General features: G+C 36.2%; 1 protein-coding gene and 2 non-coding genes across 3 annotated transcripts in view; 2 read left to right on the top strand and 1 right to left on the bottom strand.

The window, feature by feature from the left end:
* Window positions 1–9,784, bottom strand: part of RERGL (RERG like) — an 11,051-nt gene extending 1,267 nt beyond the window's left edge. Inside the window, exons 1-4 of the mRNA XM_056134648.1 lie at window positions 9,697–9,784; window positions 8,663–8,719; window positions 2,832–2,905; window positions 1,761–1,909 (exon numbers count right to left, since the gene is read on the bottom strand). Coding sequence (XP_055990623.1) covers window positions 1,761–1,909; window positions 2,832–2,905; window positions 8,663–8,719; window positions 9,697–9,748 — 332 coding nt within the window. The 5' untranslated portion in view covers window positions 9,749–9,784. The remainder of the gene's footprint in view (window positions 1–1,760; window positions 1,910–2,831; window positions 2,906–8,662; window positions 8,720–9,696) is intronic.
* A 37,166-nt stretch (window positions 9,785–46,950) lies between these two features.
* On the top strand, window positions 46,951–47,164 carry LOC130042482 (small nucleolar RNA U3). Its single transcript, XR_008795231.1, has one exon. It is a non-coding gene; the product is annotated as a small nucleolar RNA U3 (small nucleolar RNA).
* A 3,566-nt stretch (window positions 47,165–50,730) lies between these two features.
* On the top strand, window positions 50,731–50,841 carry LOC130042491 (U6 spliceosomal RNA). The gene has a single exon (XR_008795239.1). It is a non-coding gene; the product is annotated as a U6 spliceosomal RNA (small nuclear RNA).
* The last annotated feature ends 15,113 nt before the right edge of the window (window positions 50,842–65,954 follow it).

Genomic DNA, 65,954 nt, shown 5'->3' on the forward strand with positions numbered 1-65,954 from the left:
CTTAATAGAAAAGAGTAAATGAAATATTCTGAAGGTTGACAATTATCAGATTTTTCTATTCTTTGTAGACTGAGAATAGAAAATATTTAAGAAAAACAGTTCTTTCATCAGTAAATGAATATATCTCAAAAATATCAAATACAGATTCACTGTCACTGTCACTGTCACTGTCCTCCTGTTGTTCATCGATTTGCTCAAGCGGGCCCAGTAACATCTCACAACAAACTGTGAGACTTGTTGTTACTGTGATTGGCATATTGAATATGTCACAGATAGCTTGCCAGGCTTTGCTGTGCAGGGGAGATACTCTGGGTAGCTTGCCGGGCTCTCCGAGAGGGGTGGAGGAATCGAACTCTGGTCGACCATATTGGCCGCTTGCAAGGTAAACACCCTACCCGCTGTGCTATCGCTCCAACCCAAATACAGATTCAATTTTTTAAAGTTTCATTTTAGGGGTCCACACCCAGCAATACTCAGGATCATACCTGGCAGTGGTCGGAAGGAACATATGTAGTGTCAGGAATCTAACCCAGGCCAGTCAGGGCTACCTAAGGCAATTACTGTACTATTCAGGACCACCCATGATCAAATTTTTATGTATTTCAAAGTGATTCTTTTGATTTGGAGGACAATCAAAAAAAAACTTTATTATTCCCCTTACCTAGATCATGGTATTAGAATATAAGGCAGTTTATGCTTGAAACAATGGATTTTTAAAACGTCAGTAACATTATAGAAAATCAGGGTTTTGTGGTACTTTAGTAAAATCACTTTCTTTACCCTACCAATCTTCATCAGTTTGATAATCAGAAAACGGAGATACAGATATTAAAGTGGTTTGCCCAGGGTCAATCAGATACACATGAGGATTTACACAAGCTGACTGAAGAATAGTATCATTTGCCAGTCACTGACTGATGCTTTCTTGATAGTGGCATTTATAGTACATATTAAGAGCATATAATTAATTTTTCAGTAATAATAATGTACTCTATTTTGTTCCTGGGATTAGTATGCTATTTTGAGCTTTAAGGTCAAAACTGAATAAATGCAAATAAATAAATAAATAAACAAAATCCCATCCACAAGTACATTGAATAAAGTCTGTTAAGTGGAAAGGCTAAAATATACAATTTTTTAAAAATAAGAAATGTTAAAACAGAAAATTCATACGTTTAGAGAATGTTTTTGCACAGACAGGTGCTCTTTCATAATTATTTGTGTTTGAAAACAATTCCAGGAAAGTGTTGATAAATTCTTTATCTAAGGAAACAACATGGAGAAAAAATATATATATTGTTATATTTAGAGAATTTGTGATAGTTTGATGATTCAGTCCACTTTGCTCTGATAGATTGAACAATCCAATAAGTAGGAATTGGATGCCAAAGGTAATAAATCTGAATCTATTTAGTATCCTTGAGATTTTTGTGTGCATGAAAAGGAAAGGCTGGGAAACCACAATCTTGTGTACAGAAATGATCATTATTTTGCATCTGAGTGTCATGTTAACAATAGAGGCTGTCTTGTAAAATAGCCATTTACTCGGGGCAAATAACTGTTTATGTCAGCCGGGATATAAAGTATTCTCACCCTATTCCTTTTACTACCCATGTAAGTCCTGTGGAATGGAAGGTGAATTGTTCAGGGCTGTTAAATTTTGTAATTGGAAGTCTGTCTTAAACTCTTCCTAATGATGCTTACCGCTCTATGATGATTTACTAAAAAGAAAGGAGAGAAGGATAAAACTATCTTCTTACCTTTTACAATGACTCATTTGTGGCTCTCGAATTCTGTAGATTAGTGCTTTTGCAAAAGCAAATGAAGACCTGTCACTGATATCATACACAATAATAAACCCATCTGCCCAGTGCAGTTCACTTGTGAGGGAAAATTTTGCTTTCTGTGGCTGAAAATAAAACAAGCACATTGAAAGTGGCGCCATGTACCACCCATCTTTTATCATTTTTGAAAAATTAATTAAGAGAAACCATTCTCACTAGGACTTAAAGGACTCCAGTATGGTAAATAATTATATTGTCAAAATTATAACTTGCTTTTTGATTTATTCCTCTTTTTAAAGCCAATAATGATTAATATTTTTAAATATACATTATAATAATGCTACATGTCTCATTTTATAACTTTTCTCTAAGAAAATAATTCCAGCTTTGAAATTTTGGTAAGCTCTATCAATAGTTTTTGAATTAATATTTATATATGTAATTTTGAAAAGAGATATTCCCCATCTATTTTATAATGGAATATTTGTTCATTTCTGGCACTAAATTCAAATCAGTAAAAAATATTGATAGAATTTAGATGAAAGAATCTAAGAGATATTTTACTTTACTGAAAAAAGTCTGTCCTGTGCAATCTTGATAGACAACTTTCTATTCTTCATCTCATATATACAATCCTAATTTAACTTTGTATTTGTGTAGATAAAAAAGTTTGTACTCAAATTGAGTCTAATATACTTTATTGACAGTGGCTTGTTAAAAATAAAACAGTAACACTGCATTGATAATCATTCACTAGTAACTTCTGATAGCTATACTAAAATCTGATAGAAATATACCATGAATTCAGTCCAATGTTGCTATTTTAAGTGTTTTTAATAGGATTAAGAACCTATTTTTAATAGGATTACTTTTGTAATAATTTTACAGAATATTAAGGTAATGGAATGTATAACCCTGCAAACAAACTCTTAAAATTTAATAGTAAAATTAGAGAGAAACTTTATTTTAACACTGGCAACTCCACACTCACTCCACCTTCCAGTCATGATGGAAAAAATAAAACAAAGGATTCTTTGTTTTACTTACTTGAGAACAAGGGTCATATATTTCTAAATTCAGTTGCCTTCCTTCCAAACACAAATGTTTATTATAGATAGACTCTGGAAAATAGGCACACATTTTCTGTCATTATCGAAATACCCCACAATTTTTTAAATGAGCTCATTTAAATCATAACCAGCCAAAAAAAATCAATGAATCATAATTCAGCACAATAGTACCATGGCTATTTTTTATTGCTAATGGTTCTAAACATGCATTTGTTATATGGGTTCATACATATTTCTAATAAATGAGCTTTACCTTCATATCTATTCACCTACATATTTTGTACTTTATTTACTGAACATCTGTCAAGTACTATGGGCAAATGATCTATTTATATACATAAAGCTAATCTATTAACTAGGAACTGGTTATTATTGTGGGGGGAGGGGAGTGCTACCCTTGGCAGTGCTCAGAGCTCTGTGCTCAGAGATCATTCCTGGTGGGCTCAGGGAGTCATATGTGGTGCTGGGATTAAACCTGGTTGGTCGTGTGCAAGGCAAGAACCCTACCTGCTGTACTATCTTTCTGGTACCAGGAACTAATTCCTGTTTTTTTTTCACCAACCACAAATCAGGATTAACCAGTTATATCGTCTTCTGCACTATCAATGTTTCCATTTACTACATCACTACAAAGATGTTTTTTTTCCCCTAAGTTTAACAATTCTTCAGATTTCCACAATCTCTTTTACCTCTTGTCTCATTTTGTCTGTTGGCTTATGGTGACCGTTAGGGATCCCTGTCCCACAATCTCTACCTCCTGTTTTTAAATCAAATCAATCAGGCTTTCAATACATTTTTTTCCCACTAAATCTGGACTTATCGAGGTTGTGGTTTTAGACCCCGTGGCCATTTTTATGCCTTGACCTTTCTTTCCCTCTCAGCATTAGTAAAATTAATCACTCTTCTTCCTTAACATGTTTCTTTCATGTGGTTTGCATGGCAATACTCTTTTTTTTTTTTTAGCGTGTGTGTGTGTGGGGGGGGGGGGTGTCACATCTGGCAATGCACAGGGGTAACTCCTGTCTCTGCACTCAGAAATTACTCCTGGCGGTGCTCAGGGGACCATATGGGATGCTGAAAATCGAACCCAGGTCGGCCTCGTGCAAGGCAAATGCCCTACCCACTGTGCTTTCTCTCGGCCCCAGCATGGCAATACTCTTTCGGTTTCATCTCATCCTCTCTAGCTCCAATTTAGCTGTTTGTATTTGGCCAACCCTAGATTCCCGCATTCCAGACATGGATCAGTTCTATGGGTCTCTTCTGTCAACACATGCTTCATGACTGGCCTTGTTCAGTTAGAAATGTTTATATGTCACTTGTTGCCAATGAGCCCAATGGACATCTACGGTGCATACATTTTTCCTGAATTCTAGGCACAAACATCTCAGTGTCATTGGCCCTCTCCTCTTGGGCACCTGATAAGTGTCCCAGACTTGATATGTTTAATACTGAACTTGTAGTGTGTTTCTTCCTTGTTTTCCCATTTTATTAAATACCATCTCCTTATCTCTAGTTTCTCAAGGCAAAACACCTTAAAATAATCCACAATTCTTTCTTACCTTCAAATCCCATACTTAAGCTTTAAAAAATTATTTCTCACTCTACTTTTAAGGTATGTTTTGAATTTGTCTGCCTCTCATCATCTTCTTTGATAAAACTCTGGTCCAAACCATCATTATGTTTTTTGCCTTGTACATTACAAAATCTGCATCTGTGCTCTATCTGTTCCCTACTTCCCTTTTTGTGACTCATCTCCTCTCAACATACAAGCGACCATGGTACTGTAGGTGGTGAACCCCAGAACTAGCTGGGGTTCACTGTTCTGATGTAATCATTCTCAGGACTCCCCAACCCAGTAGATAATATAAATCCTTCCAAGACCCCCAAATATTCCTCGTTATCCAGATCCCCATTATATCTGTGCCTCAATCTGCCTATCTGGCTATTCCCTCACAAACCCTCTCCATTCCTGTCCTTCATTCTGTTCCACCAACTATCCAGAAACCACCTTTCTGGAGAAGATTGGATTTTTCTGCCTGAAAGCAAAAAGGCTAAAGGTCCTGTGTCTATCGAAATGTCATCCTTTCAGCAAGGTGCGTTCTGATAGTCCAATATTGATTGTCATGTGCCATATGAGCATCATTCCTTCATTCATCATATGACATCTTTTATATTTAATTATTTTTGTTTGTGGGCCACACTTAACAGTGCTCAAGGCTTACAACTGGTTCTGTGCTCAAAGATTAGAGCTTGAGGGAACCTATGGGATGCCACGGACTAAACCTGGGTTGGCTTTGAACAAGACCAATGCTTGACTTGTTTGTACTGTTTCTCCAGACCCATATTTAAATTTTTAATTGACTCATTACTTCTTCCAGATTTTAAATCTTATGAGGGACTGAATATATGTCCTTTCTTTTCAAATTCTCTACCTGGGATATTGAGGTGACCAATTTATATTTGATAAATAATCGAATTCCTGTTCTTCTAGAGACTGATAAAAGATATATTTCTCTTAAAAAGTCAGCATGCAGCATAAAATAATGATCAATTACGGGCTGGAGCGATAGCACAGCGGTAGGGCGTTCGCCTTACAAGCGGCCAACATGGCCAACCCAAGTTCGATTCCTCCGCCCCTCTCGGAGAGCCCGGCAAGCTACCAAGAGTATTCGATATGCCAAACACAGTAACAACAAAGTCTCCAATGGAGATGTTACTGGGTCCGCTCGAGCAAATCGACGATCAACGGGAGGGCCTTTACCTTACGGCTCTAACTCTGTAACTCATAGTAGGAAATATATAGTGTATATTTGGGGATCAAACTTCCAGGAATTCAGAATAAATTTTAAAAGTCCTTTGAAATTTCATTTTAGGGAAATAATTATAGTTTCATTTAATCTTAAAATGTGTTTCTTGACAGTTCCTATAACATTCATCCTCAAGTTCACTGATTCCAAACCATATAAAACCCTCCTACACATAAAAAAAAAAAATCCTCAAATATCAAAATTTGCCACCAGGGGTCACCAATTCTTAACTTTTTAGAACTTTATTATTTCCTTTACCACCCTTCACTGATAACAGCTACAGAGTCATATTGGTTTTGTCCTTGAACCCCAATGACCTTTTGTTCACATGGTTGTCTTTTTAAGATGTCTCTCTGTCATGTATGCTATATATATCAAGAAATATGTAAATCCCCTATTTGATGAGGTCTTATAGAAGACTGAAGTGATGATTTTTGTTGTTCCTGCTATAATTTTTAACGTTTGTTTTCTTTCTTTTTTTTTAAATTCTGGAGCATTTTCTCATCCACTGCTCCTACCTGTTAATCACATCTGTCACTGTCACTGTCCTCCCGTTGTTCATCGATTTGCTCCAGTGGGCCCAGTAACATTGTGAGACATGTTGTTACTATGTTTAGCATACCGAATGCATCATGGGGAACTTGCCAGGCTTTGTTGTGTGGGTGAGAAATTCTCGGTAGCTTGCCAGGCTCTCCAAGAGGAGCGGAAGAATCAAACCCAGGTCGGTCGGGTTATCCGCAAGCAAGGCAAAAGGCCCTACTGCTGTGCTATCACATAAACAATAAAGTTTTCTCTTTCTACATAGTGTCTTTATAATCAGTTTCCAAACACACCCTTTAGAACACTTACTGTTAGATGGTTGAATACATGTAGCAAACAACACCCATAATACTTTAGTTATTTTCAAAACTACTCTTAATAACAGCTAAAGATTTTTTCATTTATGTGTCATAGGAAACATAAATAAAATAGCATTGTAGAGCATGTGAGTATGAATATTTTTCTAATCTATGAAGAAAAACTTAAAATTAAATCAACATCTGTTGGCACAGCAATGGCTGGAGCGATAGCACAGCAGTAGGGCATTTGCCTTGCATGCAGCCAGTCTGTCCCAGCAGGGATCGATTCCTCCGCCCCTCTTGGAGAGCCGGGCAAGCTACCGAGAGTATCTCACCTGCATGGCAAAACCTGGCAAGCGCCTCGTGACGTATTCGATATGACAAACACAGTAACAACATGTCTCACAATGGAGACGTACTGGGCCCACTTGAGCAAATTGATGAACAACGGGAAGACAGTGACAGTGACAGTTTCATAGGAAATTGGTTTGAAACCATAAATTCTTCTGCTTAAACTAAGGAAGCATCAAAGAACAAAAAGATTATCCCTTTTTCTTCAGATATCATATTTACTAAAATATATTGTTTTCATTTTAAAAATAAATTCTGGGGCTGGGGCAATAACAGAGAAAGCAGGGGTCTTGCACTTGAACATAAGTTTGATCCTCAGCACCCCATCTGGTCTCCCATTCCGGGTCAGCAGTGATCCCTGAATACAGAGCCAGGAATAAACATCATACTTGAGCACCATAAGGAATGGTCCCCAGACAAAAAAATTAATAAAAGTGGATTTTTTTTTAAAAAAAAATCTGTCACTGTCACTATCCCTCCGTTTATTTCCCAAATATTTCCCTAATATTTCCACTAATATTTCCCTAATTTTCCTAATATATTTTTTAAAAAATCTGTCACTGTCACTGTCCACCCAATTATTTCCCTAATATTTCCCTCCCTGCCCCGAACAGAGCTCTAGCAGCCAAAGACCTCCAGAACCAGCCACCACCATGCTGAGACCACTCTCCACACGCATGAAGGTACCGGCAGAGGAACAAAGGCATGCGGGTCCTGGGGCTGAGATCTCCAAGCCTGCTCAGATCGGGGCTAAGCATCCTCCACCCAGATCCTCCATCTTCCAGTAGGCAGGGGTCACACCCACCAAATGACCCCCAGAGCCGTGTAATCCCATCAACGGCCAATACCCAGAGACTATAAAACCCAGTTCCCGGAAGAGTGTGGCCACATTTGCAGCCATGGGACATCTTATTAACTCATTCTTACTTTGAACATCCCGACAGATAACCTGCCCACACGGCAGAGTCTGGCAAACTCCACGTGGCATACCCAATATGCCAAATACCAGTAACAATGATGGGTCTCATTCTCCTAATCCTGAAAGAGCCTTGAATATGGCATTTTTTAAAATCTCAGGGCTAGGATGAATAGACGTTACTGGGGCCTGCTCGAGGCAATTGACGAACAATAGGATGATCCATGATCCCTGAATATTTTCCTAATATTTCCTCTCAGAGAAGATAATCTTAGCAGTGTATCAATTCATTGACAAACTAAAAATATGTTCAAAACTCTGACAAATTTCCTCACTTTATAGTGTTATAATATTCCATATGTCATGCTAATTCTGATCAAAATACCATAAATTTCTAGTTCAGTTAGTGAAATAATCTGAAGTTTACATCAAGGTGCTCTAACATCTGTTTTATAATTTATCTGAAACTTTCATAAGCAATAGAGATAATTATGAAATTAACTTTAATCAAAGAACCATTTTCCTATTATTTTCTCAAGGCTTTGCAATAAAAGTCAGCTATATTTTGTAATTACTTTGTTTTATAATTAAAATCCCCTTATCTTTAACAGATGTTGATTTAATTTTAAGTTTTCTCCATAGATTAGAAAAATATTCATACTCACATGCTCTACAATGTTATTTTGGGGAAGATCCAAATTTTAATATTTTTTTCTAGGTCTAGCCTGAAACCAACCGACTTTCTAATCCATTTCAGTTGACATGAAATTGTACAAATTTTATCATAACCTAATATAACATTCAAATACTTATTTTGGGATGTCTAGAAGATCTGAATAAGTAACTTGCTTATGATATTAAAATTTTAGGGTAAAAATGTAAAATAGTGACTTACCAAAATTAGAAGCATATTCACCAATATATCTCTTAGTAAGAAACCTTACTATAAGGGCTGCAAAACAAGCAAGAGAAATATAGACTCTATTCTGTTTAGGATATAGATAATTTAATTATGGATATAAGGTTTTATCTTACTGCTCAAAAAATTACCAAGCATTATTGAAAACCTTAAAAGTCTTGTTAAACTTTAGTCTAAATAGCAAAATTTCTAGTGCACAACCATAAAGATTAGCAGGCTAGCAAGAAAAAGATCTAAGAGTACTGCCTAAGGAGAACCACATGATAATTAATTCAAGAACACAAGCGCAAAAGGCAACTTAACCTTTTGTAACACTAACAGACTTCTCATTTACATAAAAGAGCATCTCTCTCTCCCAAATCAAATTAAATGTCTCCAAGGTTCTGCATGCAAAGTCTGACAAGGACGATGTCAAGACTTTGCATTTGTTCAAGGACAGTGATTTCAAAAACCAAGAAAAAGAGAAAGGACCTCAGTTTATCTTATTAAAGTTCCTGGTCTGGTTGGTGGTAATTCATCAGGCTTCTGTCTCCCAAAGTCTGGGTACCTATCACTCAGTTTCTGTACATCTACAAAGCCACACTCCCCCAGTGTTCTTTCACATATTATATAATGATCTATTTAAACAAAATGGCTAACACATCCACAGGAATTGTACGACACCTCTCTTCCCACTTAGCCTCAGAATAGTAGAGAGTTTTGAGGCCATTACTGAGCCCCTGGTAAGTGGAGTCAGGTATGTTGGAACACAAAGTCAGTAAGATTTGTATTCTTATTAGTAAATATGAAGGCTCCAAATAAAACTAGCAAATCTATCATACATATACTTAACACAGTTAAGTCATATTGCAAATGTGACATTTTACATATTAGTTTCTATACTCAGTGTCATTTAGGGCTAGTTTTTATATTTACCTGCAACATAAATCTAACATTTATAGACATAATCACTATTGCCCACACTTGCGTGTCTGCTGCCTGTTGTGACATAGGAAACATCTACTACTCACCAGATTTGCCGGTTCCTTCCCTGCCCAAAACAGCGAGTTTCATATCATTCATCTTGCTTTACTTTCTTTCTCTTGGTCAGATTCGTCTTCTAGAACTACACTGGCTCGAGTCATCGTGCTTTTTCCCTCCCCCCAAATTCTTTTTATTAATATGGCTCTCATTTCTCTAAGCCCAACCCCACCCCGTATGCCTACCATCCAATAATAACTTCAGAAATATTTTCCTGGGGTTCTTTGAGCTTGCCCTATTTTATTTTAAAGTTGGGGTTATATTTAGAAACGAAATCTATTCAGTCAACAGTCATAAATAGAGAAGCTGGGTTCCCATTTACCTGCACATCTACCTCCTCTCAAGAGTTTGAAAAATGATTTATCTCATTATGATGTTAAAGGATGAGGAAACATTCTTGTTGATTTCCTTCAATTGATAGCCATTTTATTTTCTGTTAAAACCCAAGTGTTCATCTCATTGGATTTTCCACTGTGAATAACAGTTAGTAGGGAGTTAGTAGTTAGGGTTTGAAAATAGACATTCAGACCCAGCTGGTGTTTCTTAATCATGAGGCTCCCAAGATTGGGGAACGTTGCTGAATTTCAGCTGAATTATTCTCTTTTTGAAAAGCCATGTCACTCAATAACCGTGATATTTCTTTAAATTTTTTAAAAACTAAATCAAGCTAATCTAAACTAAGGCAAACAATTTCACCTTGTTTAAAGACCAATAAACAGAAACCTGGCACATTTCCTTCAGCAGTAATATGAAATTTGGAAATGAAGGGGAAAAAGAAGAAAAGAAAATTTGGAGGGGTTATCCAAACTACTGTGAAATGAAGAAATTTAACAAGCAAAATGATCAGTCTTTCCTACTAGTCCAGTTTCTCTGTTAATTTCTTCCTCTTCTTTCTCATGTATAAGTATAGTAGTTGAAATAAAAGAACACAACACAGCTATTCACCTTTTGACTATTAAGTTTTGAGGCATACATGAAAATTTTTCACTTTCAGAAGGGTCCAATAATAGGGAATAATAATGTGCTTTTCAAAAATATAAGTGTTTAATAAATATCCCTAAATGACTACCATATATTAATGTTATGTTGGGTTTATGAGATCAATAATTAAATATTGAGTTTTCTTCTCTGCTGAAGTCTATAATCTACTCAGAGGATAGTGGAAAAATGTTGATGACATCATATCCTATCATTGCTGAAAAAACTCATGCCGAGAGCTACAGAAATCAGAGCAGCAGTAGAGACAAAGGTGTTCAAAAAATAGGTACAACTCACTTGAATAAGTTCTTTGGAACGGAGGAAGAAATGTGATTAGAGATTAGGGAATGTGTCTATTTCCCTGACAGAAGAACAAATAGACACTCTGAGGCAAAATTAAGGCAAAAGAGAATATGATCATTTGTGGTATCAGTCAGATAACACCTCAAACAACTTAGAGCTTTCTTTTTACTTAGGTTAAATTAAATAAAGGATCACTAAAACAAACATATACCCTACTGAATAATAGAAAAGATTCTCCTATCATATTTCTAACAAAGGAATAATATTCTATATATACTAATAGAAATCAACAAAAAGAAATCAAACAATCTCATATTGTAATGGGGAAAGATCTTAACAATTTTCCAACTAAGATAGACAGATATGGGCTGGAGAGATCATCAGAAGAGTGAGGCAAATGCCTTGCAAGTCTAGGGCAATTTACTTGCATATAGCTGATTGGTGGTCAATCTCTGCCAACCATTACAATTCCCTGTGCTCTCCAGGAGTGATCCCTGAGCACAGAGATGGAACTAAACTCTGTGCACTGCTAGATGTGCTCCCCACACACACAAAAAGACATTTTATTTAGATAAAAAATATATTTATTATACAGATAGACAAATTTTATTTTATTTTTTTCTTTTTTGGTCACACCTGGCAATGCATGGGATTACTCCTAGTTGTGTATTCAGGAATTACTCCTGGTGGTACTCAAGGGACCATATGAGATGCTGGGAATCGAACCCAGGTTAGCTGCGTGCAAAGCAAAAGCCCTTTCCGCTGTGCTATTGCTCCAGCCCCAACAAATTTTATATTTTAAATGCTCAATACTATGATAGAAATGCAAATCAAAATAACAATGAGCTTCCAATTCAAACCTGAATGTAACCTATATGTAAAAAACTAGAAATAACCAAGTGCTGGTGAGGATATAGATTGAAAAGGAAAAAAAAAACAGTGTTAGTGGGAATATAAATCGGCTCAGCCTATATGAAAAATGCTATGGAGATTTCTCAAAAATTTAAAACTCTCAAGGGATCCAGCAATTCAAGTCCTAGGTATCTATCAAACATAAAAACACTATGTAAAATTATCGATCAACAGAAATCAGAGCAGCAGTAGAGACACTATCTATCAAACAGAGCAACATATGTAATTCATTGTGGTGCTATTTATAACAGTCAAGATCTAATCCAACTGTTCTACAAGGGAAGAATCTTTTCTATAAGAAAATATCAGACCTTGTTTCATCTGTACAACATGGAAAAAATAGGAGTGTGTCATGCTAAGCCAAGTAAATCAGAGGGAGAACAGCTGCCTGATGATCTCATTGAAGACAATATACAAAGAAAGAACATAAGGAAGAGACAATGGCCAAAGATGACAAGCCCTTAGACTCTGTCAACACAACTGAGCTCATCTAAGGAAGGGGAAGATTTATGAATCATGGCGGACAGATATTGACCATGGGTAATGGTCACAATGTGGTAATACTGCACCTTTAAAACATCAACATTTAACTCTTCTAAGTCATTGCTATCTCAATAAATTTAAAAGATAGTTAAAAAATTAAAAAGAAGAGGCCCACTCAAGGTAAAATGCCTTTATTATGATCTATATTAGTAGAAAATAACTATATATACTACTGGATTTTACTGACTGAGCCACAGAGACTTCTAAGCATAGGAATTAAGTGTGAATAAGTTAAGTTTATTATAAATAAAGGTTTTTCAAAAATATGTGCTTTCTTTAAAATGAGTCACTAATCACTGTCACTGTCTCTGTCCTCCCATTGTTCATCAATTTTCTCAAGCAAGCACCAGTAACATCTCCATTGTGAAACTTCTTACTGTTTTTGGCATATCGAATATGCCATGGGGATGTTGCCAGGCTCTGGCGTAACATGTATATTAAAATATTACAAAAAAATAATTTGAGGGATAGTGAAGGCTTGTTAAGTTAGAAATAGATCCAAAATCACATAGAAAATCATTTATAGAAAGGAAAAGTCAATGACTTTATGTGATTGAACTTACATTATTAGCCCCATAAAATAAAGTAACTTTTGTTAGTTCCATAAGATTATTTTCCATGTCATGTATGTTTTATTAATAACAAAATTAATATATATAATTGAATCATTATTTTATATACATATATATTATATGCATAAAATATGTGAGATATTTATTTTGCCTACATTATCTAATTACTAAAGAAATTAAATTTCTAACGGAAAAATATTTTTAAGATGGGATTACTTGAGTATACTTTTATGTGATAGTATGGAAATTTCCCATGTAATAGTAATTTCAAAGAAGAAAATTGTGTTTTAACCTTACAAGACATTTTCATTCAACCAACAGATTTCAATACATTGACAGAGTTCAGGTATTTGCACATTCATTTCAGGGATAGGTAAAGGACCTATCAAAATAAAGCAAAAAAATAAAATTGGTCACGTTGGTGGTCATTCTAGGAGTTCTCTTCTTTAAAAAAGCCACTCTGCAGGCTTTTCTCTCCACTCCATGAAGTAGAATTTTGCATGAAGGAGATGATGGTCCGATCCCATTTGGAATTTTGGGACAACAGCGACATGGGTCAGGCAAAACTGTCGATTGAATATGATGTGGTTCATTTCATTGTGAAACCGTCCAACGGGAGACTCCCAAGTCCAATGTTTAGATTCAGCCTTCTGGAACTGTGAGTTACCGTGGATGGTCTTGGTTGACATGATGAACTCAGACAGTCTCTCACCCTAATTGTTCCATTGTAGGCCATGGGTCCTGATGTGAAGTTCCTGAGCTGATCTTCTTGGTCCTATCTTGGCATTAAAATCACCAGCAATGATCTTGTAGAAGGTGTGGTCTTCTTTATAAAACTCCTCCAGTTCCATGTAGAACTTCTCAATCATAATTTAATGTTGGTGCATAGACAACTAAGATAGATACTGCCGGCTGTGAGCCACATCTATTCAAGAGTAATTGTTCGATTCGGGTTGTTAGGCGTTCGAATGAATCAATGCTCATGGCCAAGTTCGTGTTGTCGTCACCGACACCACCAACACCTCTTTTGTCCCATGTTCTGAGAAACAGTTCTTCTCCAGTGTCGACAACAGCGTGATGTGATTGATGTCTTCTTGACTCAGTCAGACCAGTGATGGTGTACTTGATCTTTCGCGCTTGTACCATCAGGTGCTCTATGGATGTATCTGTTGCCAGCGTACGTGCATTGAAAGTACATACTGTCATTTTTGTCTTTCTTAGTTTTGGCAGCATAGTTTGGCCTTGATATATATATATATATATATATAATTTTCAAGCAATATAAAAACTCAGTTGACATCATTATTACTATTGTCCTATGATAGTTATGTTTAAACACTAAATAACTTTTATAACAACCTTTGAAAGATTATCTTTCACTGCTTCCCATGTCATAAGGAAATGTTTTATTCAATAAGTAAGTAATTAAATTACACAAGTTTCTCTTTTTTTGCAACTAAAAGTAATAATTACCTTACCAATTTTCAAAGGTTTTTGAGTAATGTTTAAGATTAAATAACTGAATGTTTTTCTAATGTTCCTCAGCATGTACACTTACAATTTCAATAGTAGTTTCAAGGTAATGGTTCAGTACTTATTTTACTCCTTTGAACTATTCATGAGGTGTTTATTGTTTCATAAGATTTTCATTTGCTACTACTTACATAATATCTGAAACACAAGCGCTAATAATAATTATAACTCAGGTATTTAGCCGTTTTGTCTTTCCTAAAATTTATGTGTCTTTGCATAGACACTAGTGATTTTCTTAGAAACTACTTTAGTTTTTTTCAAAAGTCAGTAAGTACGTAAAAATTTAGTCTTTTCTTAATCAGTTGGAATTGATCAGTACATGGTTTACTTTAACATACACAGAAATAGCTACTTCTCTCATATATTCTCAAAACCTTTTATTCTCCCTTAGAAATACTTTTCCTAAAGCAAATTTTCAGATTTAAATATTAATACTATAATTACATAAGACTGAATGAATGCATCTCATTATTTGCTTTGAAAATATCTAAGAAACAAAAATCAAGATATACAACAGATAAAACCAAATAAACATATTTCTTGCCACATAAAATACTAAATAAGTGTTTCTGATTGATAGAACAGCTTTCGGTTGCTGTCTTCAAAATATAGCCTCTGAGCCCCAGGTGACAGGGAAGACGAAAGGAGGAGAACATGGCAACTCATGTGTGCTGGGTTTTAAGGGGATCCAGGAAGAATTCACTTTGAACTTTTATTCTTTTCATACAAAATAGAATCAAATGTGAAAACATAAGATCTTTTCTCGTATCAAAATGTGATGATCACTGGACTGGAAATTAAAATATTGGTTCTTTTCACTCACATCTTTTTCTTTTTTTTTATTTTCTATTGTGTCACACTCAGTGATGCTCAGGGGTTACTCTTGGCTCTGCACTCAGGAATCCCTCCTGGAGGTGCTTGGAGGACCATATGGGATGCCGAGAATTGAGCACAGATCAGCTGCGTTCAAGGCAAACGTCCTATCTGCTGTACTATCACTGTGGACCCTGACTCAGATCTTTGGACTTGGACTTGAACTAAACTATAAGCTCTCCTAGATCTCAACTAGCCAATTGCGGATTATGGGACTTCTCAGGATCACAACTGTATGAAGCAGTTTCTCATAATATTTAGTCTCTCTCTCTCTCTCTCTCTCTCTCTCTCTCTCTCTCTCTCTCTCTCTCTCTCTCTCTCTCTCGTTTACCACACCCCCCTCTATTCATCTACCAATGCTTCAGATATCCTACAGTTATGTCCCTCGGGAGAACCTGAAGTAATGAATTTTCCAGAGGGATTTTATTTTCTCAAGCAGAATATTTCAAAATGTAATTTCAAAGGATTACACAAAGAATTGAAGCTGAGTTACCTTGAAGTCATCTGTGTTCCCAGTATAGCTCATTGCTCTGACATAGCTCTCTCCTTTCTCTGCTTGTTTATTCTTACAGATTTTTTCTTTTTAGTATTTTTGCAGGATATTTCTCCTAGTGAGAGTTCTAACAAGGTTAATGAGACATTTTCATTTGACTTTATTTTTCTTACCCTGCAACATTTTATTTCTTAAAAGTTAAATATTAAAAAACTATCTCTTTGTAATCATAAACATAAAGCCAAAGTTATATTTTCAGGCACCCTTTTGTTTCATATCTCACTTGAAGAAACTGTTACTGCATTTCACTCTAGTCTTGCTTTATTTCACGTATTTTCTACTATGGCTTTTACTCTGAGAATCTGCAATAACCTCTTACAGTCTGTCAATTCTATATCACAAAGAAAAAAATTCATGTCCCATGACAGTTTGCTATAGCTGTGTGACAAGCTATCACAAAAATGTGACAGAAAATCTCTTCTATTTCTATAGGTCATAAGTCCAAGTGGCAATGTTCAACTAGAATTTCCTATTCAGTGTTTCATAAGGTGGTGATTGGGTGCAGTAATTTTGTACAACAGTATCATACACTTTAACACTCTTAAGACAACATAAAATATAATAGTATAAGATATTTTTACAGATTAAAAATATCTCAATATAGAAATTTTCTTCTAAATAGCTGAAGTGGTCTCCAAACACAGTGACAATTCTTAGAGGAAGAGGGCAGAGGAGGATTGGGGAGACAGACCAGAGGTTTAGAGAAACACGCTTTCCCTGTACCAGATTCCAGTTTGATCCAAGCATAATATTCTCACCCAACCCTGCTATATATAGCACTGAAGGCTTTGAGCAGTGCAGGATGCTGTCCTTGTGGTCCCCTGGGTTCCCCCAGAAAGCCTGGGAATCCCCTCCGGGATGCCGTACCTCAGACCCAAGCATTGAACTGTTTGGCTCAGCTGGTTGAGTGTGACTGTAGTGAAACCTGGTCATCCTGAGCATTGCTCGAGTCACAGGAAGGAAAAGGTAGATGAGAATCAGAAGAGAGACGTAAAGAACCCACAGAAGTTACATGGTTGGGACATGCTTTATGTATGGGAGCCCTGGGCTCAATCCCTGGGACTGCATGGTTTCCTGAGCATCATTGGTATTGAATCCTGAAGACAGAGAGAGAGAGAGAGAGAGAGAGAGAGAGAGAGAGAGAGAGAGAGAGAGAGAGAGGATGCTTTCATTTCCAGACCTTACTTCCTTTAAGATACTTTTGAAGTTACCCAACATATTGGTTTCAACAAGTCTCATACTAGATCAAGAAGAGGCACAAATGATAAAAATTTGGGATTCTTCTTAGCAATAAATTTTCAACTTAAAAGTAATTTTGTCTTGGATCAAAAAGACAGTACATCAGATATAGCATTTGCCTTGCAATCAGTCAACCAACATTCAATCCCGACATTCCATATGGTGCTCGGAGCACTACCAGGAGCAACTTCTGAGTGTAGAGCCAGAAGTAGCCCCTAGCATTGCCAGCTAAGGCCGTACATGCCCTCACCCCAAAAACAAACAAACAAAAATAAAAGTAAATTTGTCTGTGTTGCAGAGATCTCAAATTGATAGGAGAAATATTTTCTGCAAAATATTTACTTTGGAGGACTGGATATTTGTCTCATGGCAAAGCACCAAACATGCATTAAAAAGTTTACTTTGGGGGCTGGAGAAATAGTACAACCTATAGGCCCTTGCCTTATTCATGGCCAAGCTAGGTTTGATTCCTGGCATCCATATGGTCCTCCAAGACCACCAAGAGTGATCCCTAAGCAAAGAGACAGGAGTAAACTCTGAACAAAGCTGGTTGAGGCCAAAAACAAACAAAAAAATTACTTTGAAAAAGAGAAAACTGTTTACATAGACTTTTTCATATTTAAGGTGATTTCTTAAGTCAAAATGCATTAGATATTTGAGAAATTCTAAAAACATATTAAATAAAATATTTCTGCTTATTTATATGTCCCTACAAATAGGCTTTAGAGATTATGAAGTTTTTTTCTTCCCAGCTTGTAAGCTTATATTCTGCATTTCCTTAGGTTACTTTAAATGGTAACCCAGAAAAATGTTCATAAGTTAGAATTCAAGTTACAGTGTCTTTGATGCAGTAGTAGCTACTATATTCTTTCTATTCCATTATGCTGTCTTGACTTTAAGAGTTCTTCTCAGAGTTAAATGATTCTTGTTCTGTAGCCTTTGTTGAATTCAAATGTTTGATAAACTATAATATGTGATAAAGTCAAGAATGCTACAGATACATAACAGAACATTTAACAGAAATAATTTCAATTGTCATTTTTTTGGTTGCCTTGAGCCTGCACAAACTGTGGTTAATCTCTAAATTTTCATTTAAAATCAAAGTAAGATGTATGTTATTATCATAAGTTATGGAGAAATCATATTTCTGGTAGACTTGTTATTTAACTAACATTAGTCCTCAGTTTTCTTTCATAATTAAACCCTTCCCAGAGAATTCTGAGAACAGAAATTTTCCCTTGAAAATATGAAACTGTATTTGCTTTTGCAAAGCTTTATAATCTCAAAAACTTAACTATAAGACATATTTTTTAATTCAATGATTGCAGCATGTACCTATGTTCTTTCATATAAGTTGCAAAGGGAACTCTACCGCTATAGTAATTTTTGGTAACATGTTTACAAAATGTTAACCATGGAACTGGTAGACAGCTCTCTGTTACAAAATAAATTGATTTTCCACATTAGGAATGTGCTTATTGATTCTCTGCCCTATATGGGCACATTTCTAAAATTCATTTTTACCACTAGTTTGTTCTGAAGAGCTTAGACTTGTTTCCCACTATTCATTACTCAACAGATTTTCAAATGTCATGGTGACCATTTGGGGAATTCGAGTTGAGCAAGAGTTCTCCACTGGGCTTTAGACCTGGGCTGGCATGCTTCTCCTCAGGGAATCATGCTAGTGGCTGGGTTCCATGTACATATTTCTTCCAACCAACCACAGACCTCAATCTGAGATGTCCTGTTCCCCAGTAACTGTGAGACCAGGTGAGCCAAGAGATTTTGTTATGTCTTGCAGAAGCTTCGATTTCTTCCATTTCATGAGTCATCCTGAGAAATATTTGTAAAAATATGTTTGCAGAAATTAAGAATGATAAAAAGTTTCCAGGTCAGTAATACCTGTATTCAATCTACTTCAATAACAAGAGTGGGAAATATAGAAAGGAATGATTATTTTGGATCCAAAATATATTTGAGAAATAAGCTTATGACATAGAAATCAGAAGTCAATCAACCATGCAATGATATTCAATAATTGAGGCAGAGAGACATTTCATGTTTAGCCATTGAATAGAAAAGATTATATAAGAGAACTATTATAGGATATTTATCCTGTAATTTTTTCTTATAAATTATGTTGTTCAAAAATAACATAAGTAAAAATGATATGTCTTGAGTGTTTTAAATAGATCACTGATAGATTGCATCAATGTAAGCAAAAGAGAGAAATTAGAAATTACCATATGTTTTCTAAGTCTAATACTGTCATCTATGTATTATCCGAAGCACTTCCCTGCATTGTAATGAGAAAGGACATTAAGCAACAGTATCAAAGTCTACATCAGCCTGTATCTTGAATGCTGATCCATAAGGAAAGAGAGGAACTACCCAAAGAAAGCTTGAAGCAGGCTTCTTTACAGAGCTACTTCTGAAGAGACTGGGCGAATCTGAAGAGACTGGGGAGAAATAGAATAGTGTCTTGAAACACATCAGGTTGATAATGAAAGTGTTCATAGCTTAAGTCTCAGCTTCTTTACTGACTGCTTTACTGTGGACAAGATTTATTAAGTGCATCTGCAAACCGATAACTCTAATGATATCATCGTCATGATGAAGTTGCATGAATAAAGCAAGATAATAAATCCAATGCATTTGATACACAAGGAAAGCTCAAAATTGCCATCAATTATAAATGATACATGAATTAAATTAATTTAATTCCTTATTAAAGTAGCAATAAAATCTATTAAGTGCATCCAAGAAATAGTGCAGGGGTTAAGGTATTTGTCTGCAATTGACTGACCCCAGTTGAATCCCTGGCAGTGCATATGGGTTGCCCAAACATAGTCAAGATGGTTATAGTAAATAAATAAATATATATATTTATGTATATATGTGTATATATTAAAAAAAAAGGCCCTCCCGTTGATCGTCGATTTGCTCGAGCGGGCCCAGTAACGTCTCCACTGGAGACTTTGTTGTTACTGTGTCTGGCATATCGAATACTCTCGGTAGCTTGCCGGGCTCTCCAAGAGGGGCAGAGGAATCGAACTCAGGTAGGCCATGTTGGCCGCTTGTAAGGCAAACGCCCTACCAATATGTTTATATATTATATAATACATAGCACAGCGAGTAGGTCATTTGTCTTGCACACAGCCAACCTGGGTTCGATTACTCCATCCTTCTCAGAGAGCCTGGCAAGCTACGGTGAGTATCCCGTCTGCATGGCAGAACCTGACAAGCTCCCTGTGGTGTATTCAATATGCCAAAAACAGTAAAACAAGTCTCAAAATAGAGATGTTACTGGTACCTGCTCGAGCAAATTGATGAACAATGGGATGACAGTGCTACAATACATATTATTAGAGTAAAATCAATATTGCAATTGATTTTAGAAAAGGGGCAATAAGATGGTAGAATCTGAATATAGATAGATTTTGCATATGAACTGAGACCTGTGAATTATGTTTAATCTTTAAAAAATACATTTATTTAAAAATTTTCTGGGTGACTATAGAAATTTTAACACTCTCTTCCTCCTAGGTTATTCTCTCTCTCTCTCTAAGTAGAAGAGTTTACTTTTAAAAGTTCACGAGGAATTCAAGACAGAGATAGTCAGGAATTCAAGACAGATCGTCAGGTAGGCAGCAGAGAATCACTGATCCTTAGTTTTGTCTCTTAATGTTCTTTACCGGTACATGAAATGGCAGTCATTTTTTTTTACCTTAAAGGCAGGACTTCTTAAAAAGAAAAGAATTAGCTACTGTACATCCGTATGTCCATGTTATTCCTTTTCCCCTGGCCTACTGGCAGCCAAGATTTTTCTGCCTCTGTTGTTTGTGGTAGAGTTCCCAGTGCAGCTCCCCCTGAGGTAATGTGTAGCCCCTTCCCAGTGATGTGGCTGCCCCAGGTTTCAGCTTTCAGATTTGGGGCCAGAGTCATAGTCTAGTGGGTATGACTCTTTCCTTGCACACTGATCTGGATTTGATCCCTGACACCCCCATATGTCTCCCAAACTTTGTTTCGCAAACGGCTTTTTGCCGCTACTAAAATCTGTGTTGGCCCATTTCCAAGTTTGATGCAGTGGTTTTCCCTGGCCTCACTTTTCTAATAAATCTAAGAAGAGCTGTTGATTGATCCAGTTGACTCAACTAATTGTTTACTGTTAGAAAGCAGTGGTTACTTCTAAAATACTATACTTACATCTCTCTTTTCTCTGGGGAAAAATAATAGCAGACCTATATGGTAATCAGAATAGTTCAATTATTACAAATGGAAAGACGTCTCCGGAAGAATAGTCAACAATTATTTATCAACTATTGACATATTTGTGCTTTCAATGAGTCTTGGCATTCTTGTTATACTTTAGACACTTTTAGAAAAGTTAAAGAACATTTTTGAAGTTTCCAGTATATTTGAAAGCTGGAATACACACATTTCAGATAGCTGTCATCCTGTAAATCATAAATCAAGACCTGAAATGTTATCAGATATTAGGCAGATACCATAAAATTGTGAAACAGATGGAAATAAAGCAGAAGGATTTTTTAATTGGGGTTCATGAAGAATCAGCATCAAAGTTAAATAAAAAATAAAATTAAAATTCTCCAGTAAGACTAGTTCTCTAGATCAATAATTCTAACGGCCCTCTTGTAAGAGATTAAGTCTTAATTTTTTTTGGTAAATGTTTCCATTTTTGACATATAACATGATTTAATTATGATTTTCAATCAGTCTGAATACACCCACACATAAGAAATCAAGATTTATCTCAGCAGACTATTCAATTGGTTTAAATCCAGGACCAAAATATCATACAGAGAAAACTAAAAAAAGAAAATGAATATATTACCAAAAATAAATTTGAAAATAAATTATAAGACAAACTAAAAATAAAACATATGGGAATGAAACAAACTTACTTACCCTGAAAGAAATATGACTGTAGATACTAACCCCTTTGGACATTTTTATTAGGTAAAAATATAATATGAACTTTTGTAAACCCTGCATCATTTAAATAGCACTTAAATACAATTTTCTTTCAAATAATCTTAAAAAGTTGGAATGGGAAGAGATTCTGGGAACACTGGTGGAAGGAAGTGACACTAGTGGAGGAATTGATGATATATTATTGCAGACCTAAAGAGAACTATCAGTAACTTTGTAAACCATGCTCTTTTTTTATAATTAAAAAAAATCACTGTCACTGTCAATGTCCTCTTGTTGTTCATCGATTTGCTCAAGCGGGCCCAGTAATGTCTCCATTGTGAGACTTGTTGTTACTGTTTTTGGCATATCTAACACACCTCAGGTATCTTGCCAGGCTCTGCCGTGCAGGCAGGATACTCTCAGTAGCTTGCCGGGCTCTCCAAGAGGGGTGGAGGAATTGAACCTGGGTCGCCCAGGTCGGCCGCGAGCAAGGCAAATGCCCTACCCACTGTGCTATAAACTGTTTTAAAAGTATAATTCTTTTTCTATAACCTCTTAAGACTCCAAATACATTTGAGAAGGGTCTACCCAGCTATACTCGCTATACTCAAAAATCATTTCTGACTATGCACAGATATCCATGTACAGGGCTGACCTTGTACACAGCAAGTGCCTTATCCCCTCATATTAGCTCTTCAGCTGCTCAACAGGATTCTTGGTAAAGTTTATTCATACAATACAATGTTCGCCACAGTCTTGCATTTCAAATCTCCCTTATAGAATAATTTCCTTCTCCTGAAATTATATTCAATTTCTCCACTGACCATATATTGGGAGTAAATTCTACACCCAATCCATTTGAAATGGTCTTATATGTTATTCGTTATATGTTATAAATAAGTTTATAAGTGTCACTGTCACTGTCATCCCTTTGATCATCGAATTACTCGAGTGAGCACCAGTAACATTTCGATTCCTCCCAGCCCTGAGATTTTAGCAGCCTCTTCTTTCTCGTCTTTTCCCACTGACTGAAGGTTCTTTCAGGGTCAGGGGAATGAGACCTATAAGTTTATGACATATTCTTTATGTTTTACTCTTGATCACATGCTTGTTATTATGTATTAATCACTGCCCTGTGACAGGATGGTATCATTTATTGACCTTTCATTATTTCTATTGCTATTTAGAAATCCTTTTCAGTTTCTATTGGTAATCTCCATTTTTTTCTCTGAGTTTTTCCCCTTTATCTGAGTATATGGTATTGTTCAGATATGTATACATACCACAATATGTATAAGTGCATATTTTAACTTCTTTTGTTTGTGGTTTCTGTTTTTTTTATTCCAATTATGTGCGTCCTCTGTTCATATCTACTTAAGTCCAGTACCTCAGCATTCTATTTTGTTCCTCTGAAACTCAAATGGAAATTGACATTGTATATAGAAATATTCTAACATTAAGCTTCTATTTCATTTGGTTTCCTTCTTTGTCTTTGCAAAGTATGCAGCCTTCTATATAGTTCTTCCGCATCTTCATCCCAGTTCACCAATTGTTTCTTTAGCTGCATTCAACATGCAGAGCTACATTCAACAAACAGCATGTTGGAAAAAACTGCTTTGTGATCAATTGCTAAATAATTGAGTTTGAGGCAAAAAGGACAACATAGTGAAAAGAAGCTGGGAAGAAAGCTGTTTGGCAGCGGCAACTAACAATATTTCTAATCTTTGTAGCTAAGCCTACAAGGTCTGTCTAACTATCTATCTACATGTAACGTGGGTAACAGAAACCCAAAGAAACCCAGCAGAAAGGGTTGTTGAGCAATACTTCAGCTCCATATTTTCCTGCCATTCTTACAATTTCTGGAAATGGGTCCTCCACAGGAGTAGCTCAATAGAAAGGACCAGAAAGAAGCAAGTCAGTACAGTTCATCCTAGCTGACGCTCCAGGGAGCAAAAGCAAAGTAGAACTGGAGGGGCAAAGAGAAAATCCTCTACAGGAGAGTGTTATGATTATTTTAGTGTACATATTATTCTACATTAAAGTTTTCTTTATGATTATTTTCAATTTTTTACTAAAAGAAGTAACAATGCCAAAACAAGATAAAAAAGTAATTGTTGTATTTGATATGAAGTTCTTCATAAATACTATTTAGTTCTAAGTGTTTTTACTTATCATTGAAATCAAGAGCTTTATGAAAGGATGAGAATAAATATATCAGATTTACAAGACCTACAGTTTTGTAATGAATATGATGCATTTTTCTTTTGATCAAAGGAAACTATTTAGAGGTCTTCACAGTAGTTTATGGTAGTTCACAATATTTGATTACATTTAACATTCAAACACCAATCCCACCACCATTGCAATATGGGGTCAGTCTGACATTATGGATCCAGGATGTCTTTTAGAATTTTTAGAGTTTCACTTAAATTGAGTATTTTAACTTAGTTTGTTTCAAGAATGATGAAGTCAAAGTCTATGGTTTTAAATAGGCTGGTGGCTCTTTAATTCCTCACCAGAGCTGGAAAAGCCATAGAACAAGAGTGAACTCCAGAAGCCATTGTTTCAAAGATGCATTATAAATGTTACCCCCTTCTCCAAACATTCAGCTTTCTCCTGCTCCTTTCACAGGAGGCCCTTCATCTTCCCAGCAACATCCTGTTTATTTTTGTGTAAACATTTGTGTTTCTGGTCTTCGTTCTGGCATGTATAATTTTGACACAATTTTAAACTGTTCATGACTTGTGTCTTTTTAAAGTTTGTTCATATTTGAACTGAATCCTCAATTTTTTTTCTATAAGATTAGATTTTTGGCAATTCATCTAGTTTTTCCTTAGGTGACCTTCTTTGAAACAGATCACCTATGTAGAGCCAAGAATTCTTTAATCATTGTCCTGACTCGGATTTTATTTTTTAATCAATCAATCTATTTATTTATTTATTGGCTTTTTGGGTCTACTGTTGCCTTTTTGGCAGATCCAAGTGTTGGGGTAAAATCCCAAATAATAATGGTGGGTTATGTGTCAAAATATTGAATGTAATTAAAGTAGAGAGAGAGTAATGTAGAGATCATCTGCTCAACAGCTGGAGGGTGCGGGATGGGGGTATACTGGGGTTTTGGGTGGTGGAGAACGGACACTGGCAAAGGTACAGGTGTTTCATTGTATGACCAAGACTTAAACCCAAAAGTTTTGTAACTTCTCTCACAGTGATTAAATAAATAAAATTATAAAAAATGAAAAAAAAGTAAGGTGGAGTTCACGCCCAATTCAATCAGCCTAATCAGTGGCTGAATAAAGAGCAGTACTCCTACATTTAAAAAAATAATAAATGACACATATGCATCATATTTTCCAGTTGGTTCAAAGTATATAAGTGCAGTTTGGGTAAATATTCCAAGATAATGTATTTATCTTTCCAAGGGAGAATGATCTCTGTTTATGGTAACTGAAAAGATGATTTCCTCTTAATAAAGAATCCTAAGACTCTCGTGTATGAAAATTCTTGTAAACCTTTTGGAATTCAACTTCCAATGACTATTTGTAAGCTTTAAATGTATATAAAATATAATATATATAGATGCAGCAGTCCTGAAAATCTTAGTAAAAATTAAAATTTCAAAATAATATTGAAAAAAGGAATGGTCTGGAATTAAGGTGACATCATTCAATGAGGTCAAACAGTGAATGGAGAAAATTTTGCAAAGAGTTTTTTATTTTTTTAAATGACTGTAACTTAGAAGAACTGACTTGCATATATGAGATTTTTCATTTACACAGTCTGTGTTTTATAAAAAGAGACAGAGTCTTTATTATAAGCAACACAAATTCTAAACAAATAACAGATCAGAGGTCCTCAAACTCATTTGGCCTATTAATACATCTCCCCCCCCAAAAAATTACTCAGCACCCTACCAATCTACTTTCTGTTTTTTCTTACCATAACATTTTTAAAATTATTTTTTAATTGAATCACTGTGAGATAAAGTTACAATGCTTTCATGTTTGAGTTTCAGTCATACAGTGATCAAACACCCATTCTTCCACCAGTGTACATTTTCCATCACCAATGTCCCCAGTATCCTCCCCCCACATCCTACCCCTTCTCCTTTCTCTATAGCAGACAATTTCCCACATACTCTCTCAACTTTTTGTGCATTAGGGTTTGCAATGTAGATACTGAGAGGCTCTCATGTTTGGTTCTTTATCTACTTTCAGCACACATTTCTCATCCCAAGCCATCCCTTCAACCATCATTGACTTAGTGGTCCTTTCTCTATTCCAGCTGCCTTCTCCTCCAGTTCATGAGGCAGGCTACCAAATTTAGAGCAATATTCCTGGCCCTGTCTGTACTGTTCTTGGGTGTCAGTCTCATATTATGTTACTTTATATTCCACAAATCCAATCTACTTTTTTTAAACAAACAAGTATAAAGTCCACCCCTGAATTGCATTCAGTGACTTTTTTGCCCTGGATCATTTCAGTGACACCCAGGAGGTGGCACCACCCACGTTGGGAACTGTGACTTAGATACATTGAATAAAACCAGTAAAGAAGCATTTTTTTAAAAAATACTTAAGTTGTACATTTACCTCCCACAACCAAACTAATTATAACCAATAAATACTAGTGGATTTCCGGACATTTTCAATGTAGAGGCATTCATAATAATTTTTTTTTGTTAATCCAAATTGGCCACCCTTCTGCTTTGCACACTTGGTAGTCTAGTTTTCACATTCAAGGAAATTCTCATGGGGCCCAGCGCAATAGTATAGCGGGTAGGGTGTTTGCCTTGCACATGGCCAACCCGGGTCCAATCCATGACATCTCGTATAGCCCCCTAAGCACTGCCAGGAGTAATTCCTGAGTGCATAGCCAGAGTAACCCCTGAACATTGCTGGGTGTGACCCAAAATGCAAAAAAAAAAAAAGAAATTTTCTCATGGTTAGAACATTTCCGTATAAAACATTCTGAAGAACAGGCAACTCTCTTAGATTGGTTGCAACAGTTAGTTCATTTCCATTTAATTATTTTGAATTACTTTGAACATTTTTCATCTTTCAAAATATTTTTCACTAATTAACCTTCTTCTAGATAAATCTGACATTTATACTAAAATAAAAATCGTTATAAATCAACAGAACAGTGTATTCTAAAATTCATGAGATTTTATCATAACATAAAAAATGTTTACGACTTAACTTCCCGGTGTTGACTGTATCACCTACTCCCTTAAGCCCTTTCTGTTTAAGCAGGCGTCTCAATCTCAGTATTTCTCCCATAATAAGAAAATAGAGATTGAGAAGTTCTGAACCTATTCATAACTTTAGTGTTTCTACTTTTAGAGCAGAACTGACCTTTCTCAGGTTTTGAAAGGAACATTCACATGACTTTTAGAGACCTATAAAAATTAGCTTGATATGATTAATAGCCATATATTATATGAGCCATGGAATCATGAAAATCTATGTCATTTTGACAATTTGGTGGTAAATACTTCCAAGGATATTTTTTTCTAAAATTTTCTGATAAAATATTTATTTTTATTTTAAATATTGCTTTGGATGGGCCAGGGTGATAGTATTGTGTATGGCATTTGCCTTGCATCCAACCAATATGCACCCCTGAGTCCACAGGAGTGATCGATCCCTGGATGCAGAGTCGGGAGATAGCCCTGAGCACTTTGGGCATAGCCTCCCCAAAAATGTTTATTTTACGGAATACACTACTGGCTAAACAAACACAGTTATATAAATAATATGATTTTTACTATATATTTATTGGCTGTATGTGTGTGATTCATAAGAAAATGACTATTGATATTTCATGAGAATAAAGAGACTATATTTGAAAATATAACACACACAGAGAGAAAGGATGATTGGGTCATACACATTTTTTTAAGTTGTTACTTTATTTTGTTTTGATGGACAAACCTGGCTGTGCTTTGGTTTATTCCTAGTTCTGCTCTGAAGGGTCACTCTGGCTGGGTGCAGGGACCTTATTCAGTGCTGGGTTTCCTACCCTGTCACCTGCATGCTAGGCAAGGCTCACGGTACTATTTCTCCAGTTCCAGATTTTATTTTTAATTTATTGAGTAATATCCATGCAACTTTTCATAATGGCTCCACCAAATTACATTCCCACATTCTCACCAGTAGTGTATAAAGGTTTCCCTTCCTTCACATCCTCTCCAACATTTATTTATTTATTTATTTATTTATTTAATTTTTCTGGACAACAACTGAATACAGTGAGAGGGAGCAACTCATGGTGTTTTGATTTCAATTTACTGAGTTAGAGATGCAGATCATATTTACATCTCCATGTTCGTCATCTTTACATCTTCATTCATTCGCCTTACAAGTGGCCAACATGGTCGACCCGAGTTCGATTCCTCCGCCCTTCTCGGAGAGCCCGGCAAGCTACCGAGAGTATTCGATATGCCAGACACAGTAACAACAAAGTCTCCAATGGAGACATTACTGGGCCCGCTCTAGCAAAATTGACGATCAACGGAAGGGCCTTTACCTTTACCAATTTTTAAATCAGAGTTCCTCTTCTGGTTTTTGATTCTGTAAAATCTTCCCGTATTTGGGATATTAACTGCTTGTCAAATGTATGGCTTGCCAATATCTTCTCCCATTCAAAAGGATGAATTTTTTTTCCAATTTTTTTTTCCAATTTTGATGATAATTTTCTTTTTTTTTTTAATTTTTAAATTTTTTTTATTAGTGAAACACCAAGCAGTACAGTTATAGACTTATTAATTTTTGTGTTTGGGTTTCACTTATACAATGATCAAGTACCCATCCCTCCACCAGTGCCCATCCTCCACCACTACGGGTCCCAGCATCCCCCCACCCTCCATCCCCCCGTCCCACCCTGCCTCTGTGGTAGGGTGTTCCCCCTTGTTCTCTCTCTCTTCTTTTGGGTACTGTGTTTTGCAAGAGAGGCATTGAGTGGCAATCATGTTTGGCCTATAGACTACTTTTAGCATGCTTCTCCCACCCTGGGAGGGTCCTCACAACACCCTTTATTTGTTGCTCTCTTCTCTATCTGAGCTTCCTTTTCACCTAGCACGTGTGGCTGGCCTTCAAGTCATGGAGCAAAATTCCTGGTACTAATCTCAGCCATTCCTGGGTGTTAGTCTCCCTTTTTGTTGCTTTATATTCCCCAGATGATTGCAATCTTTCTGTGTCCATTCCGCTCTTTCTGACTCATTTCACTTAACATGATACTTTCCATGTAGTACCACTTGTATGTAAATTTCATAACTTCATCTTTTCTAACAGCTACGTAGTACTCCATTGTGTAAATGTACCAAAGTTTCTTTAACCAGTCATCTGTTCTCGGGCACTGAGGTTTTTTCCAGATTCTGGCTATTGTAAAGAGTGCTGCAATGAACAAACAATTGCAGATGTCACTTCGACTATACCTTTTTGCCTCTCTGGGATATATTCCCAGGAGTGCTATAGCTGGGTCAAGTGGGAGATCAAATTCTAATTTTTTGAGAATTGTCCATACTGTTTTCCAAAAGGGTTGGACCAGCCGGCATTCCCACCAGCAGTGAAGGAGGGTCCCTTTCTCGCCACATCCGTGCCAGCACCTGTTGCTTTTGTTCTTGTGGATGTGGGCCAGTCTTTGTGGTGTGAAATGATATCTCATTGTTGTTTTGATCTGCATCTCTCTGATGATTAGTGATGTAGAACTTTTTCTCATGTGCCTTTTTGCCATTCGGATTTCTTCTTTGCGAAAGTTTCTGTTCATTTCATCTCCCCATTTTTCGATGGGGTTGGGTGATTTCTTCTTGTGGAGTGATGATAATTTTCTTTTGCAGAGGCTTTTCAGTTTGAGATGGTCCCCTTTGTATATGTCACTTCACTTTTTTGCTGCTATTAGCAAAGATATTTCTAAGTTAAAGCCTATGTGCTTGTATATGTTTTATTGTTTCATGTTTTACATCAAATATCCGCTCCATTTAGAATTATTGTAGATAATAAATGTTCTAGAACATTTATAGGTCACATTCCAATATTTCCAGACCCCATTTAGCGAAGAATATATCATTGTTCCATTGTTTGAACTCGACTCCTTTGTCATAAATGAGTAATTCCTACGTATGTGAGGTTATTTCTAGGCTCTCCTCTGTTCTATTCATCTATTCATCCATTTTAATCTGAAAACCAGGCGCTGTTTGAGCCACATCCCTGGCTTTGTGCTCAAGAATCACCCCTGGTATTGCTCAAATAATCATATGAGGTGAGATTAAAACTGGCCAACCTTGTGCAAGACAACTGTCTTAAACACCATGCTAGTCTTTAACCCTTCAATTACTTTGAGAACCAGGGCAGAAGGCATATAGAATATTTTTTCAGATATTTTTCATAGTTTATGTTATCTTTTATTCTTGAAATGTCTCTCACGCTCTGAGAAATTATTCAGTGAAAATAAAAAACAATCCATGATGTACAACTCAGCATTTTCTAAGAGTAATCATATTTTAGATGAACTCTCACACATCTTTGATTTCTGTGTATTTACTTCTGATTTCATTAGTTATTTTGGACTTCTTATATGAAATGATTGCTCATTTTTAAAAGTTCCACAATGTTTACCATTCTGCACATTGCATTTAAATTATGGGCAAGGCCAACATGGATTTATAGTTAAAGAAAGAATTGAAAAATTTTTTTGTTATCTGATTTGTTAGACGATGCTTAGACTTCTAGGAATTTAGTTTGCCATTGTTAAACGCCTTCCCACACTTACATATACTTAAAAGGAATTTGAAAGCAAAAAGTATGTGCTACAATTCACAAGTTCTAGGATAGCATTACAATATAGCATTAATGGTGTTATTGAAGACCAGAGAGGTAGCTCAACAACGCTAGAACCAGAAAAGTCATTCCCTTGAGCACTTCCAGTGTGGTTCCCAAGCACAGAGCTAGGAGTAACCCCTGAGTCCCTGGGGTTGCCTCCCCCAAAAAATAGCAAGAAGGAAAATATGAATGCAAGCAAAAACCTAAATGTTGCTATTGAAATTGAACTTAAGTTTTCATAGTTTCCGAACTAACAAAGGGGTTAAATAAATGCAAGATAGTTAGCAGATGACTTGGTGCATAGTAGATGCTCAACAAACAGTAGCAACTATAAATTGTTTAGAATGGACAATAATATTCTAAAGTCCATAATATTCTACTGTCTTTTACTGCCTACTTATTTTTAATCAGATGTAGTTTCCATTTTTGTACTTTTTCAATGCACTTTATTATACTTTATGTAATATGATTACTATGATATTTATTATATGGTACATATATATCTATTTGTATTTTATATAAACATTTATTTAATACATAATATACAAATATACACATTATATCAATATTAATATATTCATATATTTGATACATATAGATATTTGTATAAAATTAATGTATATCATATATATCCAGACCCATCATCGCCAAAGTGCTTGACACCCTCCACCAATGTCCTTGTGTTTTGTGTTATTGAATTCCAACAGGGTTTGAAACTATTTAAATGTAGCACTGTAGCACTGCCCTCTCATTATTCATTGATTTGTTCGAGCGGTCCCAGTAACGTCTCCATTGTGAGACTTTGTTGTTACTGTGTTCGGCACGTCGAATACACCACGGGTAGATTTCCAGGCTTTGCCGTGTGGGCGAGATACTCTCGGTAGCGTGCCAGGCTCTTTGAGAGGGGTGGAGGAATCGAACTCGGGTTGGCTGGGTTGGCTGCATGCAAAGCAAATGCCCTACCTGCTGTGCTAACTTTCCAGCCTATTTAAATGTAAACTCTCTTATTAGTAAGGCAGATATCAGTAAATGTTAGGAGTTACTACAAGTCATTAGAAAGTTAATAAGTAAACAAGTCATGTTCTCAATAATCCTGATAAATCTTAGCGGTATTATTTATATTCCTTCACTCTACATTGATTTTAAACTTATTTCTTCACCTTGGTATATTTTTCCATCCATTCATTTTCCCCAGATTTATTCAGTTACTTCAAAATGACAGAGTTCATTGGGCCTAAGCCAGACAAGCAGCCTTTTGAACCTGCCTTTCCTTCCTCGTGAGTTTTACCAAAATTACACCCTTAGCCTTCATGTAAGCCTTCATGCCTCTTCATTCCTTCTTTATTGCTTTTTCATCTCTTTTCTTTTTTATACCTTCCCTAGTGATGGAATAGATTTTGATTACACCGTTTATGTCTTCACTCAGAATATATTTGAAAAACTGAATTTGCTCAAAGTGACTCAACTATAAATTGTATTATATATTTGATAAATTAATTAAATGATGTAGAAAATTTTCTTATTAAAAGTCAGAACAGTTAGCAGTTTATTAGGACCCAGTGCGAATCATTCTCTTTCTTATCCCTTCCCTCCGCTTTCATATGTCCCATGCAAATTTGCAATTTCTCTTGTTCATTCTATCCATCTTTTACGCTGCTCATTAAAATGTTACATTTATACCCAGTATTGTTCACACTCTGCAAGGTTTTTATCGCCTAGATAAAGCAATCGACTTTATGCACAGCTGGTTTCCAGTATGATCTAATTGCTTTTGTGATACATCTCAGATACCTAATGCTACACAGAGCACTACTGAGCGTTTTCACATAAGTAAATTAAATTACTTGCAGATGAACTTGTTTTATAACATGTATCTGGGTAAAGTTTCAGCTCATTTAGTGAGCTATCTGACAAAAAATTCTCTCGAAAACAGCTTACAATCACTACATATTTTCACCATGTATCTCATAGTCTCAATATATTTGGGTTTCTTACCAAATATTTTGAAATCATAATTTTATGAATCTTGTTGTTTTAAGTGTTCATACTAAAGTTTAGGCCTTTATTTTAGTGATTTATTTTATATTTTCCATTAGAAAATACTGATCAAAATGTACAACTAAAGAAGTTAAAGCCATGAAGTAGTTGAGTGTGAATGGCTATTTAATTATTATTATTATATACCACGCCACTTAAAGTTCGAGCCTAATTTTTTTGAAAATTGACTGATTTTAACTTTATACTCCTGTACTGTTTCCAAGAGATCAAATCTTGTCAACTTATTTAATGAAATTGATTTATTTACATCCTTCCAGTAGTGCGTGTGGCCGGAAGTGGGGGTACAGTAACAGGTACTGAGTTTCATAACCAGGACCTGACAGTTCTGGGCTTGAACCTGCTGGCGTGGTGACACCAGAACCATCAGAAACACACGCAGTGGCACTCTAGAGGGGGGATACGGTGTCAGAGATCACACTGAGAGCCTCAGAGTCCAGCCTCTGTCATCTTATACTAGATCACATTAATTTTCACTTTTAAATTTTAAAAGATCTCAAGTTTAATGCCTTCTATTAACATCTTAACGTCTTATTCCTGGGTTCAGGGTTTCCCGTGTGCAGAGAGACCAGTTCCACACGTGAGAATGCAAAAGCAAAGGACCTTTATTGCTAGCTTGAGCTAGGGTCTTAGTCTCATCCAACGTAGTGGACTCTTGACAAGGACCCGAAGCCCTTACTACAGCAGGTTTTAATATCCTTCATCACATAAGCACAGTTAGCAGGCGCCAACTTTGATCACTTAAGCATAATTAGCAGGCGCCAATGGTAACACTTTGTGTGTTTTTCCAGTAACAGGTTACAAGACAGGACTACAGGATGTGTCACTTACTCATCAATGTAAGTGGGTAGGAACTGGGGTGTCTTTCCAGTAACTCCAACAACAAACTTTTGGGGAAACAGGAACAGCAGTCTTCGGGAAACAGAAACTTAGGCCTACTGCTTGCTTTGCTGAAGTGTAGCCTGTCATGGTTTCTTGTTCTACCTCACTCCAGCCCTTCAAGAGGTTCCCTATTTGTTCATTTAGATTAGGAAAAATGGTTAGTCTTCTGAGGTATGTTGAAGTAAAACTGAAAAGACAAAGAAGAGCAATAAGATCAAGTAATACCTTTCCTAAAAGTTTAGCAGAAATTCATTTATCCATTTGTAATTTAGAAATGGAGGTTTGGAAGAAAAATAATCAAGATACTACATCTAATTAATGATCAAGCAGGATTGTATATTGGGAAAAAATAATAAGAGGGAAATTTTGTATGTAAAATGAAATGAAAACATCTAAAAACCCTCTTATTCCCTAATTATCTAAAAACTGGTAATTTGAGCATTTTAGAGGAATTAAAATATGCTCAAGAAAATTTAAAAAAGTATTGTGCATAAACACAAGTATCCTACATCCAAATTTTATCACTGTATCACTGTCATCCTGTTGTTCATCGATTGCCTTGAGCAGGCCCCAGTAACGTCTCCTTCGTCCTAGCGCTGAGATATTAAAAAGTGCCACATTCAAGGCTCTTTCAGGGTCAGGAGAATGAGACTCATCATTGTTACTGGTTTTTGGCATATTGACTATGCCACGGGGAGTTTGCCAGACTCTGCCGTGTGGGCAGGATACTTTTGGTAACCTGCCAGATTCTCCAGAGTAAGAACTAGATAATAAGATGTCTTCCGGGAGCAGGGTTTTATAGTTTCTGGGTCTTGGCCGTTGGTGGGATTACACAGAGCCGGGGGCAGTTGGTGGGTGTAACGCTTACATACTGGAAGATGGGGGATCTGGGTGGAGGTGGCCCAGTCCCGATCCAAGCAGGCTTGGAGATCTACGCCCCGAGTTCAGCACGAATTTTAAAAGATACATATTTTACAAGGGCATTTTCATGTTATGTATTTATTTATTTTTAATCGAATCACCAAAATACACAGTTACAGAGTTGTTCATGATTGGGTTTCAGTCAAAAAATGTTCTAGCAACTTTCTCTTCACCAGTGTACATTTCCAACACCAATGTCTCCAGGTTTTCTTCTGCCACCTCACCCAGTCTGCTTTTGTGGTAGGCACTTTTCTACTTTCTCTCTTGCTCTCTTTCTCTCTCTTTCCTTTTCAGCATTATGGTTTGCAAGTATTTGATTTATTAATACAAGCCTATGAAATGTTTGCCTACCCCTTATTTCAAAGAGGTGGAAACTGTATATTTTTTTCATTCGAGCACAAAACCACTTAATATAACTTTTAAAAGTATTAAGCTGCGTAAAAATACCTAAATGGAGTATAACAATAGAATAAATTAAATGCTAATGAGTATTGGAATTAATCAAATAGTTTAGGGGCGTAAAAATGGAACTCTAATGACAAAGATGGATCAAGAATATTGATGAAAGAGAAACACAATTAGAAATTAGATAAGGAAATAAAGGTGCTGTAGCACTAATCAAGAAGAAGTATCAAAAAAAGAAAAGTTCAATAGAGTATAATTACCATGAAGGAGAACAGAATACATGTGTTACATTTGTGCACTCTGAATTTTAAAATATTGGGGCAAGTTTAGAAACATTAAATACATATCTAATGTATAGTGCTGATTAAAAGAATTTAATCATTCCACATTTTTAAAAAATTGGTATATTTTAGGAATCTCATGAGAGGTATATGAGAAACAATAAGTATAAAATATATATATATATATGTTTAGCAGTCTAAAAATCACAATGTGTCTAAAAATTAATTGCTAAAAATAACTCCCCCTGTGCCAAATACAAAGTCAGATTACTAGTTAAAATCTGCTTAATGGACATAATATTCTAGTATATATGAGCATAATTTTTCAAAATAAAATATTGGCTGACTAGAATAAAAGTAGCATTGTAATACTGCCCTCCCATTGTTCAGTTCATCTGTTAGCTCAAGCAGGCACCAGTAACGTCTCCATTGTGAGACTTGTTATTACTGTTTTTGGCATATCAAATGCGTCATGGGTAGCTTGCCAGGCTCTGCCATACAAGAATAAAAGTAAATTTAGAAAAATTGTTATGTACAGAACACCTCTTCTGAAAGTTCTAAAGGATTAGGACATCAAAGAGATAAATAGTGAATTTGTTATTGACCGGCAATATTTCTCCATTTGTGATTATCAAATGAGATTATTATTTATGGATAATGCAACTGAATTCTATTGCAAACCAGAAGTAAAGGACTATCTTAAAATCATATATAATATGTACATATAATACATAATATTTTAATAATAAATATGTTAAGTTGTATAAAATGTAACAATAGAAAAATCTGAGGAACACATGATGGATACTCCATGGCACAGATCAATAGTCATGGTAAACACCGTGACAGAGAATTGTGTGGGTGTGTGGGTTGGGTTTAAATTTATGTTGTAGAGTTTTCAAGTCTTCTAGAAAGTAGGACTTAAAGTGAGTAGCTTCGTTCATCTTAAAAAAAAAATAGAACAAATGCAAAATTCTTCTGGAAAATGAGGCAACAAAACTAAAGACCCTCATCTATGAGACATTAAGGCATATCTGAGCAAGGCAGGTCTTTATTTTAATTTTTTATTTATTATGAAATCTTCATCCTTTATTTCTGTGACATGGGTGAGAGTTTTTGAGAAGAATTTAAGCTTCCTCAGGCTGAAGCATTTTTAAAGGACATTGATAAAACTTTTTATAGCTTGTTTACTTTTTTGCTAGATCACGTTCTGTGTTTCTCTTTCCAAATTAAGAGCAATAAATATCCAAACAAACAAAATACCCCTCTATAAAAATAGGAAAACACTAGAATCTGGTTAATCCAGCTATGTTCCTACTGACAGAAAACTTTTCTTCCATTCCCGCCCTTCCCAGAGTCCCCTCTTTCATTATTTTATTACTCAATTATGACTCATAACTGCTATTTCTCAAATCCTCTCCCTAATCATTTCTGCTAAGATAGTTTTAAGTTGAAAAGAGAGAAAAGAAGTTTCTCAAAGAGAGAAACGGGAAAGCATGATATGAGCAAATCCATTTAACTGTTTTAGCACAAGGCATTTAAGGGGCCAAGAAGTTAGAAGGCAGAAAGACATTGATTAGTTTTAAACATGGCAGTGATATGATTATACTGACTTCCAGATTCACAATTCTTCTGTCAGAGTGAAAAGATGATTTAGCACATCTGCCTCCAGTAACCTGGCAAATTAGAAGTCCTTACTCTCCATTGATACCAAAATAACATTAAATATAATAAATTAAGTATTTAAATAGATTGCTAACTAAATAAAAAGACTGTTAAATAGAGAAATAGGAATAAGCAAGTGCTAGTGTCAGTTTGCTTTAATTGTGATGTTTATCTGGGGCTCTGAATTGCCTCTGAGATAATACCAAGTTGAGAGAAGGATATTATCATTTGATCTTCATTTTGTCATGTGATGAATAAGCTTCAATTTGAGCAACTCAACTTTTTTTATTTAAAAATTATTCAGAAAGAGACACACAGAGAGAGAGAGAGAGAGAGAGAGAGAGAGAGAGAGAGAGAGAAGAGGGAGAGATAAGATATTAGATGTAAACTAATAATATCGTTGGAAAATTGGAATTTGATCCAGAAATGGGAAATACTCACAGTGGGAAAACATGTATCTTACTTTCTAGAAAGGAGGTAAAGCTCTTGCCTTGTATGAACAACGTTCAATACCTTCCCCCCCCTACAGTACCCCAACCTTCTAGGAGTCATCCCCGAGTGTAGAGCCTGGAGTAAGCCCTGAGCATGGCCTTATGTGGCTCTCACACCAAAAAGAATAAAGAAAATTAAAGTAGTATATCTGGATTTGAGAACTTCTTGGAGACTTTTTTCCCCCTGGTGGAAGCTTTGTAAGAGTCACTTTTTAAGAGACATATGGAGTGGATGGGGGTGGGGCCGTCATAACCTAAGGACAACCCTAACATTAGCAGAGAAAATGGGAGTTATACGTGCCTTCCAGAAACAAATGGAAAAAAAAAAGATCTTTAATTATGTTTCTAACATTAAAGATCTCAAGATGTCTACACAAGAAAAGTCAAGCTTTAACTGAAAATTGAGACTTGCCAGTATCATTATCTAGTAGCAATGTAATTAAATGGGGTTTTTTGGTGAACCTTTTGTCCCAATCCTTCGGAAGCTGTTTTGACTCTCATTTGACCTGTGTCCTTTCTGCTGTAGAGGCTACCAGTACTCCAGGCAACACTGCAGCTGAATATTTGGTCAACAGCCAGCAGCAATGCCCAAGCCTTGAGTCCTTATTTGAATCATTTATTCAAGTAGAATCCTAGTAGTGACTGTCACCCCAGTTGTGGCTACTGAGATACTTCAAATACAATCAAAGCTTCTTCACAAACTTCTGGCCTACAAAATCATGAGCAAAAATTAAATTACATCACATTTTTGAGAGCTGATTTTTAAATCCAATCAATAGAAATGGAAAAATCAAAAGGAAGTTTCAGTGATCATTTGGAGAATTCACTACACTATCTCAAAATTTCCTACTGATGCTGGCTTTAGCCCCTAGAGTATGCTTTGGCCAAAAATAATACCTAAAAGATGTTTCAACGTGGATCTTTCTCCTGTGTCCTTCTGATATAGCTTAATCACTTAATCACTTCACTTAATCACTTAACTTCCCGTTAGTCGTCATTTTGCTCGAGCGGGCGCCAGTAATGTCTCCATTTGTCCCTGTCACGTGCTAGTGTAGCCCAATGGCATCTGTTTGCTCTGGGATCATGAAGAGCCTCAAACCGATCGTTCATGATCTTGACGAAGAAGTCTGACCATCTGGTAGGTGGGCGGCCACGTGGTCTTTTGACATCCCGTGGAATCCAGTCAGTAACAGCTCTAGTCCAGCGGTCATCTTTAAATCTCATTACGTGACAAGCCCATTTGATTTTCGATATCTTGGCAAATGAGACAGCATCCCTGATTCTTGATCGTCAACGGATGTCAGAACTCCAGATTCTTTCTCTCATTTGAGTGAAACGTGATATTCCAAGCATAGCTCTTTCTATTCTTCTTTGGGAGACCTGAATAGCGTTCTTATCTTGTTTGCGTAGGGCCCAGGTCTCTGAGGCATATGTTAATGCAGGAAGAACAGTGGAATCAAAGAGATGTGCCCGGAGCCGGAGGTTCTTCGTCCTCTTAGCTATTTCTTCGACGTTCTTGAAGGCGTTCCAAGCCGCTCTCTTCCTCCTGCGCAGCTCGGGTGCCAGGTCATTTGTCATGTTGACCTCTCGACCTAGGTAGACATAGCTGTTGCATTCGGAGATGGTCGTTCTATTGAGAGCGAATGGGGCGTCAGGAACAAGGCTGTTTCTCATAAACATTGTCTTCGTAAGATTCAGCTGTAGTCCTACCTTTCCACACTCACGGTCAAAGTCGGCCAGCATTTGTGCCGCTTGGCTGATGTTTGGTGTTATTAAAACAATGTCATCAGCAAAGCGGAGGTGGTGTAATTGCCGACCATCTACCTTCACTCCCATTCCTTCCCATTCCAGTCGTCGCATGATGTTCTCGAGGGTGGCACTGAAGAGTTTCGGTGAAATGGTATCACCCTGCCGCACCCCTCTCTTGACATCAATGATCACTTCTTTGTAGAATGGTGAGATCCTTGTAGTGAATCCGCAATACAGCTCACGGAGGATCTTGATGTATTGGGCTTGAATGCCCTGATTGGCTAGGGCTTCAATGACCGCTTCTGTCTCAAGAGAATCAAAGGCCTTCTTTAAATCAATGAACGTTAAACAGAGCGGCATCTTGAACTCCCAAGAAACCTCAATGAGCTTGGTTATTGTGGATATGGTCGATGGTGCTGAATCCTTTGCGGAACCCGGCTTGCTCGCATGGTTGTCCTTCATCCAGTGTTCTGCCAATCCTATTTAGGATGACTCAAGTGAACAACTTGTAGATGACAGACAATAGGCAGATCGGGCGATAGTTGCCAATGCCATGGATGTCTCCTTTCTTGAACAGTAGTACAGTCCTGCTGGTTTTCCATTGGGACAGAACCTTGCATTCAGACAGCGTGTGAAGAGCCGAGCCAGTGTATTGATGAGTACTGACGGCAGGTTCTTCAGGTGATCAGGTCTGACCTTGTCTGGGCCGGGTGCTGTTTGTTTCTTTACCAACGAAATGGCGTGTCGGCCATTTCGTCTGATATATCAATGAGCAGAATTTCCACTCTGCTCAATGAGCAATTTCCACTCTCCTTTTGGCAGGAATGAAAAAAGAATACATGCATTGCTAAGTTTTACTGACAGTAGGTTTCCAACTTGCTCAACTTATAGCTGGAAACAGTTACCTGTCTATTCAAAATTGTGAAGATTCCCTAACGGAGCTGGAGTAACTCAAACAGTCCCAACATCAGCACCTCATCCCACTGAGATTGTGTCAAGATGTAGCAGTAGTTGGCTGATAACAGTGGTTCGTTCTGGGAAAGATGTTTGTTATTTGGTATGAACATTTTTCCAGATATAGGGAAACCTATGTTAAAATAATAAGCAATTAAAGTTAGTATGGCTCAACAATGGTGCTCAAAGACCTGATATTTGTGAAGGTAATTGTAAATAGTCATGACTGCTCTGATTATTTATATTAAGTAAAGTTATATAAAAATATAAATATATATATATATATTGAGATGGAGGAGAAAAAACTGTTTTCATAGAGTGAGGAACCAACAAAAAAAAGAAGGACAACATTTCTAGGGACAGAATTATTTGAACGAATTTGTATTGCACAAATTTCAAACTTTTCAGGGGCAGATTAAAATTATCTAGAGTGAAATAAGCCAGGGACTATAGCTAGAGAATAAAATAAACCAGGACTCATTCACATGTCACAATAGAATTTTTTGTAGTTCAATTTTTCAGAGGAAATTGTCCACATGGTAGTAGTTCCCAGGAGTAGACTAATAATTCCTCTCACCCTCCCCTCCCTTCTGATAAGTCAGTCACCTAGAAGACAGGAGAGTTACTTGACTTTCTTTTCTAATTTGGTGAGGTCAGGATTGTAGACTGCCTAGCTGTGTGGACAGATTGCTATTATAATTACCGAACACTGAAGTTTGAAAATTCACAATTAAATATTCCTAAATAGAGTACCTAAAATCCTATCACTCCCAGCTGCAATTTTGTTCTTTGAAGGGGTAATCTCATCTGAAGTAGTTGTTCTGGGAGAACAATTTAAGTTTCCCCTTCTTAAACTGGATTTTCATCACTAATAAAGATTAAACTTTCCTCTTAATCTGGAACAACCCTTTATAAATATTAAGGTTCCATTATGAAACTTTTTCATTTGCAAAAGTCCCCAGAAAGTGTTCTCTGTCTAATCACAACCCTCTCTCACTGTCACTGAGTGCTGGGTGATTTAGATTTTGTATTCCAAGTTTTATAGCAGTAAGACACAATGCTTGATTTGACTTACTCTAGTTCCAGATTACCCATTCATTAACCAATTCCTTTTTGACCTCATTTTTGGATCAATTGTCGGAAAAAAAAAGAAAAAAATTTAGTGAATATTTGGTGATATCATCTAGCTGCCTTAAATTTTTTAAGATCAATAGAGAAAAGACATGAAAAAAAAGAGGGGCAAAAGAGATTGTCCTAGAATGATAGTAAAGACACTTTCAGTATGTGTGCATATTTATTATTGTGAAAACATGTGATCATTTAATTAAGTTGCCTTATCTTTTGCCTTAAATCCTTGAAAAGACAGCCTTATTAATCTAGCCAAATAATCACTTCAGAATTTTAAAACTCTATTGATTTTTTTTTCTTAGCTTCTAAAATCTCAATAAGACTTGCTCTGGAGAATTCTATAAAAGGGTAAAACCTGTCTTTGCAGACTTGCCGCTTTCAGATACCTGGTAGCTTAATGACTCGTTGTACTTATAAATGTTCCTGATTAAGCGCTTTTATTTTTATTCTGTAATTTATTTTATAACACTACATTGCACACAGACTTCTCATTTCTGCTACCTGATTCACACACCATTAACTGTCCACTTATACAGCTGGTCATCTTATAAACATCAAGAAATGTTTCCTCTGTTTGACCTTTGATAATCTTCTAGACCAAATCTTGTCTTTTAAAATGAATGGAAGTAATTCTTCCCCACAAACAGGTATCAACACTACTGTAGGAAATTACCTTAAAATTCAAACTGCAGGGGCCAGGAGATATTAGAGAGCATTGGCCAGGCCTGAGTTCAGTCTGACACCAAAGACTGTCTTCTAAGCGAGGCAAGGTAGGGCCCTGGATGCTCCAGGCATGGCCCAGGGCTGCTTGGTGTTTCGGTAGGACCATAGTAGCATCACACCTTCGGGTCCTCCCACTGAACAGAAGCCCTGGTTGACCAAATGCAGCTAGTAGTGGCCTCTGAGTCCCCGAATCACCTCCTGGTAACCCCATATTGCCACCTCTCAAATCAAAACATCAACTACCCATATACTTACATTGAGAAACATTAATTAGTGAAGGTTATTATAAACCTCAGATCCCTTTGTTTCAGTCTTACCCAGATGCTGGAAAACATGTAACTTTTAAGTGGCTGTTTGCCCGTGAGAGTAATAAGCAGTTTAAGATCTCCACCACTAAAGAGTTTGATAATTTAGAACAGAAGTGTCCAATCACTTGTTAAAACGTAATTTCACAAATGAAATTACAGGATATGTTTCTAGATATAAGTATAACTATCCAAACGATAACTGTAAGAACTGAATCTGAAACTGTTCCGTCCCTCACCTTTTGAAAAGGCATCACAAATGATTTTCTAATTATAGATACGCAACATCCAGACTGGAAGCAATATTTTTAAAAAAGTACCTCCATACACTGACACATTTTAAAAAAAAATTTGGACTACTTTTACCAGCAATATCTCAACGTGCCACTAGATGGAGGTAGCACTCTATAGAAATGAAACTTCTCTTATTCTCTTATCCAACCAAAAAAAAAAAAAAAACCCTGAAGGGGCGGGGGGCAAGAGGGCCATTTTAACTGTCTTTCAAAAGTAAAAGTAGGGTTTCTTAAGTTTGTCACTGTTGAAATCACAATGAAGAGCGACTTTTCCAAATCAGTGTTTTTAAAACCTCTAAGTTATGTTTAAGTAGCAGTATAGAAAATAAATCAGCCAGAGCTCTGGGAAATATTTCCATTTCACTCTCTAAATCACGTTTTTCCAGTTTTTATTTAAATGCTTCACTTGCTATTTGTAATACTTGTCAACGGTAAAATTTCGTATGTGGAGATTTGATTTTATTTTCTTTGGGGGGGGGCACACCCAGCTAAGCTCAGGACTCCTGGCTCTGCACTCAGGGATCGTTCCTGGTGGTGCTTGGGGGACTATATGGGATGCCGGGAATGAACCTAGGTTGGCCACATGCAAGGCAAACGCCCTTCCTACCTTACTATTTGGTCCTGGCTTGAGTGAAGCGTTTTAACACCACACTGTGCACCAGAGGCAGAAGTCTCCACTCCTTGTCACCTACTCTTCTGCCAACCCTTTCCCTTGGTAAAGTGTTCTAGGTCAATTCTCAGGTTCCATGCCTTTGGCCATTTAGAGAGTCCATTTCGTATCCGTCCCTCTCCTTCTGACAGACTTCACTCACAACCAGTCCACTACTTCCAGCTACAAAGTGGTGAGTTCATCGTTTCCTATTGCCAAGTCACACCCATCCCACTGGGGATCTCGGCCACAGCTGTTTTATCCACTCGTCTGTTGATGGGTAGGTTGTTTCCAGATCTTGGCTGTTGTGAATTATGCTGCAGTGAACGAAGGGACACACATTCTTTTGAAATAGTGATTTGGAACCCTTGAGGTAGAGACAAAGAACTGGAATTGCTGCGCCCTATGGCATCGCTCTTCAAGTTCTTGATCTTAAATCCTTCTTCACAATACTGCGTTTCAGAGCTGTCAGGGACCCTCATTGTCCATGGAGTTTCACCATTTTTGGACCCTTCTTCATTCCTCAGGACAATCTTTGGAGCATCTTTATCATTGGTTACAAATTACAGGATGAATAGACGTCAAAATAAGACATTCCGACATCAAAGAGCATAGAGTTAATAATTTCTGATTTTATTAAATGTATGATATCTCAGGCTGATATTTGTAAATATCAGCAGCTATGAATTTCAACTAGCAAAAACAGCCTAAAGTAATCACAATGGTGCCACGAAACACTACATTTGATCTTTTATATATGTTTCACACTACATTTGATTCACTTGCTCTTCACGTTCTCCTCTGAATCAGGAGACCACCTTTCTATCATGTTGACTGCTAACAATGGTTCACTCTAGGAAAGATGTGATTATTTGGTATACACCTTTCCCCAGACACAGAGAAACCATATTCCAGTTAAAAATAATGAGCAATTAAAATTAGTATAGCTCACAGTGGTGTTAAAAAGCCTGAGGTTTATGAAGTTACCTGTATATAGTCATAAATACTCTGATAAAAATATATTTATACATGTATTTCTTTCTTGAGACAGAGGAGAAAAAAGAAATAATTTTTATATGAACAATTATGATGTTCTTATTTTGAAAATGAAAGTGTGACAATGAATGGCTCTCACTTTAGATTCGAAAGGCAGAAGATAAACCCTTATTTTCTGAAAACGGGCAGTAAAAATGGCAAGCCAGATGACTAGAAGCAGAGGTGACATGTACAGCCATTTCCAACTGCATTCCCTCAAATGAATCATCCATCTCAGCGCTCTGGATAGCTAAAATGAGCAGGTCTTCTTGAGATGGTTGAAATCAATAATATCTAAGTGAACATTTATAAATTACCCATTCAATGATTGCGGGTAACTACCATTTCCAGAACCTTCGGCAGCATTTTTTTCTGAACTTTACTCTCTGGTCCCTTTCAGTGGAAATGTGAATTTCTATGATTCTGTCTCTAAAAACTTCTAGCTCTTATATGTATAAAATGGAATGGGCTTTCCTGATTTGATCCAGACTAATACACTCCCATAAATCCCAAGAAAAAAAATTGAAAACTGTTTTGATACTGTGTCTCAGTTTGGTTTTCCAGACCTATATTTGTAATGTGACAGAATAACCTCGGAAGCATAATTACAGCAATGAACACAAAACACTTCCATGAAGAAGCAAAGGAAGGCAGCTCTTACCTGTCACTGATTCAGGTACTCACTGTGGTTGTGAATTTCTACAGGCATATTGTGCTAAATAAATTACTTTGTCGAGGCTTGGAAAGAGTGCAGGGCTTAGATGCTTGCTGACCTTGAACCACTATAATCCCATATGTACTCCAGGCGTGATCCCTGAGCACAGAGTTTGGAGTAAGTCTTGAGAAAAGCTGGATGTGGTCCAAAACCTATCCAGCTCCAAAAAAAATTAAAAGAACTTCCCTGGGCAATACGGAATGCTTTTTACACATTGCTGACTTTCTTCTCTGGAGACAGCTGCCTAATTCTACTTATTTTTATTTCTCCCTCCGTGTATTCCTTTCTATTTCTCTTCCTCTACTTAGTCACATGTAAAGAGCAATGTTTCTTTGCAGTAAAAGAATGTAGTCAACTTAAAGTCATTACACATCTAGAAGTGTTTCCCTCTATTAATTCAAGCTGATGGTACTTTAACAATTTCATCATCCTGAACACTTTTGTGGCCTTTTATCCATTTATTCTACTTAACTAAATGTTTCTATGATAGCAACACAACAATTTCATTGGTGAGGCTCTATCTAAGATTGTAAATATTTTTGGAGAGCTAAACTCATATTTTGTTGTTTTTTTTTTCTGTATTTTAACCCTCCGCCCCTTTTTTCTTTCTTGCAAGGAGTACATGCTGATGCAATATTGATCCATTTAGATTTTGTAACCTGAAGCAAATTATAAGTATACAGTTAAATTAAATGTTGCCTCTTGGTGGAGTTGTAATTGGCTTTGTTACACAGAGCACTCGGGGGTCCCTTCCTTATAGTTTTCATGGGGTCCAGGGACACTTCTCTGTCAACTGACCCAAATGGTGTGATGCTGGCACCTTAGGTAAGTGTTCTTGGGCCCTGAGATGCCAGGGAACCATAAAACCACCTTGGTATTGCTGAGAATCCAATGTAAATCTAGTCATATGTGTGTGTCTCTCACTGCCATGATATCTTCCCGGTTCTTTGCATTTATCATTTGCTGTTTGGATACCATAGGATTTGTATCCTTCAGCACTGTAAGGATATCGCTGATAAACTGAATTTTCTATCTAAGAAAGGCAAAAAAGATAATAGTTGAGGAATTATGTGGCCAGGTACCCAGAAATACCGCTATACTCTTTTTGTTTGTCTTGCTACACCCTGAAATGCTCCAGGCTTATATCTGTCTCTGTGCTCAGGAGATACTTGGAGTACTTGTGCTCAGGAGGTACTTGTGCTCTGCTGGTACTTGGGGGATTGTGATGCCAGGATTTGAACCAGGAGTGTCTGTTTGCCAGGCAAGCTTCACACTTTTGTGTTAGCTGTAAGTCCTGCTTCCTCATTAATTATAATAATCACCTTTGGAGTCTTATAGGAAAACATTTTTCTTGAATATTGGCAATATTAAATTTTGTCTGACCTTATGTATCTTTTATTTTTTAATTATTTTTCTTGCCTTATTTCACTGGCTATCAAGCAGTTCGATGTGAAATGGAAATTTTCCTGATATTTACAAGTACTTGTTGTCATTCTGAACATAAGAAAGAGAAGTATCAATGTGTCACCTCCACTGGATAAGGCTGAACAGGTTTTCATACATAAACTTTTTACATTGAGGAATTAGGGAGTGTCTCTGTTCTTACTTTAGTAGCATATTTTAAAATGACAATTTCATTCTCAAGTACTTTTCCTGTATTTATTAATTGAGTTTCTCTTTATCCATTTAATGTGACATATTGTTTAAGAAATTTTAGGAAAGAAATCCTTTAAGACTGTACTTTCAGGGATCATTTCTATAGTTCGTTACTAGAGAAGTTTCTCTGATCAAGTAAAGTATCCAAAACCACAAACAGGAGCCAAAGTATCCTTTCCTGAGCCTGAAGCCAGGTCTAGGTGTTGTTCTTGCAACTGCCTTTTACGTCTGATGATTGTTCTTCTCTTCCCTTGGAAGAGGGAGAGGGAGAGGATATAGTCTGAGTTGTTTCTTGAAAAAAAAAAAAATCCTTAAATTCTCAATATAAAACCAACTATGTCATGACATATGCTGCTTTTTTGCACATTCCTTATTTTGGTTTTTAACATTTTTTCTGAGATTTTTGCATTCATATTATTAAATAAAATTGGCCTTGGTGATTTTTTCTTGAAGTCCTTGCCAGGATTTTTGTCAAATAAGCTTGAAACAAAATGTTGCTTTTGTTAAAGAGTTAAAATTTTTTCTTCTATTTCTAGCTTGTGGAAAGTTTCCACCCACTTAATTGTTCAGAGGAATTCATTAGAAAAGACCAGCAGTATTTAGTATTTGGAACTGGAAACTGTGGTTTCATGGTATTTTTTTCAGCCCTTATTAAAGCCTTGTGATTTTCCCATTTCATCCCTTTGACCATTTCTTTTGTTTACTTTATATTAACTTTTGTCTTCTTTAATCATGTTAGCTGGAAATTCATTCTTTCCAAGATTGCTCTTTGAATCAGACTTTATATTTATAGTTATAATCATATGTTAATTGTATTTATTATTAATTCCTTAATCATTTTATTAACATATTTATTAACCCAAATATGATCTCAGTAATTTTTACTCATGTTTATTTCCCTGTGTTTGCTTTGATTCCATGGCTGCTTCTCTTTTTACTTATTAGAAAAATTGATTAATAAATCTAACTTATTAGTAAATTAATTAGTAAATCTAATACCTGAGCATTAGGTCACAGATCTCTAGTTTCTTTTAAAATATAGTTAGATTAGCTAACTAATTAGCATGACATCTTATCAGGACATCTTTTTATGACATCTTATTATCTCATTCCTACTTTGGACAAACTTGCAGGCTATCAAATGTAGCCTGCCCACAGGGCAGAGTCTGGCAAACTCCCCGTGGCGTACCCAATATGCCAAATACCAGTAACAATGATGGGTCTCATTCTCCTAAAGAGTCTTGAATATAATCTCAGGGTTAGGATGAAAGAGACGTTACTGGGGCCTGCTCGAGGCAATCGACGAATAACAGGATGATGAAATGAATGAAATGAAAGATTAGCTAGAAACTTATAGAAAAAAGTCAACGAAAACAAAATCAGTCAAAGAGTGATAGACTAAGTAATACTAAGGTGGCTAAGGAAGAAAACTGTAACTATTATATTTCATGTTGAAAGTCAAATTGTGCTTTCTGGTACATTTTAATGAGAAAACTAATAACTCTATCATTGCATCTTAAATTCACACCTTTTCTAACAGCTTAGGTTTGGCCATTAATTGGAAAATTCCCCTAAGGTTGTCAACGAAAGCCTTTTAGGAAAAGCCCCTGTCTTGTTAATAATTTCTATTATCAGATTTCAGCTTCTTTTGCTCTAACTTGTTTGGAATAGAATTTCTAACATAGAAGAAACAAAAAATTAAAATTTTCTTTACATATCAATAAAATAAACAATAAAAGCTACACTTCAAATTATAAATTGATAATTTAAGTAAGAACCATCAATTCTATAATCAAAAAGATAAAGGTACCTGTAACATTTTGTGTTAAACATACTGATTTTCATAAATGAACACTAATTTTCAATGATGTAATAGAAATATATAATTTATAAGGCAACTTTTTTCAATAAAAAGAAAAATGTCAAAATAAAATATAAAAAACTAAAATTGTGCATTATAACAGCAAAAGTAAAAATTCTATAGCTTAGGGTGCAATAATATCATTTAATATATTTATAATATAAAAACTTAATGATGATTAGTTAAATGGTATAATATTTAAATTTTTTAAAATGGTATAGTGACTGGGTTGAAGCAATAGCACAGCAGGTAGGGCGTTTACCTTGCACACAACTGACCCAGGTTCAATTCCTCTGTCACTCCAGGAGAGCCCAGCAAGCTACCGAGAGTATCCCACCTGCCTGGTAGAGCCTGGCAAGCTACCCATGGCATATTTGATATGCCAAAAACAGTAACAACAAGTCTCACAATGGAGGCCTTACTGGTGCCCGCTAGACCAAATCCATGAACCATGGGAGGACAGTGTTACAGTGTTACAATATAGTGAGTAAGGCACTTGACCTACATGGAAAAGACCAGATTTGGTCTCTGGCATCACATATGGTCCTCCAAGTTTACCAGGAGTGATTCCTGAATACAGTACTTAGGTGTAAGCTCTGAGCACAACTGGGTGTGCATCCTCTTCCAATCAGAACCCTGTACTGTAGCACTCTCTTTGAATTCCCGTTGTTCATTGATTTGGTCAAGCAGGCCCAGTAATGTCTCCACTGTGAGACTTGATACTGTGTTTGGCATACTAAATATGTCACGGTATCTTGCCAGGCTTTGCCATGTAGGCGAGATGCTCTCAGTAGTTTGCCGGGCTCTCCAAGAGGGGCAGAGGAATCAAACCCGGGTCAGCCGGGTCAGCCACGTGCAAAGCAAACAAATGTCCTACCCGCTGTGCTATCACTCCAGTCCCCAATAAGAACAACAATCAAAAAAATTATTAACAACTCCCCCAAAAATGGCAAAAAGATTCTAACCAATTAGATGTGGGATTATCCTTAAAATGCACAGCCTCTTCCTTTTAAAGGAGATATTACATAAATTTAGATCATATTAGGAAAAAAATCTTAGTCATACTTATCAAATACTTAAGTTGAATTATTGTGCCTCTGAAATCAAACAGTTGAATATATTGTATCTTTCCCCAACTTGTGAGAAAATAGACTAGTTTGTGCACATTATGTGAAGTCTTTGTTCTATAATGTTCTATATATGAATGAACAAAATTAGCATTTTCACAGAGAGTATAGGGCAATCCCCAAAAGAAACTCCAAGTCAACTCACCTACAAAGTTTAAGTTACTTTGATAAGTGGACGGGCTATTTAAGTTACAACATGATAAATTCACATGACTGCTAGTCAGTTGATTTATTAATCTCAACTAGAAAGAAGAGAGAGTGAGGGGATATTAGAAAAAAGAAATGTCAAGATTTCAGGTTATTAGTTACAGATACTTATGCATAAATCAAGATAATTTCAAGTACAGAATAAACAGAGAAAATCTGGTAGTTATCAAAAATAGGAAAGGGAGAGACTCACAAATAAATCTAGGAAGAAATCAACAAACTGCAAAGATCCCTCCAGACCCCAAGCCAGGCCGACTCTCATATTTTGAGCACCCTGGAGATGGGGGTGGGGAGTGAGTCTCCCACTCACCCAAACAGAGCCCCCGCAGCCAAAAACCTCCAGAACACAATAGTCACCATGCTCACGGCCTATATTCATAAGCTCAGATAAGCCTCATCAATGAGTGAATCTGCTGAAAAACTCAGGTATGTGGGGTTTTGTGACCGACATCTCCAGGTTCTCACAGAGTCAGGTATGGGTGATCCTCCCCAAACCCCTTTTCTTCCTGGAGCCTGGAAGTTATGCCCATGAACTGCCTTTGTTGCCATAAAAGCTCATTAACTGGCCATGATCAAGACACTCACAAATAAATCTCAGAAGAGATCAACAGAGATGCTTCCAGATCCCAAAGTTATGATCCATTTAAAAATTTAACTACAGTGCTCGCTTCGGCAGCACATATACTAAAATTGGAACGATACAGAGAAGATTAGCATGGCCCCTGCGCAAGGATGACACGCAAAAAATAAAATAAAGGGAAAAAAAAATTTAACTACAGCTATACTCATTCTATACCACTGATGTACCAGGGGTAGCAAACCACATTAGATGGGATGCAAAGTACAAGGCCACCAACCTTGATTAAAAAATAGTAGCATAAGAGGCTTAACCTGTTACAACATGTTAGTAAGTTTTGATATGCGGGCTTAATGACTCCAGGGTGAGCTACAACAATCTTCACACACTTTCTTCTAAGGAAATCTTTTTTGATCAATGATTATTTATAACAAGATATACACAATAACTTATTTAGGGCCTGCTATTGCGGCAGGCTTGGGTGGTATTTGGAAACTTTGAAATAATGGTGGTAAGAAAGTGTAATGGTGATGGGATTGGTGTTGGAATATTGAATGTAATAAATTATTGGTAACAACTTTATAAAAATAAAGTATGATTATTTTAAAAATAAGCAAATGAAAAGAAAGTATCAGTTCATAAACTCTTGGTACTGGAATACAAACTGAAATACTGGAATTTGAGGGATGGGGTGGGGTGAAGGTGGGAGTGCTTTCAAGGGCAGTTAGATGGATAGGAAATGACACAGGGCCATGAATCAGATCTTGGGCACTTTAATGGTGCTGAGGTATCTATGTACAACAAGACCACAAGTTTTAAAAAATAGGAAGGGATTTATTTACTAGGAAGGCAAATATTCATGATATCTTTCAATAAATATTAAAATAGTTTTGGATTTAAATGCTAAGCCTTTTGTTTTTCAACACAACTCAACACTTACAAAGAGGCAACTGTCTTCCAAGCATTGTGAGAGGATCTGGTGATACAAAATTATACTGAGAGTTGTAAAAATATTCCTAGCTGGCAGATGAATAAAACCTGAGGATTTTGGGAAATAACAATGTTAAGTATGTACACAGAGTTACTATAAAAGAAGAAAAGCTCCATGCTGGATAGATAGCACAGCGGGTAGGGCGTTTGCCTTGCATGCGGCCGACCCGGGTTTGATTCCCAGCATCCCATATGGTCCCCTGAGCATGACCAGGAGTAACTCCTGAGTGCAGAGCCAGGAGTAACCCCTGTGAATCGCCGGGTGTGACAGAAGAAGAAGAAGAAGAAGAAGAAGAAGAAGAAGAAGAAGAAGAAGAAGAAGAAGAAGAAGAAGAAGGAGGAGGAGGAGGAGGAGGAGGAGGAGGAGGAGGAGGAGGAGGAGGAGGAGGAGGAGGAGGAGGAGGAAGAAGAAGAAGAAGAAGAAGAAGAAGAAGAAGAAGAAGAAGAAGAAGAAGAAGAAGAAGAAGAACTCAATAGAAAAAGAGCCAAGCCAGCATGCTAGTATATAGAGACTAAGAACAGAGCTTTGCACATAGCACCACATACCGTCTCCAAGCTGTGCCAGGAGGGTCCCTGAGTAGAGAACCAGGAGTAAGCCCTGATCACTGCTATATGTATCTCCAAACCATGAGTAAAAAATTACTCAGGATTAAGAAAACTTTTCTGGATGAGGTGACACATGTTTTTCCTTCCAAAGATAGAGGGAAGAGCTTGTGTCTTTGCAGGGAACAGAGTAAATCTGGGTTAGTGGCTATGTTCTAAGGTTGGTTCTTCCTATCAGGTAAAATTTCTTAGGACTCTACCAACTTTTAGACCACAGGCTTGAGTGCAATAACTGACCTGTGCCTCGGTTATCTGACCTGTAAAAAAGGGATTGCAACACTTTAAAAAAGTCATGAGAGGGGGCTGGAGCGATAGCACAGGAGGTATGGCATTTGCCTTGCATGCAGCCAATCTGGGTTTGATTCCCAGGATCCTATATGGTACTCCAAGCACAGCTACTTCAGGAAATAAAAGAGGACACCAGGAAATGGAAAAATATCCCCGTATATGGATCGGGAGAATTAACATTGTCAAAATGGCAATAGTTCCCAAAGCACTATACAAATTCAGTGAGATCCCTATTACAATACCTATGACATTGTATACAAAGAAATGGAGCAAACACTCCTGAAAACAAGAAGCCCCCACGAATAGCTTAAAGCAATTCTGGGGAAAAATAAACTGGGAGGAATCAACCTCCCTAACTTCAAACTCTACTACAAAGCAGTAATAATTAAAACAGCATGGTACTGGAACAAATGCAGAGCTGCAGACCAATGGAACAGGGTCGAATATACTGACATCTCCCCCCAAGCATATGATCAACTAATCTTAGATAAGGGGGCAAGAAATGTGAAGTGGAGCAAGGAAAGCCTCTTTAACAAATTGTGCTGGCAAAACTGGACAGCAACATGCGAAAAAGTTGGCTCAGGTTTGTCCCTAACACCAAGTACAAAAGTAAGATCAAAATGGATTAAAGACCTCAACATCAGACCGGAATCTATAAGATACATTGAAGACAAAGTTGGCAAAATCCTCCATGACATTGAAGCTAATGATATCTTCAAAGATGTCACGCCACTGGCCAAGCAAGTGAAAACAGAGATAGATAAATGGGACTATCTTAAACTAAGAAGCTTCTGCACCTCAAAAGAAACAGTGACCAAAATACAAATACAGTCTACAGAATGGGAAAGAATATTCTCCCAATACACATCCGACAAGGGGTTGATATCAAGGATATACAAAATACTGGTTGAACTCCACAAGAAAAAAACAACAAACCCCATCAAAAAACGGGGCACTAAATGAACAGAAACTTTCTCGAAGAAGAAATCCGAATGGCTAAAAGGCACATGAGAAAATGCTCTACATCATTAATCATCAGGGAGATGCAGATCAAAACAACAATGATATATTATTTCACACCACAGAGACTGGCCCACATTCAAAAGTCCAAAAGCAACTGGTGTTGACGTGGATATGGTGAGAAAGGGACTCTCCTTCACTGCTGGTGGGAATACCGACTGGTTCAGCCCTTTTGGAAAACAGTATGGACAATTCTCAAAAAAATTAGAAATTGAGCTCCCATTTGACCCAGCAATACCACTCCTGGAAATATATCCCAGGGAGGCAAAAAAGTATAGTGGAAGTGATATCTGAACTTGTTTGTTCATTGCAGCACTCTTTACAATAGCTGGAATCTGGAAAAAACCTGAGTGCCCGAGAACAGATGACTGGTTAAAGAAACTTCGGTACATCTACACAATGGAGTACTATGCAGCTGTTAGAAAAGATGAAGTCATGAAATTCATATACAAGTGGTACTACATGGAAAGTATCATGCTAAGCGAAATGAGTCAGAAAGAGAGGGACAGACATAGAAAGATTGCAATCATCTGGGGAACATAAAGTAACAAAATAGGAGACTAACACCCAAGAATAGCCGAGATAAGTACCAGGAGGATTACTCTATGACTTTGAGGAGAGCTGCACATGCTAGGGGAAAACACAGTTCAGATAGAGAAGGGAGCACCAAATAAAGGGTGTTGGGAGGTTCCTCTCAGGATGGGAAATGCGTGATGAGAGTAGACTATAGACCGAACAAGATTGTCACTCAGTGTCTCTTTTGCAAACCACAGCACTCAAAAGGAGAGAGAATAGCAATGCCAAAAGGGAATGCCCTGCTACAGAGGTAGGGTGGGATGGGGGGATGAGGGGTGGGAGGGATACTGGGACCCGTAGTGGTGGAGAATGGGCACTGGTGGAGGGATGGGTATTTGATCATTGTATAACTGAAACCCAAGCACAAAAATTTGTAAGTCTACAACTGTACCTCATGGTGTTTCACTAATAAAAATTTAAGGGGAAAAAAAGAAAATGGAAAGTGAGTCATGAACTCTTCCTAGAGGGGTAAAAAAGTATTCAGTTCAATAGCGATCATGCTTCTTAGTTACAAGAATAAGGGGGAAATGACTCTCAATGGAGGAACATTTCCATACAGAGGTAAAGAAAGAAGCCTCTAACATAAAAAAATACTTCCTAATGAAGACTAGTCAGTAATAAAAATGACTTTGAAATGTGGTATATTTAGTGGGAAGATGTAAGGTAAAGAAAGAGGTGGCAGAAATTTACACTTACCACCTTCTGAAGGGTTTACAATATATTATAAAATATATTTCAAGATATTTTCCAATGAAAGAAAGAGTGGCTATTTTGTAATCATTTCTCTTTAAGTATCTAACTAAAATTTGCTCTTCATTTGGACCTGTTTTTTTGAGGCAGATGTTTCCTTTTATTACTTTTTGTTAATAGGTCTGGATGTTGAATCCCACATATATTTTAGAAATATTCATATAAAATAGAAGTAATCATGCTCAGAAATTTCAATTACCCTTCAAAAGCTCTTGTGAGATATTTATAAAAAATAATGCTATATGTCAGTGGTAGAGCACTCACTGATGAGTATGAGGCCCTGGTTTGTCATTGGAAGTTACACTGGATTGACACAAAGTTATCACATTCCTGAACTCAAGAGGTATTTGGAAGAGCATTTCTCAATCTTTTTGACTGTGGTCCTGTTCAGATCTTATTCCCCCTCTGTCCCATTGGTTGTCCCCTGCTGTCTTATGCCAAGGTTCCCTGTTTATGTGATCACCTGTGACCTTCTTGGAATACCTTTGGGGTCCCAGGGGACTAGATGGCCCTCTGTTGAGATATGCTGATCTAGAAGACAGAGCTGCCTTGTCTTTAAAAAGTCAAAAGTACTTCTTGGCCTTCCAGTGCTCACCAAGGCCCTAGAGGTGTTAGATAGCAGAGTCCCACAAAACAGATAAAAGTAGACGTAGGTTAATACACATTACATCTTCGAAGGTCAGCCTTTGGTTCCTTTTTCTAATACAACCTACATTTCTAATGAGTAAGGAAATGTCATTGGAGATGAAATGTAAAGATAGGTTTGACTTTTCCTTCAGAGTTTATATAAAAGTATACTAAAGTGACCTTTCAGACACTAAAGTTTTCTGAATTACTAATTTATAGATTAAGCCATTGCAAATGCTTGAGAGTCAGAATTATCTCCCACACCAAGGATGGAATAGAGGCCAGCCTGCCTAATGATGGACATCTACTTCCATCCTGAAAACTCATCAGACATTCTAATCCACATTGAAACTCAAATTTATTATCTTTTAAACAATGGTGCATTGGATGTCTAAGACTTCACTAAAGATTTTTGCCTCAAATGATTTTTGTGAAAGTATTAGTCTAGTTTTCCTGTCATGGCTCAGTCTGGTATGGACTCCAAGGTAATTTCTGACCCCATAAAATGAGTCCAGGATAGAGCACACTTCTGCAAATGTCTTTTGAAAGAATATACATCAGTGAAGACACGTAGGTGTAGAATTTTCTCTGTTAATTTTTTTAACTTACAGTTTCACTTGTTTTTTCAGTGGCCCTCTGTTTGGGCCTCTACTTCAATTCAAATTTTTATTCTCTAACATAGTTAACTCTTCTCCCTTCTTTTATTTTGCCATTTATTTGGCTATTTAGTTGTTGTTTTTGTTTCTTTGCTGACACCATAAAACAATTTCTCCCTTCGGTCTTTCTTTCCCTTTCTGTCTCTCTCTCTTTCCCTCCATTTTTCCCTTGATTCCTTTTATTATTGACACAGCATTGCGTTAGAGCTTTACATCTAATGCAATATTGAACTTTTTAATCCAACTTCTGTTGTGCATGATTATAAACCCATTTCTGTACAGAATATATTTTAATCATCACTGAAAGTTCAATTTCATTTCATTCTTCTCCAAATAACTGACCCTTTAAAACTTTTAACTGAAAGTGTTTATTTTTTTCATTTACTTTGATGATCACGATCACGATCATCCTGTTGTTTGTCGATTGCCTTGAGCACGCACCAGTAATGTCTCCTTCTTCCAAGCCCTGAGATTTTAAAAGAGCCATATTCAATGCTCTTTCAGGGTTAGGAGAATGAGACACATCATTGTTACTGGTATTTGGCATATTGAGTACAACACGGGAAGTTTGCCAGACTCTGCTGTGGGGGCAGGATACTTTTGGTAGCCTGCCAGGTTCTCCAAAGTAAGAATGAGATAATAAGATGTCGTGTGGCCACGAATATAGCCGCGTACTTTCGGGAGCTGAGTTTTATAGTCTCTGGGTCTTGGCTGTTGATGGGACCACCTGGCGTCGGTGGCAGCTGGTGGGTGTGATGTCTACCTACTGGAAGATGGGGGATCTGGGTGGAGAAGGCCCAGTCCCGATCCGAGCAGGCTTGGAGCTCTCAGCCCCGGGACCCGCATGCCTGGGTTCCTCTGCTGGTTCCTTCACGCATGAGGCTTGTCTGGACATGTGGAGCATGTCTAAGGCTGGTTCTGGAGGTTTTCGGCTGCCAGGGCTCTGCTTAGGGTGGGGAGGGAAACTTAACCCATCCCCCTCTGGGGGCCCTGGTGAGGACAGTCAGGTGCGGGGGCAGGAGACTTTATTTATTCATTTATTCATTTACTTTATTCCTCCGCCCCTCTCGGAGAGCCCGGCAAGCTACCGAGAGTATTCGATATGCCAGACACAGTAACAACAAAGTCTCCAATGGAGACGTTACTGGGCCCGCTCGAGCAAATCGACGATCAACGGGAGGGCCTTTACTTTACTTACTTTACTTTTCATTTTAATATTATTATCAGTAGGGCTCAGGGACTCCGGGTAGTGCTCAGGGGAGTATGTGCAGTGGCAAGGAATGAACCTTAGTTGACTTCATGTAAAGCAAGCCTTAACCCATGTATAACCTGAATTACCTCTTTGACATGACCTTTTTATTTTAAAGCTGGTTCAGAAAACATGTATTCCCCTCCCCTTCCAGTAATTATTAACTAAGTCGCATAGACTAAAAGTTTTTGGGGGTACAAAGGGATTATTTTCTTAATTTTCTTTATATATGAATGAAATAGTATATTGTCTATCTTTCTCTGCAAGTTTATTTCATTAAGCTTCATAACGTCTAGGTCCAGCCACGTTTTTGCAAGTGAGAAGATTCCCTGTTTTGTATATCTGAGTTGTGTATTTTGTGTGACACATCTTCATTCAGTTATTTATCAGTGTGCACTGAGGCTATTTCAGTTCTTGACTACTACAAATAATTCCATAATGAATGTGGGACCACAATACCCCTTTGAATTACTGTTCTAATCTTTGCACAAGTGTACAGAAATGGGAATATTACACCATATGATATTTTTATGTTAATTTTTTAGAAAACTTCATGTATTTTTCCTGATAATGACTATATCTATATGCCCACCAACAATATATAGTGGATTCCCTTCTCTTTACATCTTCACCAAAATCTGTTTCTCAACTTTGGGGTAGCAACCATTATCATGGTTGCGAAGTAACTCACTGTTCTTTTTATTTGCATTTCCCTAATGATAAAATGGTGAACATATTTCCATGTGTCTATTGGTTACCTGTAGTCTTCTTTGAAGAAATATCTAGTCAGATTCTCTGCCTATTTCTTGATGAGTTGCTGCTAACTGTTCATTTGTATAGTTTGGATATTATTAATCACTTGTTCAATGTATGATTCATAAATATATTCTACTATGAAGTAAGACCTTTTTTTCATTTTGATGATGATTGCTCTTGCACATAGCGTTCTTTTATTTTATTTTTTAATTTAATTTTTACTAGTGAAACACCATTAGGTACCGATGTAGACTTACAAACATTCATGCTTGGGTTTCAGTTATACAATGATCGAGTACCCATACCTCCACCAGTGCCCATTCTCCACCACCAATGATCCCATTAACCCTCCCACTCCACCCACCCCATCCCTCCCACCCCGCCCTGCCTCTGTGGCAGGGCATTCACTTTTGCTCTCTCTTTCCTTTAGGGTGTTGTGGTTTGCAATAGAGGTATTGAGTGGTGATTGTGTTCACTTTATAGTCTATTTTCAGCATGCATCTTCCCATCCCGAGTGGATCCTCCAGACACCCTTTACTTGATGTTCCCTTCTCTATCTGAGCTGCCTTTTCCCCCAGCATTGCACATAACGTTCTTTTGGACTGGATAAATTTTATTTGAAGAAAACTAGAGATAGGAATTAAATGCCTTTTTCTGAATTTGTATTACAAATCAAGTCCATATGCAGATTATGTAACAGTCTACATGAAAATATGTATTTACTATTAATAATTATTTTAATATTATAAGTGATGATGTAGGTTTAAAAAATTAAATTTCTTAACCAAATTTATTCAGAAAAAAGAGAAAAATTAGCAGGTTAGCACAACCTGTTGATCAACAATATCTTTATATACTCTAGCTAAAAATAAGAGTCTTTGAAAAATAAGATAAACATTTCAAATAGATATTTTCTAGATATTTTATCACGTATCAAAATATAACTTTAGACCAGAAAATGTTCTTGAACTAATGTATTTGAGAAAATATAAGGAGTTTTCAAAATTTTGTTTTTCAACATCTGACAGGGTTCAGTAGTTAATATTAATGTCTTCTCTTTTGAAAATATTAGTATCTTAACCTACTCATAACAATTTTAATATCATGAGCCCTCAAAAACCCTTGTTAGTCTCTTTAATAATCAAATGAGGGGAACTGCATGGCAGAAGTGAATATTTCATAGTTTTAATGATATTCTCATTAATGTAGTGATGTTTTCTCCAACTTCAAGGTAGGTATAATTACCCAAATTAAATAGGAATAAAATTCACCAACTCTCATCATCATTTATATATTCTAAAAACATAATTTTATAAAATATAAAAATTATAAATTAAAAATATAAATTAAACATAATTTTATTCAACAGAGGTATAGAATCTCCAGTGTGGCTCACGAGCCAACAGCTTAGGAAATGTCTAAAGTAACAGTTATAATTTATATTGAATTTCTAAAATGTCTGTATTATATGATATTTATAAAATTTTAAGTTTTTTCCAAGTTGATTTTCAGTTAGTACTGTTTTCTAAAACATTACTTCTCTGCCACAAGCAAAAGTATCAATGTCTACATCAAAAGAAAGCCCTATATATGTATATGTTATTATGTATATATGTATATAAATTTTTCTTTTTTTCTTTCTCACTATAAAATAAATTTTCTTCTGTAAGCTATAACTCACATTTTGGGGTCTAAACCATGCATTTTCCTAAAAGTAAGTTTTTTTAACTTTAAGAAAAGTAATCTCATTTCCTTTTGCATGTAGGTTGCCAAGAACATCAAATATATGTCAAGCTCTGATTCATATGAGTAGCACAATAGGTACTTACTTTTAGCATCTGTTTATTATAAAGTTCAGTACACCCTCAAGACATACCCTTCATAAACATTGAACATGAAAAATCACTGTTCATATTAAATTGGGCTGCATGAATAATAGAGAATTCATGAATTTAAATTATCGTGGCTTTCAGATAAAATGTTAGTATTTCAGTCATTAAATAGGAACTACAATTTATTTCTGGAAACTGATGTTTTGAGTGACTTAGAATCACATGAGGATTCCAAACTAGTCCTGATTCTTAAAGCACTGCAAGACACCGATCTACATGATATTTCCTCTTAAAAGAGTGTTGTTTACTTTTATAAATTGTTTTGGATTTTCTTATTTTTATAAACAGGCAAAAAATATGTTGCAGGTGCTAAAATATGTACCTGACAGAATATTTGATTGGATGGATTCGTGAACAAACATCAGGCCCAATAATTCAGCAAAGCTTCAGGGCAGAGTATACTTTTTTAATGAAGCTACCTAATTTCTACATTTTCTTTCTCTATTTCAAATAGTTGATCTGATTTTGGCTTCCTCGGAATGGCAATAATATCAATTTCTGTGAGTTATATTTATAAGGAACCATTGCATCAGGACATTGAAAATACGAGAATTTAGAACCATTACTTATGTTGTGAACCCTGACTGAAGCTTTTCTTTCTCTTTTCTATCTGAATTGAACTACTAATTACTTAACAGCTTGGTTCCATGTGAGAATATGAATAGAAGAGTGAGTTTTAAGGTCAGAGAAGCCTGAGTTGTGATGAGCTTTTTATATGTACTTGCAGCAAGTTCAAGGCAATCTCTCCTCCCTTTTCATTTCTAAAACGTGGACATGAGGTGAGACTTCCTGAATGAGAGGTGAGGGCAAAACTGTGAGAGAGTGCTAGTGGATGTGTGAATTCCCTCACAATTCACCCAAGAGCAGTCAGTCAAGGAAAAACTTTTGTTTTGCTAAAACAATGAATATTTAGTATTCAGAATCTGTCATAGAGATTGAAATTAAATTTAAAGTAGTGCACTTATGCAGTGTATACCATTTTATAGATATAATGAAGAGTTAGTCTTACAAAGACTGAAGTAAACTGAAGCCATTCCCATTAAATTCTCAAACAAAAAAAAATAATCCATATCATCACTTTTTACCCTTTGTGTTAATAATCACCATTGAAATTATAAGAGCAATATATATATATATATATATACATAGCACAGCGGTAGGGCATTTGCCTTGCACGCAGCCAACATGGCCAACCCGAGTTCAATTCCTGCGCCCCTCTCGGAGAGCCCGGCAAGCTACCGAGAGTATTTGATATGCCAGACACAGTAACAACAAAGTCTCCAATGGAGACGTTACTGGGCCCGCTCGAGCAAATCGACGATCAACGGGAGGGCCTTTACCTTTAAAATAAAATTGCATTTTTTCTCTAGTCATATCACTACAGTATATACTACTCAAGAAAATAAATTGGAAATATTTTATAAGTTTAAATTAAATTATAAATCTAGAATAATGAATATCAATGGGAAATCATTTGATATAATGTAGGAAATAATGTGCTACAATTCTAATCATAATTTTGCTTTGTATATACTAAATTTAACTTAAATTCTAACTTGTATTTTCATAAAATATTTTTAAACTTAGTTCTTATAAATTCATATTAAAATATATTTAAGTTTAAATAAAAAAGATTCTTACTAAAAGCAGCAAACAATTATGATTGCAGTGTAGGAATTTTTAGCCTTGAAACCAGTTCTGCAAGTAGTATTCAAAGAGCTTCTCTAATAGACAAGATAAATTTCACAAATACACATAATTGCCACAAAATGATGGTAATTTATTCCTACACCTCAACTGGGAAATACAGGCTTTGAAGGAAGAAATGAAATAGACCGACCTATTAGGCATATACAAGTTCCTTCATTCCTAAAAAGCCATAGATACATTCTTCTTCAGTATACATGGTATATTCTCCAAGACATTATGTCACAAAACATATATCCATAAAATCAAGATAGAAAATATCAATTATCCTTTGGTCCACAATATTGTGAAAATCAAAGTTAATCAAAAGCACATATGGGAAAAATACAAACAGAAATTAAGCAGTTTACTACTGAACGATAAGAAAGAAAGAAAGAAAGAAAGAAAGAAAGAAAGAAAGAAAGAAAGAAGGGAGGGAGGGAGGGAGGGAGGGAGGAAAGGAAGGAAGGAAGGAAGGAAGAAGTGGAGGGAGAAAAGGAGAGAAGGAAGGAAGGAAGGAAGGAAGGAAGGAAGGAAGGAAGGAAGGAAGGAAGGAAGGAAGGAAGAAAGGGAGGGAGAAAAGGAGAGAAGGAAGGAAGGAAGGAAGGAAGGAAGGAAGGAAGGAAGGAAGGAAGGAAGGAAGGAAGAAGGGGAGGGAGAAGAGAGAAGGAAGGAAGGAAGGAAGGAAGGAAGGAAGGAAGGAAGGAAGGAAGGAAGGAAATTAAAAGATCCCTGAAACAAATTAGAATAAAGACTTGAGTTACCATAACATATGGGACACAGCAAAAGCAAGATAAAGAGATCAGCAAAGAAACCCCAAAGTCAACAGAAGGAAGGAAATAATCAAACTTAGAGCAGAAATTAAAAAAATGGAAATTAAACTAGGTTAAACAAAAACAGTTCAAGAGAGCAATGAAATCAGGAAGTGCTTATGAGAAAGAATAAACAAGATTGACAACTTAGTAGCTAGACTCACAAAGAATTAGGAAGAAAATTTTAATTATCTGAATAAGAAACGAATGGAATGGAGGCACAATAGATACCTCAGAAATTCAAAAGTTCATCAGGGATTATTACAAAAATCTTTATGCCATTAAATTGGAGAACTTGGAACAAATGAAGACACTGCTATGCTTTTATAATCTTCTAAGACTGAACCATGAGATTTTATCAGGAGACTGATATCAGGAACCATGAGATTTTATCAGGAGACTGATAAAAATCAAGGAAATGAAAATAATAATCAAAAGTATTCCCGCAAATAAAAGTCCAGATCCAGATGGTTTTACTAGTGAGTTTTTCAAAATTTACTTCAAATCTTTTGAAAATCATCCAAAAAAATCAAACAGGAACCTTCCCTGTTTCTATGAGCCAAGATTACTGAATTTAAATCAGAGATACCACTAAGAACAAAAAACACCTCCCTCCTTGATTGACATAGATACGAAAATCCTAAACATAATATTAGCAAACTGAATCCAACAACACATCAAAGAGATCATACACCATGACCAAGTAGGATTTAATCCCAGGTATTCAAGGATGGTTTAATATATGCAAGTTAATCAATGTAATATTACACATTAATAAAAATAAAAAAGCAATATCATCTTATCATTAGATGTAGAGAAAGCATTTGACCAGGTCTGACATCTATTCTTCATAAAAAACTCTCAATAAAATGGGAATATAAGGACATTTCTTCACTATAGTTTACCGTGAACCCATAGTTAACATCATACTTAATGGTGAAAAATGGAAAGTAAAGAAGTTATCATATCTATAGGCATTTTACTTCATTTGGTTTTGCATTAGGTGACATTTTATGTTAGAAAGAACAGAAACTGGACATGTAAAATCTTTTACTAAAAGGATAGTAATTAGACATTCAGTCTGGATCTACCGGAATAAATTGTGTAAAAGTGATACCAAACATCCATATGCAGGTACTATAAAACACCACATATGCAATGTGAAATGCTTGAAATATTTTATATGCCAACTGACCAGTTAGAACTAGTGGGCTTAAGATTCCTCAGAGAAGGGATATGCATAAGCAGTGTGTGTATCAACTGAAATTAAAATCACTGATGACATTTGAGGAAAAGTATATTTACATAATTAAATAACATTCAACAAACATGTTATTAACTTCAAAGGAGAAAATATATCTCCATAATGGAGAGATACTGGTATTAATCTGCACTGACAATAGCAGGAGTTAACATTGTATACTCCCACATATCATTCATTAAAGGTAAAAAGGTAAAATATCATTCAGTAAAAGGCTCAAAATATCAACCACATAGCAGACCTGCCAGATACATATTTTACCTAAATAAAGTCATAACTATTTATTTGTCAAAGCAAATTTTTTATTGTTTGGCAAAATAAAAGACACAAACTCATTAAGAATTCATATCTGAAAAACAAACAGCATGACATTCCAGGCCTTTGATAGATTATGATAAATTGAAAGGACATAACCAAAGATAATTCCTAATCTTGACTTAATCCTCAGTGTGTAAAGAAATTTTTAATTAACAGTTTTGTGACAACTGAGTAAGTTTGTTTGTTGCATAATGGTTTTGAATGAATGCTAATTTTCTCTAGTGCTCTATGTTACGGTTGGGTAGGAAAGTGCCTTTTTCTTGGAGGATGCATGCCCGAGGAGTTAGGAGGAAAATGTCTTGGTACTCTGCAAGACTTTATTCGGCTAGAGAAAGAAGAGAAAGTGAAGCAGGTGGATAGGATGTGAGTAATTGGTCAATGTCAGTTATGAATATACAGGCATTCATTGAACTTCTCTGAGCATTTGAAAGCATTCAAAATAAAAGATACACTTTTGAAAGTTGAAAGAAAGCCTCTAAATTGATGCATGTTTTTATCTTTGCAAGTTAATTTCTTATTTAAGAGATTTTGACACAGGTCCAAACTAATTATCTAAGCATGAGCTTTTTAAAGGGTACCATTAATTGAAATTCAGAGCTGTAATACTATTCACAGTGAAGTGGATATATTATGAGCAACTTGGCTTTTTACACAGGGTCTGATTCATATTATTTCAAGTGTTTTTCTTTTTTGATTGAAAACATCAAGGTTTTATTTAATTGTATAAATTATGCCCTTGGTTTTAGAAACTCCGACAAAATAGATGCAAAAAAATTAATTACGATATTGTCAGGACCAACCATTAAACAGCAGGAAAGATATCATAAAATTAGCATTTTCATCTAATCATCTTAGTGTCATCTGCTAATTTCAAATAGACCTTAGACACAGACATTATTTGTCAAAGCATCCTTGCATAAGCCCTTAACTCATACTGAGCTTTGGAGCATTTGAAATCAATCAAAGTTTTGAAAAAAGTGATACATATTTCTCAAAAATAAATTTGGAGAATCATAGTTTATTTACTTTGAATCTATATTCACATAAAAAATGAATACAAGCAAAGCAGATGGCATTTGCCTTCTTTCTTCTTACTGCGGATTCATCTAAAGATCAGATTCTCTTCAATTACTCAATACGGATTTATATTGTAAAGTGCTATAAAACACATCTCTTTTTCTTTTTTTCTAATTATATTCTTGTAGGCACTAAATACATATTTTCAGTATTGTCTAATTTCGTTTTGTATTGAAAAGACACAGGTTTATATTTCTTATTTGAAAATTCTAATTGAATATCTTCCACTCACTTAAGTTTAAACTATTAGTTTGACAAGAATGTTAGTTAAAAACAAAAGAAACTAACTAGATAAGAGATTTTCAGCAAAAAAAATATACAATGAATCCTCCTACCCTGGAAATCTACTTTCTCTAGTGAACAAAAAGAATTATGAAACTAATCCACTGCGTTTGTTTCTTTGTTCAGATATATACATATATAAATATATAACGGAACAAAGAAACAAACCCAGTGGATTAGTTATATATGTATAAATATGCCTATAAATAAATATATAAATATAAACATATAAATAGTTACATATGTATAAATATACATAGAAATATAAATATACTTGCTGTATTAAAATAGTAATGCAAGTTTGTTTCATCTGTGATGCAAAATATGTAAAATATAGAACTCAAATCTGAATTAAAAATTATACATGGTTGACTACATATTACATGGTTTAGAAAAAGAATCTAAATTACATCCCATATATGTCAGCCACTTTTAATATCATGTTGTAAATTTATTATCCACAC

This window comes from Sorex fumeus, unplaced genomic scaffold, assembly GCF_029834395.1.
Source record: "Sorex fumeus unplaced genomic scaffold, SorFum_2.1 ptg000100l, whole genome shotgun sequence".
NCBI lineage: Eukaryota > Metazoa > Chordata > Mammalia > Eulipotyphla > Soricidae > Sorex > Sorex fumeus.